Here is a 72,089-nt window from a genome sequence, read left to right on the forward strand (position 1 = left end):
TTTCCTCACAAGAAGAACAGATTCAAGAATACATTTACAATGAGGAATTAGCAGAGACAACATTAATGAAATGCGTTTATGCAATATAAATTACAGGAACAAAATGATTTTCTGCACCCACCAATATATGCAAAGTACAAAGAGATAAGGCTGTTAAAATACACTCCTGATATTGAGCTACATAAATTGAAACGTGAATTACATAACTAGGAAAGTGGTATGCAAACTTTATCAATCATTATTTGACTCACAGCTGAGATCGTGATTTCACCTTTGTCAGTTAGTCCTCTCACTGAGATTCTTTGGCCTAGTCTCTCATACAATATCGGTGTGGGCGGGTGAGGGGTGGGGGGGGTGGGTAATGGAGGCGGGGTGGTGGTTATCATTTCCTGCTGCTTTTGGCACAGTCTATTTAAAAACTCTGCTTTCTCCATGAAACCAATCTATTGGCCTAATGGGTTCTGTTTAGCTGTCAGTAACCCAGCTTTGTGATATTGTTCGAAGTAAATAATCTGGGATGACAGCCAGTATCAACACAGTGCTCACAGTGTATGGCGCCCAGGCAAATGGCTTGCCGTCCAGAGGAATTTCTAAATAAAGCTTCTAACTTCTGTCTGTCCATATTTAGCTACTGTAATGCAGTCTTCTGATCTATCTAACCTCACCTTCATCTAACACCTTTTCCTCTCACACTCAGTCAGTCTCTCCCCTTTCTATACTCTCTCAGTTGATCTCCCTTCACTTGCTCTCTCTCTCTGTCTGTTTATTTCTCTCCCACACAATCTCTCTTCACACGTTCTCTCGATCTCCAATTGTGCAGTTGGAGAGCTTGTGACTCCACGATGGGCTGACTGGCCTCCATCCATGCCATAATAATTGAGGTTCTCTGACCCACAATAAATACTTCCTGGACAGACATGCTGGCCCAGTGACAGGTACAGTGCACAATCACCTATCATATGTTCCTGCTCTTCTCTGGTGTACAGCTGCCTTGAAATGTCTGTTCAAACAAAACAGACTGAATGAAATACGAGCAGTCGAGAAGGTGTTCATGACTGTCTATTTCAATCAGGATTTAATGAAGGAGGAGATTCCAGAATAACATAAGCAATGAATGAAAAACAGGGTAACACAAGAATTAGATTATCAATCCGCCACTGCAGATGCTGGAAATTCAATTCAATAATGTAAAAATATCCCTGGAATTAAGAATCTATTGTTGAGAATGAAATCATTGCCGATTGTCAGAAAAATCCAGATGGTTCACTAATATCCTGCGATGAAGGAATCTTCCATCCTCCCCTGGTCTGGCTGACATGCAACTCTAGGCCCAAAGCAATGTCATTGACTCTCAATCGCCCCCTGAAACAGTCTAATGAGTCAGTCAGTTGTTCCAATCGCGACAATGTTTCAAAGAAATGAAACCAGATGGACCACCTGGCATCGAAATGGGCACCGGAAAAGTCAACATTACAAACATCACTGTATTACCTGCAAAGTCTTCCTTACTGACGTCTGAGGTCGAATGCCAACATTTGAAGAACTGCCTTACAGACTAGTCAAGAAACAGCCTGACATAGCCATACTCACGGAATCATACCTTACAGAAATAACAGAAATTAAACATGCACAAAGGGGTCTCTTACTGATTACCACGTAACGTTGTTCCTCATCTGAATCCGTCCTCCTCCATGTCAAACAACACTTGGAGAAAGCATTGACTGTGGCAAGGGCACAAAGTGTATTCTGGCTGGGGGATTTCAAAGTCGACTGTCAAGAGTGGTTTTGGCAGCAGTACTACTGATCATGCTGGTCGGCTCCTAAGGTCATAGCTACTAGATTGGGTCACTAGAAGGTGGTGAGGCAATGAACGAGAGGGTAAAAAAACATACTTGACCTCATCCTTACCAAATCTACCAACTGCAGATGTATCTGTCCATGACAGTATCGGTAAAAGTGACCACCACACTGTCCTTGTGGAGACAAAGTCTATTGTCTCCATGAAGTCTATAGTGCTATGTGACACTATCACCATGCTAAATGGCACAGACTTTTAGCAGATCTAGCAACTCAAGACTAAGCCTCCATAATATACTGTGGACCATCAATAGCAGCAGAAAAATAATCCAGCACAATCTGTAACGTCACTGCCCAGCATCTCCCCCACTCAACCATTACCAACAAACCAGATGATTAACCCTGCTTCAGTGGAGAATGCAGGAGAGCATTGCAGGAGCAGAACCAGGAATATATAAAGGTAAAATGTTCATCTGCTGAAGCTTCCAAACAGCAATACTTGCGTACCAGACAGCATAAACAGCAAGGGACCGACATAGCTTAGCCATCACAGAACCAATACATCAGAATTAAGTACTGCAGTCCTGCTAATCCGATCGTGAATGGTGGCAGACGATTAAACAACTCACCAGAATAGGAGTCTCCATAAATATCCTAAACCTCAATGATGCAAGAGTTGCACATCAGTGCAAAATATAAGGCTGAAGCTTTCGTTGCAATCTTCAGTCAGCAGTTTTGAGTGGATGATCCATTTCGGCCTCCTCCGGTGGTCCCCATCGTTACATATAGCAGTCTTCAGCAAATTCGATTAACTGATATCAAGAAACGGTTGAAGGCACTGGATACTGCAAAGTCTATAGGCCCTGATAACATGCCGGCAATAGTCCTGAAGACTTGTGATCCAGAACATCCCGCTCCCCGAGCCAAGCTGTTCCAGTATGTTTACACACCGGCAATGGGGAAAAACTGCTCAAGTACGCTCTGTACATAAAATGCAGGACAAATTCAAACCGTCCAAATACAGCCTTATCAGTCTACTGCTGCAAATGTGTTGCTGGTCAAAGCACAGCAGGCCAGGCAGCATCTTATCAGTCTACTCTCCATCATCAGTAAAATGATGGAAGGTGTCGTCAAAAGTGCTGTCAAGCAGCATCTGTTCAGCAATAACCTGCTCAGGGACGCCCAGTTTGTGTTTTGCCAGGGTCACTCAGCTCCTGAACCCGTCACAGACTTGGTTCAAATATAGAAAAAAAAACTGAATTCCAGCCCTTGACATCAAGGCTGCATTCTGCCAAATGCAACACCTGCCAAATGTGACAGCAAGGACCCCAAGCAAAAACAGCATCGCGGGCCAACACTGCATTATCGGAGTCATACCTGACAAATAGGAGATGGTCATTATTGTTGGAAGTCAGTCATCTCAACTCCAGAACATCTCTGCTGTAGTCCCTTCGGATAATGTCCTAGGTCCATACATCTTCAGCTGCTTCAACAATGACTTCCTTCCATCATAAGGTCACAAGTGGGGATATTCGATGAGGACTGCACAATGTTTATCTCCATTCGAAATGTTAAGATATGGAAGCAGTCCATGCCAAAAGCAACAATATCTGGGCAATATCCAGGCTTGGGCTGGCAAGTGGTAAGTAACATTTGCGCCACATAAATTCAGACAATGGTAGTCATCAATAAGAAACAATAAAACCACTTTGTATTCAGCAGCATTATCATCACTAAACTCCCCCATTATCAATATTCTGGTGGGAGTGAGGTGGGGTGGGGGGAATTTCGTTGACCAGAACATCAACTGGACTCGCCACATGAATGTAACAGCAGATGAGAGGCTAGGAATACTGCACGAGAAACTCACCTCCTGACTACCCAAAACCTGTCCCTCATCAACAAGGCACAAGTCAGGAATGAGATCGAATGTTCTCACTTGCTTGAATGGGCACAGCCCCAACAACACTAAAGAAGCTTGACACAATCCAAGACAAAACAGCACATTTGATATGCACCACATCCACAAGCATTCACTCCCTTCACCATAGTCATTCAGGAGCAGCAGTGTGCACTATCTACAAGACACAATGGAGAAATTCCCCAAAGATCCTCAGACAGCTCCTTCCAATCACACGAACACTTCCATCTGGAATGACAAGTGCAGTAGACTTTTGCGAACAGCACCACCTTCAAATTCCACTCGAGTCAACATCCTGATTTGGAAATGAATTGCTGTTCCTTCACTGTTGCTGCATGAAAACCCTGGAATTCCCTCTTTAATCACTAATGGGTCACCGCACAGCAGGTAGGTTGCAGCAGTTCGAGAAGGCAGCTCAGTACCACCTTCTCAAGGGCAACTGCGGATGGGCAAGGAATGCTGGGCACATCCAGCAATGCCCTCATCCAATGAAAATTTCTTTAATAAAAAAAGCAATTCCAAGTTAAGCATCTCGATGGGAAAGGTTATCTGATTTGAACACTAAGAGGAAAGCAGTGTTTCTAATTGTGAACATTTTAGACTGTTCTGTTCTTACAGGGTGTTCAGTATTCGATGACATATTGTTACTGAGTGCTGTGATAAACTGCATCTGTTTTGTTTAAATCAACAATACTGGTGTAACAGGATCAATCCTTCCAAACTACCAGAGAGAAAATGACAATCATCATAGAGAGAATGTACTCCCGCCAGATGAGACTCACTGATTGCAGCTCATATTCAAAATATTACTGGAATACTGGCTGACACTGAATCCTCCTACCGTCCATATCACAGGGGTTACCATTGACCAGAACATGAAGTCAAATCAACATACAAATACATGGGTTACAAGAGCAGGTTAGAGATTTACAAGTCTATACGGAATAATAGATCCTATGTCCCAACAGCATGAGGTATAGCAATAGATTTTGACAATTCAGCCCATTCCTTCACTCTGATACTCTGCCATTTTGTCATTGTCTCCATGAAAAGTGGAAATATCTTCTACATACTGACTGTATCAATCTTTTCAGTAATCTATTAGTTTCAATCAGACCCCCCCTCCAACACCCCACCCCCCACTCCCCACAATTCTTCTAAATTCCATCGAGTGCACACGACAAGCCATCATTCCCAGGATTAGATTAGACTTACAGTGTGGAAACAGGCCCTTCGGCCCAACAAGTCCACACCGACCCGCCGAAGCGAAACCCACCCATACCCCTACATTACCCCTTACCTAACACTATGGGCAAATTTAGCATGGCCAATTCACCTGACTCGCACATCTTTGGACTGTGGGAGGAAACGGAGCACCCGGAGGAAACCCACGCAGACACGGGGAGAACGTGCAAACTCCACACAGTCAGTCGCCTGAGTCGGGAATTGAACCCGGGTCTTCAGGCGCTGTGAGGCAGCAGTGCTAACCACTGTGCCACCGTGCCGCCCATAAGGATGTATCACCTCCAACACCAGCAGATCCTTCTCCAGAGATAGTGTCCAAAACAGCTCACAATTGGCCAAATGTTGTCTGTCCATAGCCCATTACATTCTCAGCAGTATGACTCCTGTCTTGCATTCTTGGTCTCTTGAAATGAATGCGAACATTGCTTTTGCTTTCCTAAATGCCAACTGAACATGCATGTTCACCATAAGAGAGGACGAGTGCTTTAAAATCCTTTTGTGCTTCAGATTTAATGGATCATATTAGAATATAGTGTCTCCCCTATTGTGCCTACCAAAGTGCATATTCTCACACGTTCGCATATTGTGCTCCATCAGCCACGTGTTTTCCCACTGTTCCAGCCTTTCTGCAGCTTTCCCACTTCCTCAATATTATCTGCAAACTTAGCAAATCTGCCCTCTAGTCCTTGGTTCAGTTTGTTCACACATAATACATTTCCTGGCTCCCTAAGAACCGTCCACCATCTACAAGGCACAACAGTCAAGGTGCTTGACTCCATTCAGTTTGAAGCAGTGGCTTGACTTGAATTACACCTGTAAAGTCTTCTCTCCCTGCACTACTGACTCTCAGTAGAAGCACACCTTTTGTTGTGAGTTTACTTCATTATGACGCACAATCCCAGTCTATTGATCTCACTCCGTCTCAACACTAACTGATTGGTGCTCGCACCAACCATGTCACTGTGTATTGATGACGATGGATGGAGGTCGGCGAGGGGATGTCTATGATGAATACTTGTGTGACTGCCAGGCTGAAACCTGCCCCGACAGCCTCGGATGTTCCTATGCCCGCTCTCACCTCTGCAGGAATGATCAGTCTTCCTGCAGGTCAAATCAAGGAAAGCGCTGGGCCTCCATAGTGTTCCCGGCTGAGCACTCAGATCCTGTGAGGACCAACCAGAGGTATTCACATATACTTTCAAATTCTCCCTCCCACAAGCTGAAGTCCCAACCTGCTTCAAGACGACCAACATCAAACTGCATCAATGTGCTTCCAATTAAATCTGTTGGACTATAACCTGGTGTTGTGTGATTTTTAACTCTGTACACCCCAGTCCAACACCGGCATCTCCAAATCATAATATCTACCTTGTAAGTGAGAAAGCTCATGCTTTAATGACTTAATGATTACCGCCCAGTGGCTCTATCCTCAATAAACATGGAGTGATTTGAAAGGCTGGTTATGGCCCACATCACCTCCAATCTCCCAGCCTGACTTGATCCCCTATAATATGCTGACTGATGTAACGGGTCCACAACAAATGCCGTATCCCGAGCCCTGCACTCATCCCGAGGACATCTACACAACATAGGCACCTACACCAGACTGCTGCTCATTGACGACAGCTCCACCTTAAACATCATTATCCCCTCCAGACTGATCTCAAAATTCTGTGACCTTAATCGCAGCTCCACCCTCTGCAACTGAATCCCCCGGTTTCTGACCAACAGAACACAATTAGTGAAGATTGGTATCTGCACATCCGCCACAATAACACTCAACAGTGGAGCTCCTGAAGGATGTGTCCTCAGCCCCCTACTGTACTCCCTGTTCACGGACGGCTGTGCCCTCAGCCTCCTACTGTACTCCCTGTACACGCACAGCTGTTTCCTCACCCCCGAATGTACTCGCTGTGCACCAAGAGGTGTGCCCTCTGCCCCCTACTGAACTCCCTGTACACACATAGCTCTGCCCTCAGCCCCCTACTGGACTCACTGTACATCCACGGCTGTGCCATCAACCCCCTACTGTACTCCCTGTACCGACACGACGGTGCCCTCAGCCCCCTACTTTACTCCCTGTACACACATAGCTCTGCCCTCAGCCCCCTACTGGACTCACTGTACATCCACGGCTGTGCCATCAACCCCCTACTGTACTCCCTGTACCGACACGACGGTGCCCTCAGCCCCCTACTTTACTCCCTGTACACACACGGCTGTGTCGCTCAGCCCCCTACTGTACTCCCTATCCATACACGGCTGTGTCCCTCAGCCCCCTACTGTACTCCCTGTAAACACACTGATGTGTCCTCAGCCCCCTACTGTACTCCCTGTACACACCCAGCTGTGTCCCTCAGCCCCCTACTGTACTCCCTGTACCCCGACGGCTGTGCCTTCAGCTCCCTACTGTATTCCTACGGCTGTGTCCTCACCCGACTTTACCCCCTGTACACCAAGAGATGTGCCCTCACCCCCTACTGTACTCCATGTATGCACACAGATGTGTCCTCTGCCCTCTACTGTACTCCCTGTACACACACAGCTGTGTCCTCAACCCCCAACTGTACTCCCCGTACACACATGACTGCTTCCCTCAGCCCCCTAATTTCTCCCTGCACATGTGTGGCTGTGTCATCAACCCCCTACTGTACTCCGGTACACACGTGGCTGTGTTGCCAAATTCCAAGCAATGTCAACTCTAAGTTTGCTGATGACATCACCAAAGCAGGAGGGATATCAAACAACGATGAGTCTGAACACAGATAGGAGATAGTGGGTTTGGTGGCATGGTGGAATGATAATAACCTCCCTCTCAAACTCGGCAATAGTAAAGAACTGATCATTGACTTTAGAACTATAGGAGGGGAACAAGCCATTATCTTCATCAACGGTTGAGACAGTGCAGAGCATAAAGTCCCTCGGAGTGATGGTAACTGGCAACCTACCCTGGACTTCTCACGTAGGTGTGACAGTCACGATGGTTCAAAAACGCCTCTCCTTCCTCACTTGGTTCAGGATATTTAGGGGAAGGGAATTTCTCAAAATGGAGAACTGTGACCAGTGATGCTCCATTTAAGATATTTGGGGAAATATATATGAATGAGCAGGGAGCATAGGGATACAGACCTTTAAAAAGTAGGAGACAGGTTGAGATGGACACAGAGAGCAGCAAGATCAGGAACAGCTTCTACCTAGCTGTTCTTAGTCTGATGAATGGACTCTCTAATCTCAGATAATGCTGATTTTGTTCAGATTGATCTCGCCTGGCGCACGCCCAGTGCAGCGTAACCTATATGCCTTTCAGACATGTTTTACAGCCATCGTTCAGTACATCCATTCTTACATGATCTTCCTGGACATCTTGGCACAGGACAAAATTAATCCTCACCTCCCTACCTCCAGTTTCCACGCCCAGGCCTCTCCGATCCTCACCCCCAGCTCTTCCCATTCCCCCCAGCTCCCCTTAACCCTATCCCCAGCTCCATGTGACCTTTGTCTCCCACTGTTACTCTCACACTGGCTATTTCCCTGTGTTTTCCTTTTCCCTGTCTTCTGTTTCTTTCCCTGAACCTATTTTCTTCCCTTCTCCCTGCACATGTGAATGTTTGTTTTCTTGTTTTGTTTCCTTTCTCTCTTTGACTGACTGTCCATCTGTTTCCCCTCGATGTGTTCTCTCGCTCCTTCCCTTTGTTTCTGTCTCTTTCTCCTTCGTTGTGATGGTGATGGCTTCTCTACTTGTTTGAAGCAGGTGATGGCTCATTGTTTCGATATTGGCAATGCAATACTCTCTGCAAGGTTTTGGTATAAAGGACATAATTTAAAATTATCAGTTAAATTTCAATTGTTGTCAAAACAGCAACATAACGTGGGTATTCATTTAACAGCCAATTTTTACATCTAACTATTTTGAAACCGCTCGTCTCCCAGTGCTCTGCATACTGGCAAATCAAAGCATTCTATTCAGGTGCATAATGACCTGACATGGCAACTGCTGTGTCCAGGACCATAAGAAACTACAGACGGTTGCGTGCACAGTCCAGACTGTCATGGTGAGTCAACCTTCCATCCATTTCTACTTGTCATTGTCGCAGAAAGACTTGTAATATCAACAATCTCACCCAAACCAGTAAACCTCTTCCAACAGGGAGGAGATACAGAGGCTTCAAAACATGGACCAGCATGCTCAGGAACACTTCCTTCCTTACCATTATTAGACTGACAAATTGACATCTCTCACTTTTCAAATAATATTAATCTTACTAATGTCGATCTTACTTTGCACACCTCTTGTGAAGCTGTAACCGTATATGCCTCACTCTGTCCAAGAACACTGATCTCTGTTTTACTTGTTTAGGGTCATGTGCTTGCACTACAATAAAAACAAACCTTTCCATTGTGCATTTGACTAAAATAAAGGAAACCAAATCAGATCAAACACGTGGACTGCAGGGGCTCAAGGTCTTCACAAGGGCAACTGGAAAAATGAACTAATGCTGCCCCAGTCAGAGATACCCATATATAATTAATGATTGTAAGAAGATGACCACACTTATGGAGGACAGACATAGGGAATCAAATCACTTTAAACATCATCTTAGATATATACAGGTTTCCCTCACTATTTGTAAGTAGAGTGTTCCTACGAATCCGTTCACAAGCTGATTGGCGTAAAGGGCAGTAGCACTAACTTATATGGGAAAAACATTGGCTTTCTTCGTAAAAGTGAAAACCCTGTTCGGATTTCTTTTGGTTAGCAAAACAATGTCCTACTGTGAGTCATTCGGAAAGGGAAGTGACGAAAATCAAACTTTTGAAAAGTAGGGGATACCTGTATTTACATGGGCATGATATTCAGGAAGATGGGAAAGGTGAAAAATAAATGAGGTGAATCTCACATTTTATTTCCCGCCCAGGTGATCATCATTCTCTTTGTTTGCTCTTTTTCTTCTTGAACTTTCTTTCTCGATTGATTCCTCCTCCCCTTCAAAGCTGACTTCCCTCTCAACGGTATTAAACACACTCCTTTCCACCTTCTTTCAGTTCAGGAAAGTTTCCCAGGATTTTCTGTTCGTTTCTTTGTATTTCTTTCAATAATGTCAGATTTTCAGCGTCCTCCTTTATTTGATTTCACCTTCAATTTTGTTATTCTGTGCGATGTTGGCATCTCTGCCAAGGGCAGCATTTGGTGACCATCACTAGTTGCCCTGACTCTGAGGCCATTCCACAAGCCAATATAAAGTTAAGCAGATTGTTTGAGTCTCAAGTCACAATTAACCCAGACCCATTAGATTTCTTTATCAAAGGTGATCAGTGAAAGAAGAATGTTTTCAGACAAAATTTTGCTTTTATGTTGTTTCTCGTGAAATTCACTTTTATTCCAATTCTTATCCTTTTTATTTTAGTTCTGTCATCAGCTGTGGTAGACATGAAACAAATCACTTGAAACAATATCTTTCCTTTAAAAAGCTTTGCTTCTGAATTACACCCACCGACTTTCCTACATTCATACATTTTCCTAATCTGAAGTAACGTCCGAGGCAATAGCAATTTTGTGATTGAAATATTTGTAATTGGAAAAGTGGTCAGAAGAGAGCTTGAAACATTAAGTCTGAATTTTACCAACGTGCAGCCAATTGTTTGCTCAGCAACAATACTGACACAGAGGGGAAGATTGTGAATATTAGGAGCTTGGAGTGGACAGGTTTGGTGACAGAGAGAACACGAGACATAAATCAGTTCAGAGCAAAAAGAGATCTCGAGGTTGTGCCCAGTTTTGTTCGTAGATGTTTGCGAGGGAGTGGTCTGCCATTCATGGGTAATGAATGGAGACTGCAATTGAAACTGAAGGCAATAGTTTCTTTCTCTGACAAAAATTGATAACAGAAATTGCAATGAAGTTCAAACTTGTTTGTGGGATTAATGAATGGACAGAGGTAGAGAACGCCAACAATAGCGAGAATAGATTAGTATCACACCCTCCACCCCGCCCGGAATAGCCATCAGCACTGCTGATATCCGATCTGGTAGAAATCCCAAGAGGGGGAAATTTTGAAAAGACTCAAGGAAAACCTCCTCTCCATTGTTTTAATGTTCCAGTCCGCTATTCTCAGATTAAGATCTATGCAGCTGTTGATCTCTGTTACTGTTGGAGCTGATGCATCTGTTACTACAGTGGGATAGCGAACTGAATGAAGCTCTTACTAATAGGAGAGAGAAACCCTCCAGTGATACTGTTACATTGCACCGAGACTGAAATCAATCACTGTCAGAGCAAACAGTCCCAGCTTTCATTACAGCACAGTCAGTTCACATTATATCTGGACTGGAGTACATGTTGACATTGCTGGCTATTGGTCACATCTCCCATCATCAATTGCTCTAGTGAATCAGTTGTGAGGGAGAATAAGAATTTTTTTTTCGTAGGCTACATGGTTCTGCGTATTTGTTTACGCATATTGGCATCTGTCCAAAACTAAAATGGATAATTACAATGAAAGTATTCATTTAGACTTATGAATTAATGAGTCAGGTTCGAGTGAACATGATGTTGAAAGGGTTAGGCTACAGACCGATATAAACAGATGATTTCTATATCCAGATTAATGGCTGATTAAGTTTAACACTGATAAATGTGAGATGAATTAACAAGACAAGTGAGTACTCAGACTGTGAAGGGCGACGGCTAAATTTTTCATTGCAGCTGGGAAGGTTGAGGAGGGAACCTGGTACAGGTGTACAAGATTATAAGGCGAATGGAGAGGATGAACAGACTGCACCTTTTTCCCTCACTCGAGGGGTCAAAAATAAAGGAACACAGAGTTAAAGTGAAAGGCAGGGGATTGAGAAAGGATTTGTGAGTCTGTTTTGAACTGAGAGGATGTCACAGACATAGAATATAAAATTCCTACAGTGTAGAAATAGGCTGTTTGGCCCAATAAATCAACACTGACCCTTCAAAGAATACCTACCCAAACACGCTCCTCCTATATTTACCCCTGACTAATGCAACTAACCTACACATCCCTGAGCACTATTGGCAATTTAGCATGGCCAATTCACCTAACCTGCACATCTTTGGATTGTGGGAGAAAACCGGAGGACCTAGAGGAAACCACGCAGACACAGGGAGAATGTGCAAAATCCATAGAGGCAGTCACCTGGGGCTGGAATCAAACCTGGGTCCCCAGCGCTCGAATGCAGGATTGCGAACCACCGAGCTGCCATTCAGCCCCTGGTGCCATGTATCTGGAGTGCGTTGCCTAGGCGGGTGATTGAGCCGGTAATCTCACAAACCTTCTAAAAAGCCTTTGGATATGCACTTGGTCGTGCAGACTCGCATTTTCATTCAATGATTCTATGTGGTGGCAGCCATGAACAAAGATCTATTCTGAAGCACTAGCTATTGGCAGTTGCTGGTTTGTTCCATTGACTATACTCAGTCGGTGAGCCTCCAGTGAAGTGCTGGTGTTATCTTCCACTTTCTATTTAAGTGTTTCTGTTTCCTTGAGTTGGTAATGTAATTTCCTGTGTCGATGATGTCATTTCCAACTCTTTTATTCAGAGGGTGGTAGATGGATTCAAAACTGATGCATTTGTTGGTATAGTTCAGGTTTGAATGTCATGTTTCTCGGAATTCTTGTGCTTTTCTCTGTTTGGCATGTCTTAGGATGGATATGCAGACCGAGTCAAAGTGACGTACTTCCTCATCAGTACGTAAGAAATTAAGGTTGGGGTCATGTGGCTGGTTGATGTTCATATATCCTGGTGACGGGTTTTCTGCTTGATTTTCCGTTGTAGTGTTTGTTCTTGCAAGGCTTGTTGCGCCTGGAGCGGAACAGACAAAGATGTGAATTTATTGCAGTGCTCAAAGGCATGAAAAACGTTGTTTAGTAAAAAAAATTACTCAATTAGTTGGCATTACAGCATCAAGGATTTCTAATTTCAAGGTTGTCAGCAAAAGAGCTAGGAGTGAAATAAGGAAAAACGTCTTTATTTAGAGAATTGTTACGAATTAGAATTGAAGGGCTGGGAAAGTTGTGGATGAAGATTCAAAAGGGAATTGGATATATATTTGGAAATTAATAATTTAACGTGAAACAGAGAGAGGGCTGGCAAATGGGAGGCGCTTGGGAGACATTTGTGGAGCTGATGCATACATAATTGCCAATACTCTCCTGTACTTTATAGTTTTGCACTCTATCATGTGCCAGCTGTGAATAAAAGTCAGAGTCCAATTATGTCACTGTGTAAATGCTCGCAAATATGTGATTATTTGGTGCAGCATAAGCATTTAAAATGCAAGTATTGCAAGGTCAGCTTCATTATGAAGTCGAATTATTACTCAGAGCATGAATATTTTACATGTTGTATTCCAATTACTGAAACAAATATATCATTGCTTTGTCACAAAACTCTTTGTAAAGGTCTGACACAATATTATGTTCGTTGCTTTTTTTCACTGTCCACATTTCATATTAACCATCCTTCATTCTAAAAATTGGAAGTTTTCAAATTATTGTTCACTAAAATTTGATAACACAAATAATTTATTTAGTTCAATATTCGAAGTCCATGTTGAATTGTTGCCATTTTTAAATTGCTGCCAAATAGCTGAAGATCATACATTTCATTGAGAAATTAAACTGATTGATTATATATAAATGTATAAGAACGCTTATTCTATTTGTATGTTCAATCATTTTCTCCCTCTGAACATCAAATCATTCAAAAGCCAACCACTTTAAAAATATTGGAGTGACAAAACATTGCTTTGAATCCTGACATTGAATATATAATTTTGATTACCACAAGAGTCATGGTCTTTTTTCGATAAAATAAAATGTACATACTTTATTTTTGTGTTAGAAAATCTTGACAGGAGTTTATATTTTAGTTCCATAAATATAGAATCAACAGAATTGATTTAAGAGTTTATAGTTCAGTTGAATGATTATCATTCACATCTTATTTTTGCCCAATTCATGAAATATAGTAAACATCCCATTATTGTCCAGGTCAGGAAACTCAACACCATGCAATGAGCTACGGTGAAAATTGCTTCCAATAGATCTGAAATCATTTACAGTGCTATTGGACCTCACAGCTGCCTGTGACAGAGAGAGACTCAGTGGCCTGTTCGGAAATCTGTGCATAGAGCTTCTAACCTGGTTCAGGGCAGTCAGTCAAACATTACTTCACATCAAATAATTTGGAATCCTCCTTGGGCAGGGGGACAACCCGCCAACAGATTACCACTTGTCTCAGTGTAGGTACAAATATTGTCCAAGTTAAATACAAATGGCTGACCAGCAACCACGTTTTAAAATTCATCTTCTGCCAGAGCCTGTCCCAGAGAGCAGATATGTTGACATGGAGAGCCAGACTCACACCATACAAGTTACCTATAGTGATGAAACCTGACCTGCCTCCCAGACTCCATACATCTGACCCCGCACCAGACAAGGGTGAAGACGTTAACCAGTTGACAATCTATTGCAGTGTCTTGTGTGTCAAAAAGAAACATCTAAATCCATATCCAATAAATGTCACCTTCACATTCTCCAGTATCAAAATAAAATTGTACATCTCTGTGAATGGTCAGAGATTACTACATGGGTCACACAGTAGAATGAATGTGAAATAGCCAGCAGCAAACGGCAATCCACAAATCACATTCATAACTGAACTTGGCGGGTTCTGTCTGGTCTAAGTAACTACACATATTATAATGGCTTTCCGGTGACTGTAACAATGTACACCATAGCTGGAGGATTTGGCCTTACACCATTCAAAGCTTCCTGATCTCACACACATCACTCCCTCACACATTCAAAAATTGATGACAATCCACAAGATGGGTGAAACTGTAAACATAGAACAGTGCAGAACAGTGCAGGCCCTTCGGCCCTTGACGTTCTGTAGAACGTTTTATCCTACACTAAGATCAGACTAACCTATATACCATTCATGATACTATCATTCATGTGCCTATCCATTTAAATAGCCCTAATATAGCTGACTTTACTATAACTGGTGGCTGTTCATTGCACACACCCACCACTCTCTGTTTAAAGAACCTACCTCTGATATCTCCCCTAAACCTTCCTCTAATTACCTTAAAACCATATCCCTTCGAGAGCCATTTCCACCCTGGGAGAATGTCTCTGGCTATTCAATCTATCTATGCCTCTCATCATCTTGTACACCACTGTCAAGTCACTTTCCAGTTTTCTTCGTTCCAATGAGGAAAACAAGCTAGCTCCCTCAAATATTCTTTGTAGACATGCCCTCCAGTCCAGGCAGCATCTTGATAAGTCTCCTCAGCACCCTCACCAAAGCTTCCACGTCTTTCCTAGAACGAGGCAAACAGAACTGATCACAATATTCTTAGTGTGGTCTCACCAGGTCTCCAGAGATTTGCAGCATACCGCGCACTCTTAAATTCAATCCCTCGGCTAATGAACACATCAAACGCCTTCTTAACATCCTTATAAACCTGGGTAGCAACTTTGTGGGAGCTATTATATGGACCATATGATCCCTCTGTTCCTTCACAATTTAAGAATCCTGCCTTTAACCCTGTATTCTGCCTACAGATTCAACCTCTCAAAATGAATCGCCACCCACTTTTCCATATTAAACATCACCTGCCAATTAGCAGCTGATTCCTGCACCCTGTCAATGTCCTGTTGCAAACTGCAACAGCTCTCCGCACAGTGGCACATTGGTTGGCACTGCTGCCTCACAGCAGTGACCCGGGTTCAATTCCCGCATCAGGTGACTCTCTGTGTGGACTTAGTACATTCTCCCCGTGTCTGTGTGGGTTTCCGCCAGGTGCTCAGGTTTCCTCCCACAGTCCAAAATGCTCAGGTTAGGTGAATTTGCCATACTAAATTGCCCGTCGTGTTAGTTGAAGGGGTCAATCTAGGGGAATGAGACTGGGAGGGTTACGCTTCGGCGGGTCGGTGTGCACTTGTTAATCTAATGTAATCTATTCACAATTCCACCAATCTTTTTTACATTATCAAACTTATGAGCCTACCCTTCCACTTCGTCATCAAAGTTATTTATCAAAATCACAAACAGTAGAGGTCCCATAACCGATCCTTACGGAACACCACTGCTCACCTAGTTCCACACTGAATACTTCCCATTTACCACCACCCTCTGTCTTTTATGGGTGAGCCCATTCTGCATCCAGACAGATAGGTCTCCCGGTATACCATGCCTCCTTACTTTCTGAATGAAACTACCACGGAGAAGCTTATCAAATACCTTGTTAAAATCCATGCACTTTGCATGCAATGCTCCATCTTCTTCGGTGTGCTTAATCCCATCTGCAAATAATCCAGTAAGAGTTGAGAGGTATGACCTGCCCCTCACAAAGCCATGCTGACTATTTCAATCAAATGGAGAGTGAAGACGCAAAGACCATCGCCAAAGGCACAGAAATGTCTTGCCTCTCTTCCTGTAGTAATCTAGGGTGTTTAACTTTTGGCCGAGGGATTTATCTATCATCATGTTCAGTCAGTCTGTATTTCACCTCAATTTGTTTACTCCACGTCCAACCAACTGATTGACTGCTTTCCATTTCAGGGCTCTATACAGTGCTGCCTTCCTGAGCAAGTATGGTTCCTAATATCCTGTGTATTATAGAATGGAAAACATGGGCTGGGCAGATGCCCAAAGCATTGACTCTGCTGCTCCTCAGATGCGGCCTGACTGGCTGTGCTTTTCCAGCGCCACAATTTTCGACTCTGATCACCAGGATCTGCAGTCCTAACTTCCTCAATTACTGAGGGCTGTCCCCTCTGCACACTGAGCGGGGAACTAATCAGCCGAACCGCATTCAATTCTGGAAAGTTGCATTTGATGAACACATTCACTAAAATCGAAATTAAAATATAACAAATATTCATTCAGTCTCAGTTTTACAGTTTTGGTTCATGAATTGGACAGGTTAATAACGAACAGTGAATGACTGAATAGTTCCGAGATACAGAGTATTCCAGCTGATAAATTCCAGTTTGGATGTGCTTTACCTTAATGCTGGTAATATTATCAGACAGACAGATATGATAAGGAAACGAGGTGACATGGAGAAGTGTGACATGCTGCCATTTCTGGGATGTGTTTGAGGGAGGCCAGGGCTGATAACTCAATATTCTGTGGTACCAGAACCATAGTCAGCACAGGAGAGAGGATACAAATGGAGGTGATGTTGCCTTATTCATTATGGAGTCAGTTACTGGCGTAAGAAGGGACGATATCTTGACAGGATCTTTAATGAGGATGGATGTTTAGAGCTCAGGATCAAAGCCATGACAGAAACATTGCAAGGGATATATTATTAGACCCCCAGATAAAGGAAAGTATGGGAGCAGGTATATAACCAAGTTATTGATGTGTGTAAAGACAATAATAGCATCATTATATTCAGGCATGTCAATTCCAAACATTCATTAGGTCAGTGATAACTTTTTAAGAGGGGGCAAATGCTTTGAAATTTATTCCAGAGAGCTTCTTATATCAACATAGAGCAGATACAACAATGGACAGTGCAGTGCTGGGCCTCACTATAGGGAACGAAGCCAGTCAGCTGTTCCAGGCAGAAGTGGGAGAGCATTATAGGACCAGTGACCGTGACATCACACATTTCGAGTTTGCTAAGGAAAAGACCCCAAAAAAGTTTGAAAAATAAAAGCTTTTTGGACTGGGGAGACAGATTTTATTGAAAAAAAGACAGAATCTGGCCAGAGTGCAGTTGTTTCTGGGTGAAACTGTAGCAGAACAAGGTGGGATGGGGGACTGTGGGATCATTTGATTAAAATTAAATTTTTGACATTGTCGGCCCAGCATGTTATACCGCAGATAAAATTCAGGTAAACAAGCCCAGAGAACCTCAGATGTTGACATCAATTTCGAACAGGATGAAAAAGGAAAGAGAAGCTGAAAGCATGTACCAAGGGAGCAGGTCAATGAAGGTCTGAAAATAATATAGAAAGTGTAGGGCTAAACTTAAAAAGTCAGTGGAAGAGCAGAAAAGGGGGCTGATAAAATATTAGCAGGTATGATTAGCAAGAATCCAAAGTCTTTCATTTGGTTAATCAAGGGGAAGAGAATAACACGGGATACAAATGGGAGTATCAGGGACTAAGGGGACAGCGGGTTCACAGAGTCAGAGAATATGTTAAACACATCCTACGAATCGGTCTTCAGTTTGGAGGAGCTGAGGAAGATTTGGAATTTTATTCAAGATAGAGTGGACAAATCACGAGATTAAAGACCACCAAGTCTCACATCAGTGAGAGGGAAACAATTGTAGAATATTTGGAGGGCTGTTGAGGCTGGATCATTAAATATCTTCAAGGCTGAGACAGACAGATTTTTATACAAGAGTTATGGGAATATCGCAAGATAGTAGAATGGGGGATTATCAAAACAAATATAAACTAATCGAAGGAAAAGCAGAGTCAGTGAGCGAATAGACATATTGTTGCCCTCATGTCTCATGGTGTTCTTTTCCAATAGCCCTGTATTCGCAAGAACATCAACTTGTCTTGCTATGGTGTTAGACACAGTTTGGAATGCTATCGAGGGATTCAAGGAATTTATAAACGCAATACCAATGGACAGAAATTACCAGAGGACTGCAACAACATGGATTACCTATCGGGGTGAGGATTTGCGTCGACACAGCCACCACTTTCAGAAGGAAGAACTCAGCAACACTCGACAACGCCAAGCAGAGACCTGCACTGGGGGGCAGGTAGTCAGGGGCCAGTTGTCAAGGAGTGTTGAAAGCACAAACACAACATCACTGTAGTGCCTTATTCCTTCCCTGACCAAAACTAAATGTGGAGGGGTAGAGAGACATGCCGTTGTAGCTGAGGAAGCAATAAGGCTTTGACACGAGAGGCTTCAGAGAGCTGGAGCTCAGCAAAAATTACTGGTAAACTCAAATAAAGTCCTTTTCACTTTATTGTTACATCAGTCGAGATGGCATTTAGGGCAGCCACACGCTCCTCTTGTGGGATGTGGTAGTTCAGGGAGATTTCCACCCTGATGGCTACACGTGTGGGCACTGCACCAAGCTTCAGTTCCTGGGAGACCGTAATAGGGAGCTACGCTGGGCGACGTGGTGGCTCAGTGGTTAGCACTGCTGCCTCAGAGCACCAGGGACCAGGGTTAAAACCCTGCCTTGGGCAACTCTTGCCTCGGTGGAGTTTTCGCATTCTCCCCCTGTCTGGATGAGTTTCCTCCCCCAGTCCAAAGATGAGCATGTTAGGCGAGTTGGACATGCTAAATTGCTTTGGGTGTAGGGGAGTGGGTCTGGGTGGGCTGCTTTTTGGTGAGTCGGTGTGGACCTGTTGGGCCGAAAGGCCTGTTTGCACACTGTAGGAAATCTAATTTAGGATGCACTCTGGGTCATCCGAGATCTTCATAGATAAGTGTTTTAGTGTGGTGGCCACATCCAAGATACACTGCTAGTTATGTTTCTTTAATGACTGTAATATTCCAGTCCAACGTTCATTGCCCTGAGTTCAATGTCTTGTCTGTCAGCCCTGTTGCATTTAAATAAACATGATTTAATCTAAGAGACGTTCCTTGCTTCCTGTCATGTTTCAGGCGAGAGTAGTTGGGCAACCACCAGGAATGGCAAAGGGAGTAGGCAGGGATTGCAGGAATCACATGTGGCCATTCCTCTCGAAAACAAGGAGACCATTTTGGATTATTGGGGGCTATGACCGTTCAGAGGAAAGCAGCATTGGCCAGGTTGGTGGTACTACTACTGGCTCTGGGGCACAGCGGGAAAGGGTAAACGTAAACAGGATGTACAATTCAGGAGGGTTTATTGTTAGCGGGGCAGATCGGAGATTCTGTGGCCACAAACGGGAATCCAGAAAGGTGGGTTACTTCCCTGCTGCTAGGGTCCAGGATATCTCCAAGTGGGTGCAGAACATTCTCAAGGGGGAGGTGTAGAAGCACGTTGGCACAAATGATACCCGTAGAAATAGGGGCGATGTCCTGCAGCGTGATTACAGAGAGTTAGGAGAATCATTTAACAAAAAACCTTGACAGTGGATATCTTCTGAGAGGGAGATTACCATCCGAGACATGCACTGGAGGGGACACCAATATCTTGGCGGCCAGTTTTGCTCGTGTTACAAGGGTGGGTTTAAGCTAGATTGGCAGGGGGTGGTGTCCTCAAGAGGAGTGAGGCAGGTGCGAGGCTGGAAGGTGATGCAGTAATCAGAAAAAGTAAGTTTAGGCTGGAAGACGACAGAGAGAAAGTACTGCCGTTTGGATTAAATTGCATCTATTTCAATGCAAGAAGGCCTACAGGCAAGGCCGATGAACTCAGGGCTTGAATAGGTAGGTGGGACTGGTATATTATAGCCATTACACAAACATGGCCAAGTGATGGAAAGGATTGACAGCTTAATGTGCTTTAGGTACAGATGCTTCAGGCGAGACAGAGATGGTGTAAGGAGGAGAGGTGAATTGCATTTCTCATTAAGAGGAGTACCACAGCATAATCAGAGATAAAATAACTGATGAATCATCCTGTAAGGCTTTGTGGGTGGACGTAAGAAATAAGAAGGGAATGGTGAGGTGATTAGGAATGTAATATAGGCTCCCAAATAGTCAACAGGAATGAGAATAACAAATATGCAGGGAGAGAGGGGAGACCTGCAGGAGCAATAAGGTTATCATAATAGGGGATATTCATTTTTCTAATACAGATTGGAATGGCCAGAGCCTTAAGGAATTTGATGAGATAGACTCTGTTAAATGCTTTCTCAAGCAGCATATAGAGTGTCCTACACAGGAAGGTGCAAAACTCGAAATTTGCTGAGGAAATAGGGCAGAGTTAATAGTGGGGGAGCACTTTGGGACCAGTAACCATAGTTCTATTAGTTTTCATATAGTTATGGAGAGGGACGAAACTGGTGTCGGCGTTCATGTTCGATCTTTGGGATTGGCTCAGGTCCAGGCAGCTGGGATCAAGGGAATCCTTGGAGGTATATAAGAGATACTGAAGTTAACTTTAGAAGAAAATCAGTCGGGTGAAAAGGGGGCAAGAAAGAGCCTTGGCTGAGAAGATTAGGATGAATCCACAAAGGTACTTTAAATATCTTAAAAGAAAAAGCAATAACTGGAGAGAAAATATGACCCATCGAAGACCAATGTGGACAAGTATGTCTGGAACTATAAGAGATGGGTGATGTCCTCAACGAATATGTCTACTCTATGTTTACCGTGGAGAAAGACATGTTGACTTGAGAACTTGAGGAAGTTAGTGGTAATATATTAGGGACGATCCATATCATAGTAGAGGAAATTTTGGACGTACTAGAATGTTTGAAAGTGGATAAATCTCATGGTCCTTACCCGATATATCCAAGAACACCTCAAGGGGCTCCAGAAGAATTTGCGGGGACCCTGGCTTTTAATGTTGATCATCATTAACCACAGGCCACGTCCTGGAAGACTGGAGGATAGCAAATGGTGTGCCCCTTTCCAAGAAGAACTGAACAAAAAAAGCTTTGGAACTACAGACTAGTAGGTTTAACATCCGCGGTAGGTAAGTTACTTGAGAAGGTTTTGAGGGATAAGATGTACATGTATTTAGAAAGACAGGCTTTGATTAGGAATAATAATTGTGGCTTTGTGCGAGGAAGTTTATGCTTGACAATTTTCTTAAAGTAATTGGATGATGTGACCAGAAAGGTTGACTTGGATGGGGCAGTAGCCGTCGAAACATGTGGTGTTGGAAAAGCACAGCAGGTCAGGCAGCATTCGAGGGGCAGGGGAATCTATGTTTCGGACATAAGCCCTTCATCAGGAACGTCCAAAACATCGATTCTCCTATTGCTGTGATGCTGCCTGACCTGCCGTGTTTTACCAGTGCCACACTTTTCTACACTGATCTCCAGCATCTGTCGTGCTCACTTTTTCCAAGGGTGGTAGACTTAGTCAATATGGATTTCAGTCACAGTAGAACAGAATGAGGCTTTTCAGCCCCTGGATCCTGATATACATTTTCAGGAGGAGGCCAATAGACCACTCGGGCCCAAAAACTATAACCAGATCATGCAGCACCAGTATCTAGTTACACACCAAAGGATCAGTCTATTTATCTACGTTAAGTCATTGACACAGAAATAGAAGAGGCCACAAATGGATTGGGGCATACAGAAATAAGACAAGGCTACATATCCCATCAGACCTGCCCTTCCATTCAGTAAGTCAGGGCTGATCTGCACTCAGCCACAATTTCACTTTTATGCCCAATTCTTTTTACCCCTCGACTCACTAATGGGTCAAAATCCACTGACACCCACTCGCAACTCCCAAACATTTCAGTGATTTGGCCTCCCCTAACTGTCTGGTCCCAACCGTCCCTACCCTCTGAGAGAAGGAAACACTTCCCACACATATATCTTGGGCTATTGACATGAATCAAAGATACGAACACAGCGTCAGAGTGATTGGCCTTGATATTTTGGCAGTAATTGATTGAGCAAGATGTCAAGGAGACTGAACAAAATTGAACTTGATGGGAATCAGTTGTAAACTCCTCACTGATTGAATCAATCAGAACACAATGGGGCCGGTGGACATCAATCCTCCCAGTCCCTGGATATCCCTGTGGGCAATCCTAAGGGCAGCTTCTTTGGCACAAACATCTTCAGCTGCTTCATCAATGTCTTTTCTCTGTGACATAATCAGGGATTGGGATGTTCTGTGAAGATTATACAATGTTCAGAACAATGAGTCACCTCCTAAGGTACTAAAGAATCAAATCTGGAAAACATTTAATGTAAAGGTAACATGAATCAAAAGCACTGCTGAACACTAAACATTCCAACGATAAAAAGAAAGAGGAACCCCTTCAGCAACTCTAGCTGGTTTCACAGTAATATAAGAAAGCCATTCAGCCCATCAGATCTATTGGATAACAAGAGGTGCAATGTGTTCACTAACTCCTGCCTGTTACACAAGCAGACAATTTAAAATAAAAGCAGGAGTTGGAATCCAAAATACACAGGCAGGAAGCTGGAAGAACAGAATAAGCAAGGCAGCATCAAGACGTTGAGAATTTTTTAGATTAGATTACTTACAGTATGGAAACAGGCCCTTCGGCCCAACAAGTCCACACCGACCCGCCGAAGCGCCACCCACCCATACCCCCACATTTACCCCCATCTAACACTACGGGCAATTTAGCACGGCCAATTCACCTGACTCGCACATCTTTGGACTGTGGGAGGAAACCGGAGCACCCGGAGGAAACCCACTCAGACACGGGGAGAACGTGCAAACTCCACACAGTCAGTCGTCTGAGTCGGGAATTGAACCCGGGTCTCAGGCGCTGTGAGGCAGCAGTGCTAACCACTGTGCCACCGTGCCGCCCACAAAAGTGAACGCCTTGGACATAACCCTTCATCAGGACTGTGGATGGGAGTAAGGGGGTCTATAGATATAGGGGTGGGTGAGGGAAGAGAAGGCAGTGTGGCGAGGTGGAGATAAGTGAACACAGGTAAATGGTATCCGCGAGTTGTTGATGGGAGGGCTAAATCCCATTGGTAGCTGGACAAAAGTTTGCTTAGAGGAATGGAAGGGAGGGGAGGGCCAGGAAAGGAGTTGGAATATTGGAAGGGAGGTTATTTGAAACTGGAGAATTCAATATTGAATCCCCGGGGTGTAGGCTGCACAGGTGACAGATGAGATCTTGTTCCTCCAAATTATGTTTTGGTTCGTTGTGGCAACGGAGGAGGCCAAGGATGGCCATGTCAGAAACGGATTGGGAAAGAGAATTGAAATAGGATGTGACTGGGAGGTCTTCCATTCCACCTAACGACCCTACCTTTCAGCTCCCAAATAGAATTCATCCCTCCCATCGCCCAACCAGGTTGAACCCACCACTTGTGTCCACATAGCCGTAACTCACCATCCTCCTGATATCCCCATCTCAACCATTCCCTTCCCTCTTTATCTGTAGCTCCCCCACCCCTCAAGCCAGTTCGGAAGAATGGTTGTATCTGTAATGTTGATTTTCCTAGCTCATGGTCCTGCCTGGCTTGTTGTGTTCTTCCAGCCTTCTGTTTGTCTCCTATAACCCAGGAAGATAGATTCTCCTCGGCACAATGTGCTGGTAGGCAGAAAGCACGGGTTGCCCACTGAAGTCCTTGAACCTCTGCCCTCGGGCCAGGAGGAAGACACTCAGTTCTTCGAGACACTGACACATGAACAGAAGAGGCCATTCAGCCCCTCTAAACTGTTAGACTGAAATAGGAGGATGCCGTTGTTGCTTCAACACGACAAACCATTGAGGCATAGACGGCACAGACAGGCTGCTCCATGTTGTTCCTCCTGGCTCCATTGCTAATGGTACATGCATGTTATGTTAACGTACTTTACTGATCATGAGGAGGGAAAGTGATTAGTTTGTGCCAAGTCCCAAGGATGTATCTTCCGTCTCCGAGATGTTATGAACTTGGCTAGACTACTCAAAACACTTTTAAGCAGGCAGCCCAGAGCATACCTTTGCAATTTGTTTCGGTAAGTGTACAATGAAAATTACCCAGAGTAATTTAGCTAGGTTTACTACTAGATTTTAAAACAGACAAAAACCTTATTCAAAATATTACACAATGAAACACAAAGAACAGAATAAAGAATCTCGACAGAATAAAACATATTCAGCTAGACTTAATTATGCTATTCTGAATATACACAACTGTCCCTATAAGCAAACTTCCAATAAAAACCAGTCTAAATGGAACTCAAACTTCCAGATTGAAGTTGAAGGTCAGAAGAGAGAGAAAGAGTTTCCACACGGCTCCCAGTTGAACTTCCCAGTTCATGACTCAACGGAAAACTGCTCAGCTCAGCTCAGCTAGTTCAGCCAAAATAGCTCACCACTCTCCGTTCATTATACTGGTCACTTATAAAGCATGACCACTTTGGCCTGAAGTCTCATCTGTTTCCATATAAACCAAATGACTCTGAAAATCCTATTCATCTCTGTACAAAGCCAGACTGATCTGAGCTTGGCCCAGTTTTATTGTCCCTCTGAAAGAAACCAAGGATAGAGTCTCCTTGAGCCAAGGAACAGCTTTTAGACAAAAAAGGGACTTGCTTTGTGACATGTCTCTTTTTCTCCCTCCCCCCACCTTAAAAAAAAGAACTATCAATGTTAAAAGGTGGCTGCATTTTCAACCCTTCAAACCCAGTTAATAGTCTCAAAACAGGCAGATACACTATACTAACTGTAAACATTCAAACATGCACAAACCCATGCAAATTCAGGCCGTGGTATACCCACCACCGAATACATAAGTATCTCATTCGAGTCTCAATAACTCATCAGATTTCACGTTTTCTCGACCTGCCACGAGCACAATTGTCATATTGAATGGTTGCAACAACAAGCTCCATCTAAACAGTCTGGCATTTTTGTCTTTAATATTTTCCACAAATGTCAATGTGTTGTGATCAGTGTATACGATTGTCTCAGATGAATTGATGATCATATAAACAAAGTTATGTGTAATGCAAACACCAACTTTAAAGTCTCTTTCTCCACGGTCGAACATTTCTGTTGATTAACGTTCGACTTCCCAGAAAAATAGCCGATAGGTCTTTCTATTCCCCCATCATCCTCCTGCAGGTACACTGGACAAATACCCACATCACTGGCATCGATAGCCACATTGAAAGGCTTCGTGTAATCTAGTGTAGCTAATACTAGGGGCAGTCTTAACACAGTCTTTAGGCTGTAAAATGCCTTTTGACAGTCCTCTGTCCACTGAGATTTCTTGCCCTTGACAATTCGGCGAGTGGAGCAGCCGCACTGCTTAATGTTTGGCACAAACTTTCAGTAAAATCCAGTCAATCCCATGAACCGTAGTACTGCGTATTTCTTTTTGTCGATGGTGTGGAACATTCCCCAACTTATTTCATTTTCATATCTCATGTGGCCATTTGTCCATGTCCAATAATGTGACCGAGGAACGTGATTTGGGCTTTCTCAAGTCCACTTTTAGCTAAGTTTACCACCAAGCCAGCCTTCTGAAGTTGATCGCACACGTTTGATAAATGCTCTAAATGTTCCTTCCATGAATGACTAAGAACGACCAGATGCTCAACGTATACCACATAGTTGGGTAATTCAGCAATGACCTTATTATCAGCCTCTAAAATGTGTTTTTCATACCAAATGCCACGACTTTTAACTGATATAATCCAATTGTCGTTATGAAAGCCCCGAAATTGCCCTTGCTTTCTCTGACAGAGGTCCTTGCCAGTAGCCTCTGAGCAAGTCCAACTTAGAAATTTAAGTAGCTTCTCCCACTTTTTCTACACAGTTCTCCAAACATGGAATTGGATATGCATCAGTCTTTGTAACGGAATTGACTTTGTGATAGCCCACACATGACTGCTGGGTGCCATCTGACTTTGGCACTATGATTATACGTGAGCTCCAGTCAATGTAACTCACTTCGATTATGCCATCATGGAGAATTCACTCTATTTCCTTCTGAACCTGTGCCAATTTTGGAGGGTCATACCTGTAAAGATGTTACTTAATCAGAACAGCATCTCCTGTATCTTTATCATGCACAATTACGTTTGTAAATCACAGTTTATTTCCGCATATCTCTCCATGAGATTGTAATAACTCTTTCAGGTCGCTTTGCTTATCTTGTGGGAGGTAATTCAAAACTTTATCCCAAATTTTTACGACGTTCAAGTTCAATTTGATTTGTGGAATGTTCAATTCAGAATCCTCTGAACTTGGTTCTTCCTTCTGTGCTGTCATCATTAACACCTTCTCCTCTTGCTTTCTCTCCCTATCAAAATACCTTTTGAGGATATTCACATGACACACTCTGTGAGATTTCTTTCTGTCTGGAGTCCGTACCAAATAGTTCACCTCATTCAATTTGTTCCCAATTTGATGAGGTAAAATAAAATTTGGTTTTAAAGACTCAACTGTTACCGGAAGTAATACCAATACCTTATTCCCAATTGCAAAATTGTGAATTTGTGATTTCTGATCCACTTCCTGTTTAATTGCATGCTGCGATACTTTAAAATGCTGTCTACCCAAATCTCCAGCTCTATTTAATCGTTCCCTAAAATTTGACACATCGTCCAAATGGGTGGTCACTGAAATCTAACTTCTTAATATCTCCTTAACCAATGTTAATGGTCCTTTTACTTCATTCCTACAAATTAATTCAAATAGACTGAATTTGTTTGATTCATTCTGTGCGTCTTTGATCACAAAAAGTTCAAAAGGAATTTCCTTTTCGCAATCACCTGGATAATCCTGACCTTAAACGTTCAACATGGTTTTCAGTGTTTGATGCCATCTCGCTCGTGCTCCCTGTGATCCCGAATAATACGCAGTAGATTTGAATTGCTTTATTCCCAAGTTATCCATCACCTCCTTGAATAGTTCAGATGTGAGATTTGATCTGTCTGGATTTCTATTGGTAGTCCGTATCTAGTAAAAACATTAAGTATTTTTTTTCAACAACTCTTTTAGCCGTGTGATGCTGCATAATGGGATTGCCTCTGGAAATCTAGTCGATGCATCCATTATTGTCAATAAATACTTATTCACACTTTGTGTTTGAGGTATGGGCCAACGCAATCTATCAAGACTCTTCTGAAAGTTTCCTTAAATGCTGGAATATGTATTGAAGTTGCAGGTCTTATTACTGCCTGTGTGACACGTTTGAGCCGTCTGGCAAAATTCAACTACATCTTTGTGTAGTACAGGCCAGTTGTATTGTCCTCTCACCTAAATGATATCCAAGTGGTAGCTCATATGCCACTCGTAGCACCTCCTTTCTATACCTAATAGGCAAAAAAAATTGATGAATGTCTGCCTAGGTCTGATCTGTTTCAATGTGTGCTGATCTCCGCTTTGAGACATCATTTGTTAAATAACAACACACAGGAATGCAATCATTTTCTTTCTTGCTCAATGCCTTTTGATGTAACTGATGTAACTCCTAATCTTTCTGCTGCAAATCAATGCGCTTAGCAGAGCTAAAAATACTTGCATGTTTCCTACTTGCTCCTTCTCTGTTACATTTAACTGATCAAAAACAACTTTTGGATAACTCTACGACAGCTTCCTTATCTGCGCCTATATCCTGCTTCAACCAGTGCATCTGATCTTGTGATAATTCAATCAGGGAAAAATTTCTGGATAAACATTCTCCAGGTCTTCAGTTGCTTGCATTTCCACTGGCTTTACAACTGGAGTAGGCAGCACTCCTACCGGTGAATCAGCTATATTATTTGCAAGGACAAATTTTATTCCTGGAACTGGGAATATGTCCAGTACTCCTACCACACGTTATCTACACTTCTCGGGGCTCTTTATCCTTACCTTACATATCTGAGAACTTTTTGTGTCATCATGAATTCCTGTTACAAGCACATTTTCTGGCAATAGTCTCTCAAGAGTGCATATATCCTCACCCCTCAGCTTTACAGACTCAAAAGATCCTTTGCAAATTAATATTGGAACCTCCTTAAAAAATTACTTCTGGCCTATGTAAATAAACTTTACCCTTTCATGTAGAGTGTATAAGCAGAGCTGGCACGTCCTCTGATCACCTTGTACACTCTGAGGCAATTGTCTATCTTTCCTTGTGCGTTTTGTTACTAGTCCATCAACGTCCAGGCTTGTGTGGTTAACCTACTTCTGGTATTCTCCCAGCCCACCAACACCATGACTGTGTGTAGCTCACTTTATTACAATGAAAACACTAGAGATTTTTTTAACTGCTTTGTTCCCCTCAAGGTTTTATTTTTTACCGTGGTAAATTATCCTTATGATCTTCACTGAGATCTACCATTCTCTTTGCACGTGAGGATATCGCTTTGTTCCAATTTTTATCTCTTATAGAGTGGAACTGTATCTGAAAGCCAAACCAAGTCTATGGACCAGTTCATAATCATCAGCCACTTCAGCTGCTAACCTTACTATTTACACTCTCTGTTCTTCCACATGAGTTTGCACCACTTCAACCAGTGATTTCTTTTTTGAATTCTTCCAAATACTAATCTCACTAAGAGTTAGTTTTGTTTGATTTTTAAAGCTCGTATCCAACTATAGAAATTAGTCTGTTTGATCCTTTCAAACTCAATGTAACTGTGACCACAATCCTTTCTTAGATTGCTGAAACATTGTCTATAGCTTTCTGGAACAAGCTCATATGCAGACAAAATGGCTTTTAATTACCTCCTCATACTCCCCAATTACCTCCTCTGATCGGGATGTGAATACCTCATCAGTCCTACCTACAAGTTTCGTTTGGATCCCCAAAGTCCACATTGCCTCTGGCCACTGCATTTGTTTAGTCACCTTTTCAAATGAGATGAAAAAGGCATCATATTCTTCTTATCTGATTTAAGCAATGCTTGAACCTGCTCAAACAGCTTCTCACTATATTTCTGACAACTGGAGCGTGTTCATCCTCACTGTCTGCCTTACTAAACCCACCCTCAGCCGTTATCTCCAGCCTTTTATACTGACTTTCCTTTTCCAATGTCAGTTTTGCTATTCAAAACTCTTTCTTTCTCTCTCTCCTCCTGCTCTCTCTTTTGCCGTTCATTTTTTTTTCTCATTCTGATTGGCTGCTCCGTCTTTTTCCCTCTCTTCTGGTATTAATCACAACTCAAATGTTTCATTTTTGTTGCCCTTTCCTTATCTCTCGCAGCTAACTCAAGGTGCTTCAATTGCAACTGAATTCTTGTCATCTCCATAGATTCTGATGGTTTCTCCAGAAAGTTTAATTGACGAGCCACTACTGTAATTATCCCTCCTTTCCTCGCAGAAACAGTCAGTTTCAATTCCAGCTTCTCTGCTAATTCTTGCAATTTGTTCTTATTCACTTCTTGTAAAATTTCAAAAGTCACTGCATGCACACCCAGGAAATGTTTGGCGACTGAAAGAGCCATTACTATTCTAACCTGTTGAACTTCCAGTTCAAAACTCAACTGAAAACTGCTCAGCTCAGCTCAACTCAGCTAAAAGAGCTGACCACTCCCCATTTATTATACACGTCACTTCTAAAGCATAACTACTTTGGCCTGAAGTTTCATCTGTTTACATATAAATAAAAGGCCTCTGAAAATCCTTTTCGTGTCTGTACAAAACCAGACTGATCTGAGCCCGTCCCGTTTATTGCCCCTCCTAAAACATCAAGGACAGAGTCTCCATGAGCCAATGAACAGCTTTTAGCAAACAAGAAGGATTGAGTTGTGACAGAGAAGACAGCATAGTGTCCTGTATGGAGGCCAGAAGCTGGTGGAATGCCGAACTCTGTCAGAGTGTGGCTGCTGACTGGTTGTGAACAACACGACGTTCAGTGCAGGGTCACACACCAACTGCACATCGAGACGGTGAGAGTTCATTCAGAATGTGCAGCTCTCTCTCAACCAAATCTTCTAAATCTTTCTGATCTATGTTTTTGTCCAAATGTGAAGACGCGTATCACGGAAAGCATGCTATACTTAATGCTATCAATGTTTTGTTTTCGAAATAATGAGTGATTATTCATAATACTTAAGTGTTAATGCAATCACTTTTTATTCTTTTTATAGTGTTGCAGATTAAACATTCATTTCCTTCACACTCTCCTCATGTTACCATCACCAAGGGGATTAGTCTGGTGAATCTCCATTACACTGTCTCTCTGTAGCAAGGAGATCATTCATTATAATTGAGTGAAAATACTGTCTCAAGAATACTCTACAATTGCAGGACGGTGTCTTCACATTATACTTTAATCATTTTGCAATGAAGGACACTACTCATTTACTGTGCCAATTACTTGCAGAGTCATAGAGTCATAGAGGTGTACAGGATGGAAACAGACACTTCAGTCCAACCTGTCCATGCCGACCTGATATCCCAACCTAATCTACTCCCACCTGCCAGCACCTGGCTGATCCATATGAACTCTGTTAGTGACTAATGCCCATGGACATCCAGCTCCTTTTCACCAAGAGCACTTCCCATCATCTCGCCTTCTCGTAAATACAAAATGAGAAGGATGGTATGTTTTGCCAAATCATTTATTTGCCTTATGAAACAAAGTCACACCAACAACTACACCACTATTGCCATTCGAGTTGATTGGTGATGCCGAGGAGGCGATGGCCGAGTTGTTTTATCTCCGGAATATTAATCCAGGGAATCAGAGCCCAGATCTTAATCCCATCATATCAAATGTTGGAGTATGAATTCGTTAAAATATAAGGAGTTAAGAACCAAATGAAACAATGAAACCATTGTCGATTGTCCTACGGCACCCTTATGCCCTTCAGGGATGGAAATCTACGAGCTTCACCTCGTCGGGCTTACATGTGACTCCAGACCCACAGCAACGTGGTTAACTTTCAGTTGCCGTTTGAAATAGCCAACCAGCCATTCAATTATATCACTCACTTCAAATCCTCAAAGAGATGAAACGCATGGACCCCAGCACTAATTACTTACAGCCCACAGGCTGCAGTGGGTCAGGTAGGCAGCTCACCAACACCTTGTCAAGGTCAATGGGGAAAGGGAATGACAACCTGGCCCAGCATCCTACTAATGAATAAAGGAAGATGATCACACTCAGGGTAGAGAGATAAATCTACATAAATCACTTTAAACAGGGACTTTGATGTACACCTTACATGGTCATGATTTTCAGAAATATGGGAACAGGAGAAAAATGAATAAGATGTATCTCATTTTTAATTTCCATCCCAGCTAATCATCAACAATTCGTTTGTTTGCTTCTTTCTCTCTATCTATCTCTTTTTCCATCTATTCAACTCAGTCCTTCTCCCCTTCATAACAGAAGTCGCAGTCAACAACATCAATCACACTATTTCCCAACTGTGTTCAGTTCTGAACTATGATCATTAGAATCGAATTGCCAATTCTGTTTTACTCTCGACCCGAGGCTGCTAAATCTGCACAGTTTCTCTTGCACTTTTCGTTCTTTATTGTTTATGAACTATTGCATCATTCTTTGTTGTATTTAATCTTTAATTTTGTTATTACTTGGAATGTCTGATTCGCTGACAGGAGCATTGTTCACCTTACCAAATGTCCTTTACTGTGAGGTCATTCTTTCAGGCAGTACAAAACCAAGCACAACGTTTTGGGTCTGATATCAGTCTTAAGCCAGACCACATAATAACGCTAGTTTTATTTACCAAATGCCATCAGGGAAATAGATAAACACATCGACAAAATGCTGGAGATGTTATGGTTGTTATTCGTAAAACTTGCTTTTATTTCCAATTCCTGTCTTTTGTATTTACTTTCTGACATCATCTGTGGTAGGATGTGGAATATCATCTTTCTGTGTAGTAGCCTGTGCATCTGAATTACATTTCTTCTGACATTACTGCTCTGACACAGTGTCCCAGTCATTAAGTTACTTTAGAGGCAAGAACACGGTTGTGATCAAAATATTTGCAACTGAAAGAGTGCTTAGAGGAGAGGTGAAACCACAATATCTGAACTTTACCAAGGCATAAATAATGGTTTATTAAGCGTCAGCATTAATGTCAAGATGGTGCCTGGGGATATAATCGAGCTGGTAGTTGGTAGGTTTGGTGATGGACAGAATACCGAGACATAAATGAATTCAGGGAAAAAAGGTACTTTGGTATTGTGAACAGTCTCATTCTCAGATGCTTGTGAGGGCGGGCGTGTGGGTGGTTCTGAAATTTGTGGGGAACGAATGGAATTTGCTTTTGAAACTGAAGACAATAGCTTCCATCTTTGTCAAATATAGATAAAAGAAATAGCAAAGAAGTTCACCATGGTTAAAGAGATTAATAAATGGGTAGAAATGAAGAAACTTACCAGGAACACCAACAATAGCGAGGATAGGATAGTACCCCGCCTGGATAATCATCAGTGCACCATATATCCGATCTGGTAATGTTGACCAAGACCAGGAAAACAAGAAAAGACCCGAGGATAAACTCCTGTCCATTGTTGCAACTTTCCAGTCTAATGTTCTCAGATTCAGATCAATTAATGGATCATTCCAGTCTATTCTCAGATGTTTATCTCTCCTTTTCCTGTCTCTGCAGTTGATGATCCCTGTCAACGTTGAGGGTGATGCATCTGCTGTTATAATGGCATAAAGCATTGCAAGAAGCCCCTTCCTAACTGGACAGGGATACCATCCAGTGGCATCATAAGAATCCATGTAGTCTGGCATCAATTACAGTCACTGAGCAAACAGATCCAGTTAACACCTTTCAGTATGGTTCCTTCAGTTCACAAAGACATTTGGACTGGATTGATTGTTGGCATCTCTGACTATTGGCCAAATCACTAATTGCTCTCATGAAGTTAGTTGTGAGAGAGAATAGTTGATTTATTTCTTATCCCAGGCTAGACGATTCTGCTCCGTTGTCCGTTTGCAATACTGTAACCGCCTGAACTTCCCACTACCACCACCCTCAAAAACCACAATCTACATGTTGTTACCGTGCTGATTTCTTCTCGACTAGAACAGGCACCAGCCAGTATAATTACAGTGGATATATTTGCACTCCAATAGACAGGAAATGTGGATTTGCCTGGGCATTCCTTTAATTGGTCTAACAAGGCACTTTTGTATCTCCAATACTCATTGTGCTTCAGCACTTTTTTTTATATAAACTCACAAGCACTTTAACACACTTTATAGACTTCATTGTTTGAATTCAGTCCAAAACCAAATGCAGCATTTTGTCACAAAGCCGATCCCTTTACAAGGTTATGTTATCCTTGATTTTTATTCTTCAGAGAAGTTCTAAATGACCTAAGACTATAATATGTCTGAATTTTGAAAGGTTCATTTGGGGTCCTTTTGTTTATATCCAATCAGGCAGAACGCGTTCAAGTCTTTAAATAAAAACTTGTATAATCAAGAGGACGTGGCCAAATCCCGAGCTGGGCAGATTGGTTCAGTTTGGAGGTTAGTTGAGTCAGGGTGACTGTTGCAATTGGACGCTCTCCCCTTCCTTCTGTCTTTCCGACCTCATAACCTGTAAGCTTTTTGTATCAGATTTACTGTTTGTGATAAAGCGTCTGTTTATTGGGATTGTTGCATGTATTTTGGAACAACCTCCTAAACTGGGGATAGCCTCTCGGTTGGATATGATAAATTAGTTTGGCATTCTAGTTTCAGTTCATGTGCTTCATTCCATAATTTGGTAAATAAAGTCTGTTTGTTTAAAACTCAGCAGTCTGACCAGCTAATTCACTCTATGAATACCCACTTTCCACTAACCTTCAACAAAGTTACGTCTGGTCTACCTGCTTAGAAATGTTTTGAGGTGTCCGGCCTGGTCCATAACAGTTTGGGGGGACTTGCAGAATTAAGGAGCGAGTGGCAGGTGTTAGTGTCTCTTTGATCGTGTGTGGATTTGGTGTGTAAACCGAGCTTCAGATAGCAATAACTCCTACAGTCATAAAGGATGTTTTGGAGGTGGGAGAATCGACCTTGGGAGTTTCACAAAATGCACATAAGTCCAAGCTGCGGGAATTAGTAGAAAAGGTAGAGGTGAAGCTACCTCCTAATGGGAGGAAAGATGAGATGATTGCAGCAGTAGCCCAGCATTCCAATTTGCTGGAAACTCCATTGGGGTCTTTAGAAATGACTAAACTTTCTATTGCAAATAAAGCAGCTTGAGTCAGAAGCTGAAATGAAGCAGTTTGCGTTACGACTAAAATTAAAAAGAGAAACGAAGAAAACGAATTGGTTTTATCCAGGAAAGAGAAAAGAAAACTAATGGCTTTAGCTGGAAAGAAACAAAAAGGGAGAGCGTTTGCGCGTCAGAGATGGACACTGAGAGTAGAAAGTCAGCTGCTAACGATGGAGGTGAAGGCTGAAGGTAAGCTTCGTGATGGACAGCGTGAGGATTAACAAACCCTTGGTAGTCAAAAGACTGGTGAGATACTTTTTAAGTATATTCACACCTCGCCTAAATTTGATGAATAGGATATGGAAATCGTTCTCATTTCATTTGGAAGAGTGGCTAAGCAATTGCAGAGTCCAGGGGCCTTGTGGGTTTTGTTGATCCTAACGAAACTTGTAGGTAGTGCTAGTGAGGTGTCTGCAACAATATCAGATGAGGGATCTGGGGAGTATGAGGAGATGAAGGAAGTGCATATGAGCTTGTGCCAGAAGCCTATAGACATAATTTTAGGAATCTTACGAGTGACCCTGGTTAAACTGATATCGAGTTTGAAATGGTCAAAGAAAGTAATTTGCATAAATGGATAAGAACTTTAAAAATCGAGCAAATCTATGATGCACTTAGAGAGGTAGTTATTTGGTGGAATTGAAAGATTCATTGCCTGACGTAGTGCAAACTCCTGTGTAAGAGCAGAGAGTGAAAACAACAAGGTTAGCAGCTGCAGAGGCAGATGATTATGAACTGTTACATAAAACACATTTTGGCTTCCAGAATCAATTTCAGTTCATAAGGGATAGAGAAATCCTCATGTGGAAATGGATATGTAGATCTCAGTTAAGATGGGAAGGATAACGTACCACATCATAAAAAAGAAATGCTTGAAGGGGACAAATAAGTTAAAAAGCTTCGGTGTTTTCGTTGCAATCAATTAGGTTACAGGAAATCACTCTGTTGGTGGGCTAGGGGAAAAAACAGATATAAGAAAACAGGATAAGCCTGGGAGTTTTATTGGAGCAGTAACACAAAGCACACTGGAGGCTAGAAAGCTGCATCAGAGTGTACACGTTGATCTGAGGTTGGGCAAGGAGGAAGTGCCAGATCTGCATATAAAATATACCACCAAAGGGAAAGTGTATTCATATAGGTCAGGAGTGGCAGATAAGGAGGATACACTATTAAGGGACACAGGATCCTCTCAGTCTGTGATGCTGAAAGATGCGAAGGTATGCATTCCTGTAGGACTATTTCTAGAAAAGGTACTGCTAAAGTAAATTCATATGAGACAAAAATCGCACAATTATCTAAAGCGGGGATGGTGGGTCCAGTAAGGTGTGGCGAAATTGTGGTAGGGGTATTGGACAAAGTTTCAGCTCCAGGAATACAATTTGTCCTTGTAAAGTATGAAGCTGATTCACCGGTAGGAGTGCTGCCTGCTCTGGTTGAAAAGCCAGTGGAATCACAATGCAGGAGCCTTATCCTGGAATCTTTCCTAATTGTGGGGTAACAAGGTCCCAATGTCACCACCTGAAACAGGAGAGATCATAAATGTAAAGTCGAGGGAGCTAAAGTGGCATTGTCAGAGGCCTTGTTTCATCAGATAGTTGAAACAAAACAAGAGTAAATATGTGATTATGGAAATACGTTTAGATCAGCTAAACAAGTTGAGTTACAGCATTAAAATGAAAATTGAAAGCAGTTAGGTCCCATTGAATCGAGGGAAATTTAACCAATTGGATGAAAAATTGTCTTGAAAGTAACAGATTATTTTCCAGACTGGAAGCCTGTGGCCAGTGGTGTGCTGAAAGAATCAGTGTTGAGCTGGCTGCTTTTCATCATGTATACACACAACGTGGATGTGAATATCAGAGGCATGATTAGTAAATTTACTGATAACAGCAAAATGTGATGCAGTGGACAGTGAGGAAGATTATCTCAGAGTACAAGAGCACCCATGGAAGCGGGTATAATTAGACATTGAAAATATATCTGTACAGATACATAAATAAGAATGGTTCAGAGGTAGATTGGCAAAATGCTGGCAAATGGAACTAGATCAGATTAGCATGTCTGGTCAGCATGGACGATTTGGATAAAAGTGTCTGTTTCCATGGTGTTTGACTCTCTGATTCGATAAAATGAATTAGGAAAAGTTCTAAAGTCGTTTCGAGTGGAAATTCTCTTCCCCAAAAGATTATGATGCTGCTTTGTTTACATTTATTCAAAGATGTATTCGTTCAGTTTTTGTCCATGAAGTGAGTCATGGATAATTGGATACAGACAGGAAAGTGGGGCTGAGACCACAACCTGATCAGCCACAATCTTAGTGACTGGTGGAGAAGGCTCACAGTGTGAAATGATCCAGTACTGTTCCTTAATCCCATGTTTCTGTGTTCCATTCAGCCCCTGACACCTGCTAGAAAAGAGCAATGGGAGACCACGTACTGCTATCACCTCGTGCACAGTAACAGAGGAGATATTCAGTCCCTCAATACTTTCTCACACGGTTTAGGTGATTTGAAAAATGTAATTTGAAACCCCAGATTGGTATCAAAGAGACCCCTGATCTCTCTTTATAGAGATTCCCCATTCGGCAAAATGTGCTCCATTTGTTGGTCACGTTATCGAACCAGGTTTACTTTGAATACAGCTCAGACACATCACCCAGAGATGGCTCAGAAAATCCTCTGGACTTCCTGACTATAAAATTCAATAACCAAACTTCCAGGAAAATAACACTCTGTAACTTTCCAATAATAGATTGTGAGAACATAGAAACATACGCAAGTTGTTCGCTCCCTACCCCCACCCCTCAAGATTGCCTTGTCGTTCAGTAAGATCATGGCTGATCTTCTCTCGGTCTCAATACCTCTTTCATGCGTAATTATTCATAGCACTCAACTCTCTGACAGGTCAAAATCCATCTAAAGCCTCTTTAAATACTTTCGTAGAACAGAGAATATAGGATATTCCAGTACAGTACAGGCACTTCGGTCCTCGATGTTGTGCAGATCTTTTATCCTTCTCTAAGACATACTTTAGTGCATTATCTTTCATGTGCCTATCCACGCATCTCTTAAATGGCTCTCAGATATCTGACTCGACTGATATTGCTGGCAGTGTATTCCACGCACCCAACAGTCTCTGTGTAATGAACTGAACTTTGACATCTCCACGAAACCGCCCTCCAATCAACTTAAAATTATGTACCCTTTTTCCCTCGTTAGAGAGATTTCTGCTGGGGGCAAAGGTATCTGGCTATTCACTCTGTCAATGCCTCTCATCATCTTGTACACCTGTATCCAATCACCTCTCATCGTGCTTCACTCCAATGAGAAAGGCTCTAACTCCCTCAATCTTTCTTCATAACACCTGATCTCCAGTCCAGTCAGCATCCTGGCAAGTTCCCTCAGCACCCTCTCTAAAGCTTCCTCATGTTTCCTAGAATAAGGTGACCAGGACTGAGCACAATATTCCAAGTGAGGTCTAGCCAAGACGCTGTAGAGCTGCAGCAAAACCTCGTGGCTCTTAAACTCAATCTCCTGCTAATCAAAACTAAAGTACTACATCCTTCTTAACAACCCTATCAAAATTTGGTAGCAAACTTAAGGGATCTATGGACATGGACCCGAAGATCCATCTGTTCCTCCATACTACCAACAAACCTGCATTTAACACTGTATTCTGCATTCACATTCGAACGGGCAAAGAGAATCACTACACACTTTTCCAGGTTGAACTCTATCTGCCATTTCTCAGCCCAGTTCTTCATCCTGTGAATGCCCCATTGCAACCAACAACAGCCCTCCACACTATGTACTGCTCAACAACCTTCGCGCCATCATCAAACTTACTAACCCACCCTTCCGCTTCTTCATCCAAGTCATTTATCAAAATCAAAACAAGCATCGGTCCCACAACCGATCCCTGCAGGACACCTCTGGTCCCTTTCAGTGATCTTGCTCCCTTAACACTCTGTGTAAGAAAATTCTAGACAATCACGTCCTTCTGTTTGAAGAAACCATTCTCTACTTCTACACCATGACCTATTGATATGAACAAAAGAGGGAACAAAAGGTGTCAGGTAAAAGAGACTGGCCCTACTGAAGGCAGTATTAGTCTGTGGATGGCATCAAGGAGCCTGAGCAAAATAACAAAAATGAGAATCGATTGTGACCTCTCCACTGCTCGGAGTTATTCACAGCACAAGGGAAGGTGATTATTATTGGTGGGCATCAATCATCTCAGCCGTGGGTATCGCTGCAGGAGATTCTCAAGGTATCTCCCTCAGCCCATGCATCTGCAGTTGGACAGCGGGGAATCCCTGCAGTGTGGAAGCAGCCATTCAGTCCATTGAGTTCACAACGATCTGAAGTGGGGATATTCACTGAAGACTACACAATGTTCAGAAAAAAAAACAAACAGCATTCAGATTCTGAAGCCATCTGTGTCCATGTGTCACAAGACGCAGACAACATTCAGACTTGTGCTGTTAAAGTCTGGATAACATTCACGGAACAGACAAAACACACTTCCCTAGAAAAAGAAGAAAGCTCATTCAGTATCTCAATCTGGGTTCACAAGAATATGGGGAAGTCATTCAGCCCATCAGACCTACTGGGCAAGTGGAGGGGTAGCCCAATCAGTCCCTACTGCCTTTTCCAGAGGAAGACACGGAGACCGCTCACTCCCACGTATCATTTACATGGGATCAGAAAGAGATCATTTCACATCTGGAGCCATTTACAAAGCTACAGGAAGTGGTCATTCAGTTTCTTCAGTCACTGACACAGGAAGGGGAAGGTGTCAGAGATGCTCCAATATCACAAACAAATGGTGAATTGGCTGCACAGATATATTGCTCTAACTTGTTCTACGTTGCTTCATTACTCATAGCACGTATGTGTCATTTTAACATGGTTTCTGGCAGTGGGAATGAAGACAACATTTTCACCCATTCACCAAAGTGTTGTCCATTCCAGGAAGTTAGACCCATGGTCTTTATGGTGGTCAGAAGCTGGTGGGGAATGGCCATCTGTTTCAGAATGAAGGTATTACAGCTGCTGTCAGTGTAACATTCAGTGCAGGGTCACACAGCATCTGTACAGTAAAGTCCATTCAGAGTCTGTACTTCTCTGTCAATAGACATGGGGCTCTGCATAGGCACGGAAACAACCGGGAAACAAGCATCCAATGAGAATGATGGACTCTTCACCCGATTCGGTTGCTTGGGACATAAAGAATGTACAACTATAACCATCAAGTTTCAACTTCTTATTCCCTCACACTGCTACATATCAATCACAAGTTTCTTCACTTTCTCCACGTGGTAACACCATACCAGGGTTTAGTCTTGTGAAATCCCTTCGGACTGTATCGCTCACAAGATCATTATTTATAAAGCATTTCCAACCTGTACACAATAGCCTGAATAGTCTGTAAACATAACAATACCATTGGGAAAGATGCATTTACCTTGTAGTTTAATGTAAGAAGAGCCAGATATCATTTACTTCCTGCTGAATAAACGTTTTGTCAGTCATTTATGACCAAGCACATCTAGGTCTGTTTCAACAACAGCATTTCCCAACCTCTCACTATTTAATGAACATAAATGTGAATGATGACATTTGTTGTTCCCATCTGAAACATTTTATTTCTTCTTCTCCTTCTGATACCCCAAAGCAATTCACTCCAGATAAAAACATAACTCTCTTCATTCTCTCGATTATCCAACTTTTAAGACATTCGGTGTATTCCACCCCTACCTACCCATGGACTCTAACGTTCTGTACTCACCTGTATTCAACCATGTCAACGTCTGATGAAAATGCAAATACTCCACTCCCATGGTTCTCAATTGTCGATGTCACAACGCACAACCTCCACAAAATCCAGCAGGTTTATAAAAGATCATTTCCCTTTCCTGAATCTAGATTGACTATACCAAATTATGTCATTATTTTCCAATTATCCAGTTGTCACATTCCTCACAAAAGGTTCCAATGTTTTTCTCACAGCTGATACCAAGTTATCTACAATTTAGTCTTCTCCGCCGTGTTTTAAATACTTAGATTTACAATAGCTGCTTTCCAGTCTGCAGGAAACTTACCACAATCAAACCAGTTTTGAAGAATAACCTGTAATTCTTTCATTAGCTCTACTGCCAACTCCTCACTACAGTGGGATGTAGCTCATCTGATGCAACAACATACCAACCTTCAATCAATGAGATTTTCAAAGACACACCTTTTATTATTTCTAATTTCCTGCTGTTCCTTATTTTAACCAGTCATTCTTTCCCTGGTGTTTCTGGAAGTTTGTTTCTGTACCTTCCTCAGGGAGATAGACTCAATATATTGCTCTCAGCAGACAGGTGATTTCTGTCAGTCAGTGAATACATCAGAGGATTGCGCTTCGGTGATGATGGATATGTTACTCACTCCTGCCTGGAAAGTTCCAGAATTAATCCAGTTTTGCTCATATAAAAACATGGACTCTGCAGGTACCTCAGGAAGTCTATCTTTACTTATAATTATTGTTAAATTAAATACTAATTCTGAAGTATAATATAAGCTAGTAAATTCTTATTAAAATAAGTTTTCAGCAAAAACCTGAGATAGCTAAAATGCCTGAACTGTACAAAAATTGGTACAAAATTGATGAAGTGTACAGAGAATGGAATGTAAAAAATGAGATCTGCAGATGCTGGAGATCACAGCTGAAAATGTGTTCCTGGTTAAAGCACAGCAGGTAAGGCAGCAACGGTTCTGTCCCCCTTAGTCCAAGACGGTTCTGTCCCCCTTAGTCCAAGAACTCCCCAACTACGTTCGGGACACCACCCACGCCCTCCACGTCCTCCAGGATTTTCGCTTCCCCAGTCCCCAAAGCCTTATTTTCACTATGGACATCCAGTCCCTGTACACCTCCATCCCCCATCACGAATGACTCAAAGCCCTCCGCTTCTTCCTTTCCCACCGCACCAACCAGTACCCTTTCACTGACACCCTCCTTCGACTGACTGAACTGGTCCTCACCCTGAATAACTTCTCTTTTCAATCCTCCCACTTCCTCCAAACCAAAGGAGTTGCCATGGGCACCTGCATGGGCCCCAGCTACGCCTGCCTCTTCGTAGGATGTATGGAACAGTCCATCTTCCGCAACTACACTGGCACCACCCCGCACCTTTTCCTCCGCTACATCGATGACTGTATCGGCGCTGCCTCGTTCTCCTAGGAGGAGGTTGAACAGTTCATCCACTTTACCAACACCTTCCACCTTCCAAATTCACCTGAACCGTCTCAGACTCTTCCCTCCCCTTCCATTTCTATCTCGGGCGACTGAATCAACACGGGCATATACTATAAACCGACTGACTCCCACAGCTACCTAGACTACACCTCCTCCCACCCTGCCTCCCTGTAAAATCGCCATCCCATATTCCCAATTCCTTCGTCTCCACCGCATCTGCTCCCAGGTGGACCAGTTCCAGTACTATCCATCCCAGATGGCCTCCTACTTCAAGGACCGCAGTTTCCGCCCAGACGTGATCGAAGATGCCCTCCACCGCATCTCCTCCACTTCCCGCTCCTCCGCCCTTGAGCCCCGCCCCTCCAACCACCACTAGGACAGAACCCCACTGGTTCTCACCTACCACCCCACCAACCTCCATATACAGCGTATTATCCGCTGTCATTTCCGCCACGTCCAAACGGACCCCACCACCAGAGATATATTTCCCTCCCCTCCCCTATCAGCGTTCCGAAAACACCACTCCCTCCGTGACTCCCTCGTCAGGTCCACAAGCCCCACTAACACAACCTCCACTCCCAGCACCTTCCCCTGCAAACACAAGACATGCAAAACGTGCGCCCACACCTCCTCCCTTATTTCTCTTCAAGACCCCAAAGGATCCTTCCATATCCGCCACAAATTCACCTGCACCTCCACACACATTATCTATTGCATTCGCTGCACCCGATGTGGCCTCCTCTATATTGGGGAGACAGGCCGCCTACTTGCGGAACGTTTCAGAGATACCTCTGGGACACCCGGACCAAGCAACCCAACCACTCCGTGGCTCAACACTTCAACTCCCCCTCCCACTCCACCAAGGACATGCAGGTACTTGGACTCCTCCATCGCCAGACCATAACAACACGACAGTTGGAGTAAGAGTGACTCATGTTCCGCCGAGGAATCCTCCAACCACAAGGAATGAACTCAGATGTCTCCAGTTTCCCCATTTCCCATCCCCCATCTTGTCTCAGTCAATTCCTTCGAACTCAGCACCGCCTTCCTAACCTGCAATCTTCTTCCTGACCTCTACGCCCCCAACCCATTCTGGCCTATCACACTCACCTTCACCTCCTCCCACCTATCACATCACCATCGCCCCTCCCCCAAGTCCCTCCTCCCTACCTTTTATCTTAGCCTGCTGAACACACTTTCCTCATTCCTGAAGAAGGGCTTATGCCCGAAACATCGAATCTCATGTTGCTTGGATGCTGCCTGACCTGCTGCGCTTTTTCAGCAACACATTTTCAGTAAATGGATTTTAATGCCAATCAGTGTAAGTTCTTGCATTTTCGAAACTCACATCAATATAGGAGTTTTATGGTGAATGGCTGGATCTTTAGGAATGTAGTGGAATAGAGAGACCTTGAAATTCAGGTGCATGGTTCTCAGAACGTTGATTCAGAGGTAGACAGAGCAATGAAGAAAACTTTTGGCACATTGGCATTCATCAGTCAGGGCACTAAGTAGTGAATTTGGAGAGCTATGCTTCAGAACACGGGGCACTGATGAGGCCATACTTATAGCATTATGCTCAGTTTTGTTAACTTTGCTATAAGAATAATGTTATTAAACTGGAATGAGCGCAGAAGAAATTTTCAAGGAAGTTGCCAAGGACTCAAGGCTCTGAGTTTTAGGGAGAGGTTGGAAAAGTTAGGACTTTTTACTTTTGTGTGTATGAGACTGGGGATAGGATCTTATTGAAGGGTATAAGATCATAACAGGCATGGATAGAGTGAATGCACTCAGCCTTTACTTCCCGGGATTGGACAATCACGGACTAGAGGCCATTTAAGGTCAGAGGGGTAAGAATAAAAGGGAACCTGGGGAGCAACTTTTTTACACACAGGGTGATGCGCATATGGAATGAGCTACCAGCAGAAGTAGTTCAGGTGGGTACATTCACAACATTTAAAATGCATTTTGACAAATACAGGATCGGAAAGGATTGGAAGGATGCGGGGCAATGGCTGGGAAATGGGGTTAGTGTGAATTGACATTTTAGTCAGAATGGATCAGTTTGAGCCGAAGGACCTGTAGGACTCTATGACTCTAATAACCATTGCTTATCTCCATATGAATGTTATTTTGTTTTTTCCAAATTCACTGGAACAAACATTCTATATTGTATGCAGCCGTCGTCTGAGATACAACATATTAATGTCACTGCTCCTGCAAAGCTGCTTCAGAGCAAGGAGATTGATTAGTCCTCCTGACCACACAACACCAAATCCGAAAAAAAAATCTCTAGCTTGGTTCAATACATACTCTTCAATCCAACTGTTATACATTTCGGAAATTTATTTTTCACAGCATGAGGAGTCACTCAGTTAATGCAGTTGAGATGCAACTTGAGACCATCCAATAAGACTGCAGTATCTATGATATTTGCATGTCTAATTTTCAGAGCATATGACGCTCAGAATTTCTGCAACAGTTTAAGTTTCGATATATAATACACCAATGTTTGCTTCTCCGTGTTATTTGCAAGCTTCCCTTAAACTGAATCTGAGGGACATGGTCTGTGGCGTTATTGGTGATAGAGTTGGACAAGACATTCCGGAAGGGTGACCTTGACGCTGTGATACAGGACAAGCATCAATAGCCTTCTCCGCTCTGTCAGGATAAGGGTCACCATATTCTACCTGCTCCTTCACACTCCCTGTATACTTGCTATAGCACTGACCACCGAACAAGGCTCACACTCTATTTCCAAATAAGGCTCAGGCATTTCCAAACTCACTGTTGAATTCAACAACTTTCTTCCTCACTTTCTCTGTCACCTATGCAATACCCCCCACACTAATAATACTAAATTGATTTACAACTGTCGACTGACTCATTGCGCACACCTCACCATTCCACCCGGCCCCACATCCACCAGCACTACCAGCAGGGTCACCCATTTCCACTCTCCCTCACTCTCTCCTTTTCTCCTGTTCCAGGAGAAACTGTCTGGAATGGGACAGAAAGGGCCAAGCCGGGTGGTGCTGTGCCTGATATCTGTTGCCTCACACCCCCTTCTCCCGCCATGTGGGGAGGAACCTGGCATGAGCCGGACAGAAACAAGGTGGCTCATGTGGAGCTTCTGAAACATCCACTTCCCATCAACTGAGTAAAGAGCACCATTCAGTTCTCAATTTAAACCCACTGTCAGTTCCAACGTCAGTCCATTCACTCCCAACCAAAAACAGATCCCTCATTGCACAGAGATGCAGACACTGAAATGCACAGATGTATTGGTAACACCCCAACATACTAACATGCACAACACATATAAGGAGATAGGCATACACACACATTGCAACACACAGAGACATATACAGTTGCACACAAATAGACACAAGCACAGATACAAACACAGAAGCTGATACACAGATACACAGATGTAGACACATAAATACACAGAAAACAATCACATGGACACACACACACACGCACATACACACACACACACACGCATACACACATACACGCAGAGACACAAGCACTAGTGTCATTAAGACACAAATCGGCACGTTTGTGGTTTATAAAGAGATCAAAGACTCCAGGGAGAAGGCCTGAGAATGGGTTTGGGGTACATACAAGAAATTATTGAATGGAATATCAGACTTGATGGGCCGAATGGCCTCATTCTGCTCCTTTTTTCATGCTCATATGGTGTTATGCTGTCAAGTATTCACTTTCTGCGATCGCAGCAGAGGCTGGATTTGATCCATATTTGACTGGAAAGAGTCAGTGGGAATGTGGGACAGGTTTGGACGGCAGAATGGTTTATGGTTATTCATAATTATTATATCCATAAGTATGAAAAGAGGAGGTGATTTGATGTGAGGTTAGCACAGTTTTAATGTATTGGGTCCGACAATGAAATAAAGATGACCCTTTCCATTTAGTGCTGTGCAGTCTGTGGTATCCTCATCCTCAGGGAATAGGGAAGACTCTGTTATTGAGGATATTCTAGGCTGAGCTCTACTGATCTTTGCTGGACAGGAGATTCAATGTTTATCGGGACCAGACAGGAGAGGGATAATCAGAGATAATTGGACCAGCCATGAGCATTCTGAATGTGTTATCTCAATCCACTCTCGATGCTGTTATAGAGATATACTGCTGCCCCTACCCCATGTGTTGTTCCCTCAATCCACCACTCAAAGCTGATACAGAGATATACTGCTGTCCCTACCCCATGTGTTGTTCCCTCAGTCCCTCTCACAGTGCCGTTACAGAGATATACTGCTGCCCCTACCCCATGTGTTGTTAACTCAATCCACCCTCGAGGCTGTTGCAGGGTAGGGGACCATCCCAATCCATCAGACAGGATCATTACAATGAGACAGGAGCAGACCATTCTGCCCCTCTAAGAAATTACACAGGAATATAGAATTAAGTAATTCAGATTGTTCAGTACATTACACAGCCCAGGACGAGACTATTTAACCCGCCTGAACGGCTACACAGGAACAGGGAATATGTTGCTAGCATAAAATAGAGAGTAGAGAGAAATGTTTACTTTCAGGCTGCAAAGCTCTAACTGATGGAGTACCTCAGTGATCACTGTGGGGTCACCAATGACCAATAATCTGTATCAATCATCTGGAGGAAGGGGTGGAATGGGAGGGAATGGCTTGGAGCTCAATTAGCTCGTACAACAAGATGGTCATTCATTGTGTCGTCAAATTGAAATACTGAGTCTGCAATATGATTATAGACAGGGAAGGTTAGTGCGCAAAACTTCAGTCGAAATAACATAAGGTAAATTGTATATTTTGGCATGAAGGATAAAATAATGGTAATCAATTTAAATGGAGAGAGATTGCAGAACTCTGTGATAAAGGCGGTTTCCATGGTGCTGGGACATGAATCATGTGAAGTCAGTCTGCAGATGCAGCAAGTGATTTGGAAGGTAAGTGGAATGATGCTGTTTTTGACAAAAGGTTAAGGTTTCATTGCAGGAATGTTTTACAGCATCTGTACAGGGCATTGCTGAGACCACATCTGATGCACTGTCTGCAGTTTTGATTCTCTAACACTAGAATAAAAGGATATAATTATTTTTGAAATTTTCAAAGAGGTTTCCCTTTTCTCATTCCTGGGATGCTGGCCTTTGGTTTCGTCCAAATGTTAAATTATATCTATTTTTCAGAAGACGTGGTGCTGTCAGGTAGTTTGGAGGTGCAGTACACCCACACGTTCATCACTGAAGTCACACGGAAACCTGACTTGGGGAGGTTGACACATTGACTTATCTAAAGGACTTCAGGCAGGCAGATGGGCTTTTATAACAAATGATAATGGTTGCTTTTAAATTCCACCACTTTCCTTCATGAGATATCAACAGACTATTATTCTGTGGCTCTAGAATATGAGTCAATGACTTGACCACTATAAACTGTCTTCCTGTACGTGCAGGGAACACGTTAAACATCCTCAAGAGCAATTATTTAGTGACGGACGTGTGATTAGAAGGCACTTGAAACTGTTGCATCCAGATTGAACAAAGGCAAAAATCATGGTTTATTCAGATATTGCACTGAGACTGCAGACGAGACTGGGATATCATGATGGTGGTATTGGACAGGATTGGTGAGTGGGGAGGGCATGGAGATGTAAATCTGTGAAGGACAAAATGGATTATGAAGTATGAGAACATTCTGTGTTCTTATCACATATCAGTGAGTAATTCATAAATAGTAGTTTGATAGTTATATTTTATAAGGAAAGGATTTTTTGTTTGGAATTGAAGACATTGACTTGCACTTTGTAAAATTTATATATCATGAGCAGAAATTCAATTCAACCCAGTTTAGTAGACAAATATAATGACTTACCAGGAACACCAACTATTGCAAGGATGGCATAGTAACCACCTTGAATAATCCAAAGGATATCCAGGATCCGATATGCTAATGCCATCCAAGGCTGAGAAAGCCAGTAAAGACCCGAGGATAAACTCCTGTCCATTGTTGAGACATTCCTGTCTAATGTTCTCAGATTCTGATCTCTCCTTCCGCTCTCTCTCTCTCGAGCTGCTGATCCTTGTTAGTGCTGTCAGTGATTCTCCTACTCACATTATGTGATAGCTCATTGAACGTAGCCCATTTATATTTCAAACATGGAAATTTCCCACTACCATAATTAGGATCCACTGAGATTGATATTAATCACACTCACTGAACAAATAGCTCCAGTTAATCCCTTTGAATTCAATAATGATTTTATTCAAATTCGAAAGAACTTTTAAACTTTACACATTTGGCATGGGATATGTGTGTGGGGTGAACAGGAAGAAATATTTGAGATGGTAGATTGATTGAATGTAATCATTCAATCTGCCTTAGGTATAGCAGTAACGTCAAAGGATTGTCAGAACTTAACACGTTTCTCGGCTTATAAATCAAAACATACAATCTGTAACTACTGATCAGTGATTATAATGTCAGTAAAATATGTAGAGAATTTTCTAGTCCATAATCTGACAGAAAATTGCTTATGACAACTTGAGTGATAATAGACAAATGGCATGGATAAGTTAACAGAGAATATGATGTGACACACAATTCAGATGGTTATTCAAGGATGAGGGAGGCCAGGTAAGGGTCATGCTGTTAATGTTATTGATGTCAATCAACTGCATTGAAGTAAATTTCACTGGATTTCAATTGCAATGTGATTATGATATCGGGGCATTGCTGCTGAGAGTGGAGGGAGGGAACATGATATTTCCCAGAAACCAGTATTGGAATTTTATTCTTCATAAATCATATGAAGATCAAATTCAAGGATACTTCTCCAATGAGGAATGAGGAGAGCCAATATTAACCATACAGCCAGAAGACATTGGAGCAGAAATTTGGCCATTAAGCACATTGAGCCTGCTCCGCCATTCCATGATTGCTGTTAAGCTTCTCAACCCCATTCCCTCACTTTCTACCTGTAACCCTTGATCGCCTTTACAGTCAAGAACCTATCTGTCTCACTTCTAAGTATATTCAATGACCTGGACTCGACAGCCCTCTGTAGCAGTGAATTCCATAGATTCACCGCTGTCTAGCTGAAGAGGTTTCTCCTTATCTTTGTTCGAAAAGGTCTTCTCTTTCCACTGTCCATTCGGGTAGCATTCTCTCCTACATTGGATACATCTTCCCAAAATCCCCTCTCTCCCAGGTCATTTAGTATTCTGTAAGTTTCAATTAGACCTCCTAACATCTCTCTGAATTCTACCAAATACAGACCCAGAGCCCTCAAATATATTTTATATGTTAAGCTTTTATTTCCTGGCACCATTCTCGTGAATCTCTTTGGAAAACGCTCCAGGACCAGTGCATCCTTCCTGATATATGGGACGCAAAACTGCGCACAATAATCCGAATGTGGCATGACCAAACCCTTGTAGAGTCTTCAAAGTACATCCCTGCTTTTATATTTAAGCCTTCTTGAAATAAATACCATCATTGTATTTGACTGCCTAACTACTGACAAACTGCAAGTTTACCTTTCAAGACTCCTGGACTAAACTCCCTAGACTTTTTGTCCTTCAGACTTCTGAAGTTGCTCGCTTTTTTGAAAATAGTCCATGCCTCTAGTCATCCTGGCAGAATGCTTTCCCACACTCTCCCACATTGAACTCCATCTCCCACTTCTTTGCTCACTCTCCAAACCTGTGAAAGTCCTTCAATAGATGAAAATGAGGATCCCAGATGCTGGAGATCAGAGTCAAAAAGTGTGGTCATTGAAAAGCACAATCTGTCTGGCAGCATCCGAGGAGCAGGAGATTCGACGTTTCAGGCATAAAATCTTCATCAGGAATGTGGGGTGGGTGGAAGGGGGCAGAGAAATAAATGGTGGGTGTTGGAGGGGTGGGGGGCTCTGGCTCTTGAAGGAAGGTTGCTTGGAAGGCGATGGCTAGATGAAGGTGGGCGATGATAGTGATAGTTCAGAGTGTAAGGTGGATATGATACTTGGGAAGGTAGATGGACAGGTAGGACAGTTCAAGAGGGCGGTAATGATTTGGAAGGTTCGATCTGGGATAAGGTGGAGGGAGGGGAGATAAGGAAACTGGTGAAATTGTCCTTGATACCGTGTGTTTGGAGGGTCCCAAGGCAGAAGATGATGAGTTCTTCCTCCAGACGTCAGGTGGCTAGAATTTGGCAGTGGAGGAGGCCAAAAGCTTGCAGGGCATTGGCGAGGTGGGAGGGGGAGTTGAAGTATTCGGCCACAGGGAAGTGGGGTTGTTGGGTTTATGTGTCCAAGAGTGTTCCCTGAACCCTTCTGTAAGTTGACGTCCTGTCTTGCCAATGTATAGGAGACAGGACAATGGACTGACTAGAAGAGGTGTTTGGATGCACAGGATGTTCTCTGTCTGATGTGGTAGGATCATTTGGGGCCTTGGGTGGAGGTGAGGAGGAAGGTGTTGGCACAGGTTTCATCTCTTGCAGTGTCAAGGGGTGGTGTTGGGAGTGGAAGGTGGCTTGGTGGGGGCGTGTGGACCTAACGAGGAAGTTGTGAGGGAATGGTCTCAGCAGTTTGATGATAGGGGAGCGAAGTATATCTCTGGTGTTGGGGTCTGACTGTTGGTGGCTTAAATGGCGGAGGATGATGCGTTGTATCCTAAGGTTGGTGGGATGGAAGGCGAGCACCAGAGAGGTTCTAACTTGTTGTTGTTGGAAGGGTGAAGTGCAAGGGCAGAGGTGTGGAAAGTTGAGGAGATGCACGAGAGCACCCTCGTGCAGCCGAACCACCTCTTCAATGCTGCCTGTCCCTCTATCTGTCTTTGCACTGTTTGAAAGCTTAGCCAGAATGCCCTCAGTTCCTTCATATAGATAATGAATGCACAAAGTGTAAAGTTGTGGTCCCAAAACTGAGTTTTTTGGAACACCATTTGTCACTGGTTGCCATCCTGAGAAGAACACTTTTATCCGCACTCGATGCTTTCTCTCAGGCAGCCAAACTTCTATCCATGCCAGCACCTTGCCTCGAATAGCATGGGCCCATACCTTTCTCAATAGCCTCAAGCATGGCACTTTGTCAAATGATTCTTGAATGCAGATGGATACCATCTATTCGTTCTCCTTAATTTAATCTGCTCATTACTCCCTCACTGCTTTCTAGCCCGTTTGGCAGGACTGATCTCCCCTTGATGAAATCATGCTGACTCTGTCCTATTTTACCAAACACCTCCAAATATCAGAAATCCCTTCCTTCATGATGGATTCCAGAATGTTACGCACAACCAAGGTGAGGCTAATCAGTCTGCAATTTTCCATCTTCTGCCTAACTCCCTTATTAAACGGGGTGTCATGTTAGCAATTATACAGCCAATTGGCCCTTTCCTGATTTTAGTCATTCTTGAAAGATTAGCACTTAAGCTTGCACTAACTCTTTAGCTATCTCCCTTACAAGGCTGGGGTGTAGTCTAACCTATCCAGGTGAGCTATCCACTTTCAGGCTGTTCTGTTTTCTAACAAGCACTTCTTGGCGATAATGACCATATTCAGGACTGCCCTCTCACTCTCTTCAATTCTTGAGAAATTACTTGTGCCTTCCACCATGAAAACTGATGCAAAGTTCCTGAGCCATTTCTTTGTTTCCCACTACTGTCTCTCCAGCATTATTTTCCAGTGGTCCATATTCACTTCTACGTCTCTCTTGCACTTTGTATATCTAAAGAATCTCTTAAAGTTTCCCTTATATTAAGGGTAAGCTTACCCCCATATTTAATCTTCTCCCTCCTTATTTATTTTTCCTTGGCTTCTGTTGGCCCCATTCTCCAGTTTCCCTTTGCCGTTCACATTGCTTGCGCTTTTACTTAAATGAAATCCCTGACATTCCTCGTCAGCCCTGGTTGCCTCATCCTCCCTGTACCATGCCTGAATTACTCAGCATGCATCTCTGCAGTGTCTCCTAAATTAATCTTTGACTTTCCTGCCATTACTGTTGCCCTGTCTTTCCTGCTAGACCCCTGTCCCGGTCAATTCTACCCAGCTTCTCCCTTGTGCCTCCCCAGTTGCCTTTATTCAGATGAAATATTGTTAACTCTGATTCTACTTTCTCTCTCTCAAATTGCAGAATAAATTCGACCATGTTCTAATCACAGCTTCTGAAGTTTCTGTTCACCTTAAGCTCCCTTATCTACCCTGCATTATTAAATCCAGTGCCATCTGTTCCTGAGTGGGCTCCACCACATGATGCTCCAAAAAGCCATCCCATAGACATTCCTCAATTTCCTTTTCTTGCGATCCACTCCCAACCTAGTTTCCCATTCCACTTACATCTTGAAATTCCCCTATGATCACTGTAACTTTGCCTTTCCTACAGATTTTTTCTATCTCCTGATGTATCTTATGCCCCTGCTCCTGACTCCTCTTTGGAGGCCTGTGCAAGTCTCCAACTTCCTTTCTTACTATTGGTTTAACTTCATTTCTTATTAATAATGTAAACCCACACCCTCTGCTACCTATCTTTTCGATAGGATATATGTCTTTCAATATCCGGATTCCCTTGCAGCCACTTCTCTGTGATGCCCATCACGTCATACCAACCAATTTCAATCTGTGCCACAAGCTCATTTATTCTATTCCTTATATTGCATACATTCAGATATAACCCCTTCAATCTTACGTATTAACGGTTCCTCTTCTCATTGTCATTTGTTTTCCAGTGTGCTTGAAGTTTGATTGCTTACACTTTCCATACACTCTGTCCTATTTGCGTCTGTGCTGGAGATTTTAATAACCTCTCCTGAGCTCTGTACATTTTCCTCCTCTTTTCTAATTAAACCTTATAATGTATCCCCCTCCCCTATTGTGCCAACACACACACACACACACACACACACACTCCTAATCAGTTTAAAGCTCTATCTACAGCCTTAGTTCGGATTCACTCGGACTCTGGACCCAACACAAAATTAAAGGACAAAAAACAAGCTTTCCTGTACATACCAAAACTTGAACACTACAAAGATGCAAGTTTGTTAAAATACACTTACAATGTGGAGTGATATGAATTGAAATGTGAATTTAGAAACCAAGGACGAGGTTTTCAACCTTTATCAGTCATTATTTGACCCACAGCTGAGATGCTGATCTCCACCCGGTCAGTGATCCCCCTCACTGAGAATCTCTCGCCCTGTCTCTCACACCCTGTCTAGAGGGACGACATGTTCCTGTTGGCCAAGAATATTTAAATTAATTCTCCTTCTCCCTGGAACTAATCTATTTTCTTTTGGATCCTGTTCAGCGTCAGCAACCCGGTTCTGTGAGATTATTGGCGGTAAATGATCTGGGATGACAGCATAGTGCTCACAGGGTACGGCACCAGAAAAAGGGCTTGCAGTCTGTGGGAGTTTTTCAATGAAATTTCTGTGTATTTCTCCTCATGCTGTCTTCTGATATAACTTCAGATCGTCTGACACCCCGTGCTCTCACTCACTCTGTGGCTCCGTTTTCTCTCCATTCCTTTTATCTCTCTTCACTTCCTTTTTTCTCTGTTAATTTTTCTCTCTCACGCACACACGCACAGACACACACATTCTGTTCTCTCTGTTGACAAATTGTGCTGTTGGAGAGCTCGTCGGTTTAAAATGGACTAAATGGCCTCCTTCAGTGGTCTATCAATTCTGAAGTTCTCTGACCCACAACAAAGGCTTCAGGTGCCTGTGGAGAAAAGCTCATCCTGCGAAGGACACAGTGCAGAATCATCTTTTATCTCGTCGTGTGCAGCGGCCTTGATATGTCAGTTCAAAAAAAAGATAGAAATTCGAGCAGTTGGGAGAACGTTCAGAGATGTTTTTGCTGTCAGGATTTAACAAGCAGTTCCCACATACAAAATTGGATTTGCCTGATTGCAGCTTCTCCCAATTGGCACGTCCTAGGTCTGTCTGATACTGACGTAATTTGCCTTCCGTCAATTCAGGAGATTCCCACAAGGTCCTGACATATCCATGTTCATAGCTATCTTAAATCTGAAGGAACTGTGACCACTGTTTCTAAAATTATATCCCACTGAACGGTCAGTCACCTGGCCAGGCTCATGAGCCAATACGAGGTCCAGTATGGTTCTTCCTCTCGTTGAACTATCCACATACTGCTGCAGTTAACAAATTCTGCCCCGTCTAAGCCCCTTGCTCTAATGGACTTCCAGTTATTATTGGGGATATTAAATTCACTCACCATGACCACTCTGTTTTTAATACACCTTTCCTTAATCGACATACATATCTGTTCCTCAATCCCGCCGTGGCTGTTGGAGAGATTATAGTAACACAGTGCTTGCATCCATCTTATTTTTGAGCTTTCCCCATATTGCTGCAGTGGATGGTCCCTCCAGTATGTCCTATTCATGTGCAGATGAAGCATTCTCCCTGATCAGTAAAACAGCTCGTCCATCTCTTTTAGCTTCTTCTCTATCTCGCCTAAAACGATGAAACCCTGGATACTTTGAACGGCCAGTCCTTTTTCTCTCTCAACCAAGTTTCTGTAAAGCTGCAACATCAGAGTCCCATGTATGGATTCAGGCTCCCAGTTCATCGCCCTTACCCATAACAATTCTTGCATTGAAATAAATAGACATCAGCCAAACTCCATCAGATCCTGAACTGATATTTGGTTTGAGTTTCCCTGATGTAAATTCTTCTCGTCTATTCTCTGGTAACAGGAGATTACAAAGGACTATCAGTAAAGCAGAAAATATTGTAAACAGACAATTTCAGGTTGCTCCCTTGTCCCTTCAGTCTGTACATTGCATCCCACACTGTCCAATGGTAATAAACTGCTGGGTAATTATTTTGCTTCAAACAACCGTCTCCAGCCTCTCACTGCACATTCTTCAAATCGCTCTGGACCCACTGAATTGATAGTTTTCTGATCCCTGTCTCAAGCAAATCTCTGTAATATTTGTATCATAGTTATATATACACATCTGTCTTGCCTGTCACACTGCTCACATTAAAATCAGCATACTTCAGACTTCCAGTTCCATTGTGTTCACTCCTCTCTGCCAGTTTGTTGCTGGTCTTAGTTGGACTGGGATTAGTCTCCAACTGCTCTTCATCACTGTACTTGTGGACGTAATGCTCTGGCTCCACCCTCCCTCCCCCACCGCCACACTAGTTTAAACCCTCCTGAGTGACATTAGTAAACCTGCTTGTCAGGACATTGCTGCCAGTTCACGTCCATCCCGTCGGTCTTGTGTATTGCAAACTGACCCAGGAATCCCAATTACCCACATATCTGAGATTGCTGCCAGTTCAGCTGCATCCCGCCCTTCTTGTGTCTATCCTACCGACCGGGGAATCCCAATGATCCACATATTGGAACTGCTGCCTACCCTACCAGCTCTTTGGCCATGTTTTTTACTTTACTACCTTCCTATTCCTAACCTCACTGGCACGTGGCATATTCTACTCTCCCCAACATTCAAATATGCTTTCAGCACAACTCTAGCAAGACCTTTACTTTAAAATGGGTAGACTTGACAATAACAACTTAAGTGTGATCCCAATATCCAGGAAAGTGGAGCCCAACGAATCAGACGTAATGGACATAGGATCTGATGTCTGTCTCCTCCATCAAACCTGTGTGACAAGATATACTTATGGAGCATCTTTTTGTACATGGACGAGGATAAACGGAAATTAGTCGAAAAGACAAGAAAATGTCTTTTGGGTGCCAGTCAGCCTGTTTACTCTGCTTTGTTTTTCAATTGTATTTTAGCTATTCTGTTCCTTTTAATGGCTGGATCTTTACCCCGGATCCCTAGCGCGTCAGAAAGTGCCCAGTGTCTTTGTGCGCTCCCTGCGTAGGCAGCATCCAGTGCCAGGCGATGGGGTGTGGGGAATCCCGGGGTGGCTCGATGAAAGGCTGCATGCATTGACGGATGGACTCAGGGATTGAGAGAGACAGAGTAGGTAATCAGGGACATGCACTCACGTAAGTAGTTGGGCAAGATTCCCAAGCACTCGGGGAGCCCGAGCACCAGAGTCACTTTTACAATAATCCCCTCATATTTGCAGCAATTCTCCATCAAACACAAGCAAATATACTGTAGATGGAAGAAACCTGAAACAAACACAGAAACATACTGTGGAGAGAGAAAAGAGGTAATTCTCCCAATGCAGAGATTGTAAAATCTCCCGAAAGACAGGGTCCAGAGATTGGAATTGAACCCGAGTCCCTGGCACTGTGAGGCAGCAGTGTCGTGTCACCACGCTATCCAATGATGGACAATAGAATTAATATAGTTACATTAGTATATTTTCGACAGTCAGTTAACAGGAAAGCTCTCACGCTGCCTGTCTAAGATTGATAAGCCTTTATACAGCAGCAGAGGACAATTTAAGAAGCAATAAAGTGGTGAACATGTAAGGTAGCTCGCTTGAGAAAAGGAGATTGCAGGAGGTTTGTTAAGATATATAAATGGGGAGAGTGAACATTGGAGAACCAGAAATTGAGGCTGGCTGCAGAGAAATAGAGAACAAAGAATTGGAGGATGACCTGAATAGGTACTTTCCGTCAATTCTCACAATGGTAGATACTAGGAAAATTCCAGAACTTCAAGCGAGTCAAGGGTGAGGAATGGATGTAGTGCTCCGCGCTGAAGAGAAGGTACTGGGGAAGCTGCAATGTTTGAAAATGGATAAATCACACAGACTGGAAGGATAAGAACCAATGTTCTGAAGGAATTAGCGGAGGAGATTGTGAAACCATTGCTAGCGACTGTTAAGGAATAACTATCATCAGACAGAGTCCCAGAGAATTGGAAAATGGGCAATTCAAAACCTTTGTGTAAGAAGGAAGAAAGGCAAAATATAGGAAATCATAAGGCAGTTTAGCCTGGCATCGATCGTTATTAGGGATTTAGAGCACATTGCTAGCAATGACATTGCAGACTACTTGGAGCGGCGTGGTAAAATACGGCTGAGTCAGCATGGCTTCATCAAGGAGTGGTGCCACTGAAAGTCTGTCAGAATTCTATTAGAAGATAATGAGCAGGTTTGACAAAGGGAGGATGTGATCTCATTTGCTAATGGGGAGTAAGTTAAATTTGAATCTGTGTTAAATTGAATCATGTTAATTTGTTGGTTACAACTTGCATAACCAGGTGAACATAAACAAATAAAATTGCAGAGGAACAATTCAATAGTAGATAAATAAAATAAGGATGGAGGATCGGGTGATGTGTTGTTTCTACATAATGTGGGAGTGGTCGAACCCACTGTGGTTCCAGGGGACCATGTCTGGAGTAAGTGTTGCATCCAAGAACAACTCTAGTTCTGAGTCGATGAGCTGGAGTTTGAGCTTCAAACATTGTGAGGCATCAGGGAGGGGAAGAGTTCCCTGGATGCTGTGATTCAAAAGACAATTACACTCCTTCGATCAACTGACTCAAATTCAGCCACTGGTTAGAAAGTAGAGAGATTATTTATGAGTGAGGCAGATAAAGGGATCCAGGACGTAGAGTTTCTGGAGTCTCAACCCCTGTACATATCTAACAGGTTCAAGAGTTTTGTTCCATGCGTGGATGGGATGGGGACTGCAGGGAGGTTGAGCTGATTGGCCACAGCACCGAGTTGAGGAAAGCTTTCAAGTGTGGCAAAAGAAGAGAAATGTTAATGTAATTGGGGATAGTACAGTTAGCGGCATAGACACTTCTTTCTGTGACCCGGATTGAGAGTCCTGAAAGCGGCATTACCTACTGGTGTTTGGGTAAGGGATATCTCATCTGGGCTGCAGGGGAACTTGGAGTATGAGGGTCAAGATCCATTGGTCATGCTCTGTGTCTGTACCAACGACAGAGATAATACTAATGGCAGAGGTTCTGCTAAGGTTTACGAAGATCTCGGAGCTAAATTTAAAAAAACAGAATCAAAAAGGAAATAATCTCTGGATTACAGCATGAGCCATGAGCTAATTAGCTCAGGGTTAGCAGGAAAATGCGTGGTTCAAAGTTTGGTATGGGAGAAATGGGTTTGTATCATGGGACATTGACACCAGACACTGGGAAGGAGCGCACTGTTCTGATCGGACGGTCTTCATCAGAACCGTGTTGGGACTAGAGACCAAGCAAATAGCATAACTCGGGCTGTAGACTGGATATTAACCTAAATGGGGGTGAAGTGATGTCAGTTATATGGAAAATTATAAAACCCGAATTAAAGGAGCGGGTAAGACTGCAGCTCAAGAAGAAGGCATTTAGTATGCTTTCCTTTGTTGGTCAGAGTATTGAATACAGGACATTGGTTCGGCCACTGTTGGAATATTGCATGCAATTCTGATGTTTTTCGTATCAGAAAGATGTTGTAAAACTTTGAAAGGGTTCAGAAAAAAATACAAGGATGTTGCCATGTTTGGAGGATTTGAGCCATAGGGAGAGGCTGAGCAGGCTGAGGCTGCTTTCCCTGGAGCGTCGGAGGCTGCGGAGTGACCTTATAGAGATTTACAAAATTATGAGGGGCATGGATCTGATAAATAAACAAAGTCTTTTCCCTGAGGTCAGGGAGTCCAGAACTAGAGGGCATAGGTTTAGGGTGAGAGGGGAAAGATATAAAATAGACCTAATGGTCAACGTTTTCACGCAGAGGGTGGTACGTGTATGGCATGAGCTGTCAGAGTATGTGGTGGAGGCTGGTACAATTGCAACTTTTAAGCGGCATTTAGATGGGTATATGAAGAGGAAGAGTTCGAAGGGATATGGACCGGGTACTGTAAGGTGGGACTGGATTGGCGATATCTGATCGGCATGGGCAGGTTGGACCCAATGGTTTGTTTCCATGCTGTACACCTCGATGACTCTAAAACTCTAAGTTATTCAAATCCTCGGCACAGACGCAGAGTATGGAAAGTGTTAGCAATCAAACTTCAAACACTCGGGACAAACAAATGGCGATGAGAAAAGGGATGGTTACTACAGGGCTGAACTGTTATATCGGAATGCACGCAGTATAAGGAATAAGGTAAATAAGCTTGTGGCTCATCCACAAATTGACAGATCGCCATCACAGAGACGTTGCTGCAAGTGGATCAGGATTGGGTGCTGAATATTCAAGGATATGCATCCTATCAAAAAGATAGGCAGTTGGGCAGAGGGGATGGGGTTGTCTTATTAGTGAGAAATGCAATTAAATCAATAATAAGAATCTAAGTAAGGTAAAATGGTGTAGATTCTGTGTCGGTAGAATTGAGGAATCAAAAAAATTAAAAATAAATAATTGGAGTTCTGTTCAGGCCTCCAAACAGTACTCAGGAGCTGGGGTGAAAGATACACCAGGAGCTAGAAAGATGTGTAGGAAAGACAAAGATACAGTGATCACGTGGGATTTAATTACGGAGGTAGGCTGTGAATTCAGATTGATGGTGGTTTGCAAGAAAAAGAATTTGTGGAATGTATATGAGATGGCTTTTTTGGAGCAGCTTGTGCAGACAGATTAGATGAGGAAGATTAACGTGAAGAAAATCATAGGAGGCAGTATCGTAATATGATTGAATTTACTCTGCTGTTTCAGATGGAGAAGTTATATTCAGAAGTAACGGTATTAAAGCTGAATAAAGGCAACTACAGAGACATGAGAGAGGAGCTTGGTAGAATTGACTGGTAGAAGGGCCCAGCAGGAGAGACAGTGGAGTAGCAATGGCTGGAGACTTTTTGAGTAATTCGGGATGCAGCAGAGATTTACCCCGAGTAAAATGAGGCAGAGTACATGGAGAATGAGGTAACTATGATTGATGAGGGAAGTCAGGTATAGCATAAAAACAAAAGAGAAATGATATAATGTGGCAAAGTGCAGTGTGAAACCAGAGGGTTGGGAAACTTACAAAGACAAAACAGAGGGCAAACAAAATAAAATAAGGAGGGAGATTATTGAATATGGGAGTAAGCTGGCCAGTAATATAAAGGAAGCCAGGAAGTGTTTCTTTCGATAAATAAAGTACAAAAGAGAGGCAGAAGTGGGCATTGGATTGCAGCAAAATGGCACTGGAGAGATAGTAGTGGGGAACAACAAAATTGCCGAGGAACTGAATAATTACTTTGGATCAGTTTCATGGTGAAAGACACAAATAATATCTCAAACATTCCGGAGAGTGAGGGGCAAGAGCTGAGTATGGTGGCCACCTCCATGGAGAACATGCTAGGAAAAAGCTGAATGGCCTAAAGTTGTTTAAATTACCTTAACCAGCGGGATTAAATCCTTGTGTTATAAGGGAGATAGCTGAAGAGTTAGTGGAGGCGATGGTGGTGACTTTTCAGGAATCGCTCGAGAAAAGAACGATCCCAGAGCATTGGAAACTCACTAATGTGACATCTGGTTTTGGACAGGAAGTAAGGAAAAAATACTTTTAAAACCGCAATGAATAGCTTAACCTCTGTCGTGGGTAAGATCCTGGAATCCATTGTGAAGGATGAGATTTCTAAATACTTGGAAGTGTTTGGTAAAATAGGGCAAAGTCAGCATTGTTCCTCAAGGGAAGGTCATGCCTGACAAATTTGTTGGAAATCTTTGAAGAAGAAATGAACAGGCTCAATCAAGTACAGCTAATGGATGTTATCCACCTGGACGCCAAGAAGGCCTTTGACAAGTTGTCACACAGGAGATGATTGAGTATGATAAGATTCCGTGGTGTTAGAAGCAAGGTAGAGGCATGAATAGGAACTTTCTTGTCTGACAGAAAGCAAAGAGTGAGAATAAAATGGCAGCCGGTGACAAGGTGCTCCACAAGGCTCAGTGTTGGAATCGTAACTTTTTACTTGTTACGTTAACAATATAGATGATCGAACTGAGGGCACTCTGGCTAAGTTTGCAGACGATACAAAGATGGGCAGATGGACTGGTCGTAAAGAGAGGCTGAAGAAGGAATTGGCCAGGTAAAAGTGTTGGCAGATGGATTCCAACGTCACAAAGTGTGAGGTCATGCTCTTTGTCACTAAGAATTGAGGCATGCTCTAATTTCTAAATGGGGAGGAAGTTCAGAAATCTGAAGTGCAAAGGGACTTGGGAGTTCTAGTGTAGGGTTCTCTTAAGGTAAGCTTGTAGGTTGACGCAGTAGTTAAGAGGGCAATTGCATTCATTATAGATGGCATTTATTACGGGAGGATTGAATATAAGAACAGCCTATACAGTTTGGTCAAACTACATTTAGAGTGTTGAGTGCACTGTTGGGCCCCATATCTCAGGAAAGGTATACTGCCCCTGGAGCGTGTTCAGAAGATTTTCACGGAAATAGTCATAGGAGTGAAAAGTTTGTTGCATGGTGAATGTTTGAGTCTTTGGGTCTATACTTGATAAAGTTTAGAAGGAAGAGAGGAAATGTAATTGAAACATACAGAATACTGAATGACCTGAACAGAGTGGATGTGTATAAGATGTTTCCATTGGTAGGAGAGACGAGGACCCACGGACAAAGCCGAAGCTTAAAGGGAACATCTTTTAGAACGTTACTAAGGAGAAACTTCTTTAACCAGGAAATGGTGAATCTTTGAAATTTATTTGCAGAGAAGGCTGTGGGGCCAGGTTATTGAGTAAATTTGAGACGGGGATAGCTTTTCAGATTATCCAGGGGATCTAGATTTACGGGGAGAAGGTTGGAGAATGGGTGTGAGAAACTTATCAGCGATGACCAAATGGTGGAGCAGACTCGATGGGTTAACTGGCAAAGTTTCGTCACCTATGTCTTATAGTATTATGGTTTAAACTTTATGGAGTCTTTTCGCATCTCTGAGAATATGGATTCATGTTGTTCATGAAGGTCAGAAGGTGGTGGAAGTAGACAATAGGCAATAGACAAGGGACAATAGATTCAGGAGTAGGCCATTCTGCTCTTCCGGCCTGCACAACCATTCAATATGATCATGGCTGATCATCCTTAATCAGTATCCTGTTCCTGCCTTATCTCCAAAACCCTTGATTCCACAATCGTTGAGAGCTCTATCCAACTCTTTCTTAAATGAATCATGGGACTGGATCTCCACTGCTCTCTGGGGCAGAGTATTCCACACAGCCACTACTCTCTGGGTGAAGAAGTTTCTCCTCATCTCTGTCCTAAATGGCCTACCCCATATTTTTAAGCTGTGTCCTCTGGTTCGGCACTCACCCATCAGTGGAAACATGTTTCCTGCTGCCAGAGTGTCCAATCATTTAATAATCTTATATGTCTCAATCAGATCCCCTCTCAGTCTTCTAAACTCAAGGGTACACAAGTCCAGTCGCTCCAGTCTTTTAGTGTAAGGTAATCCCGTCATTCCAGAATTGACCTCGTGAACCTGCACTGCACTCCCTCAATATCTAGAATATCTTTCCTCAAATTTGGAGACCAAAACTGCACACAGTACTCCAGGTGTGGTCTCACCAGGACCAAAAATAGTCGACTATTTTAGAATGAAGTTATTTTGGCTGCTGTCAGGCTGGTGGATAATATGACATTCAGTGCAGGATCACACACCAACTGCACTGTAATAATGTGGGAAGAGTATATTCAAAACCTGGACCTCTGTGTCTCTGTCAATTGCCGTGGGTAGTGGCGGGTTGGGTGGGTAGGCGTAACGTCCTCAGAGGCACTTAAACTACCCAGAATCATGCATCCTCAATGAATCAACAGTCACGGAATTTATCACCTTCTCATTGTCTGTTTAGAATATAAGGAGTGATTGTCCATCCCACTCAATGTTCAATGCAATCACCTCTTATGATCTCACAGCACTACAGATCAACCTTTACTCACTCCTCATGGTACCTTCATCCCAGGGATTAATCCGGTGGAATTCCTGCTCATTCTCTCTGTGATAAGGCGATCACACCTTATAAAGGAGATAAAATCTGTCCACAATACCTCAAACACTGCCTCAACAATGCTCTCACAGTTGATCACAATAATTCCTTTCCCTCACTTAGCTGGCTCCATTTCCTTCATGTGACACAGGATACCATTTATTTACAATACACTGCCACTGACGTGGAATTTAAAACATCCTTACACCTGTAGGTCAGCATCAATAAATCTAGCACCAGAGGTGCCTATCGAGATGGAAAACACACTCGGATAGAGACTCAATCACAAAGAATACGTCTAAAAGAGCGAATGGCCACCTACCTGAATGTAATACAGCTGCAGGAATATAGGATACAGGCAGAGGAAGTGGGTGATCTTTCCTTTTCATCTGCCCTCACGGGATGTATGCAGCCCTGCTCAGTCCAGAATGTTATGCTGACCTTGAACTGAGTGGCTGGTTAGCTGTTCCACAGGACAGTAAAGATTAAAACGCAGTGCTGTGGGTTTGTAGTCACTCAGAGACGTGACCAGAGAAGAATGACCCATTGCGTTATCTAATGGGCATGAGGCAAGCCGATATCTACAGATTATTATTTTGTGGCTCTAGATTATGAGCCAATGACGTAACCACCATACACTGTCTTCCCATCATTCTAATTCTGTGCAGAGAACAATGTAAACATCTCAAGTACAATTATTTTGCAATGGACACGTGGTAAGAAGGGACTTGAAACAGCTGTATGCAGAGATTAACAAAGACAGAAACGATAGTTTATTCAGGAATTGTACTGAGGCTGAGGAGGAGACTGGAATGTCATGTTGGTGAGAAACACTGGAAAGAAATGGTGAGTGGGGAGGATATGGAAATGTAAACTTTTGCAGGAGAAAACGAATCAAGGAGAACATTTTGTTTCATCCTCACATATTGGTGCATAATTTTTAAATAATCATCTGCTAGTTATAATGTGTAAGGAATGGAATCTTTGATTGGAACTGAAAACATTGACTTGCACCTTTCCAAAATTTGCATTTCATGACCATCAATTCATTTCAGACCGTTTCACTAGACAGATAGAGTGACTTACCAGGAACACCAACTATAGCAAGGATAGGATAGTAACCAGCTTGTATAACCATGAGTACATCTTCAACCCGCAATGCTAATGACATCCAAGGCTGGGAAAGCCAGAAAAGGCCAGAGGATAAACTCCTGTCCATTGCTGGAAATTTTCATTTGAATATTCTCAGATCCTAATCCATTGTTGGAACACTCCAGTGTACTGTTCCCAGATTCTGATCTCTCCTCCCTCTCTCCTTGAAGCTGCTGATCCCTGTTCCTCGTGTGAATGATGCTCCCGCTCATACTATGGGATTACACATTGAACACATTCCTTTATTGATAGAAGACAGAAACTCTCTGGGGACCCATCGGATCCATGGAGAATCGCATAATCACAATCGCAGAACAAACAGCTCCAGCTAACCCCTCTCAATGTGATACTGTTTTACTAAAATTCAAAATAACTTTGAACACTTATGCATTCTGGATGTGAGATGTGAGTGTGACTAAAGGAAGGAATGTTGGAGATGGCATATTATTTGTGTGTAATCATTCAGTCTGCCTTGGATATAGAGGTCATGCCAGAGGTTTAACTGAACATAAACATCCTTCTCTGCTCATACATGGAGAAATAAATCCGATAATTACTGATCAGTCATTGCAAAATCAGTAAAACATGGAGAGAACATCTTCCGTCCGTGAGCTGATGGCAACATGTGCCTAAGACAATGTGGGTTTATAACAATCAAACGGCATGCATATGTTAACAGAGAATTGTACGTGACAAGTACAATTCAGATTGTTATTCCACAATCAGAGAGGGCAAGTGTGGATGGTTGATGCTATCAATGTTACGGAACTGTGATGTAGTGTCATTTATTGACTTCAATTACATTGTGATTATGACATTGGGGAAAAGACAGAAGATGGAGAGCACTGGGGGACATGACTGTTCAAACTGGGAAGAGGTACATTGTTGTTCCCTAGTTATCAGTATTGGAACGTTACACTTTATAACTCATATGAAGAACAGATTCAAGGATAAATCTATAGTGAGAAATTAGCAGAGACCATATTAATGAAATGTATTCATGCAATACAAAATACAGGAACAAAATGATTTACTATACGGACCAAAATATGCAAAGTATAAAGAGATAAGTTTGTTAAAATGCAATCCTGATATTGAGTTATATAAATTGAAATGTGGATGTTAAAACGAGGAAAGTGGTGTGCCAACTTTATCAATCATTATTTGATCCACGGCGGAGATGCTGATTTCCTTTCTGTCAGTGATCCCCCTCACTGAGATTCTCTGGCCCAGTCTTTCACACAGTATCTGGAGGTGGAGTGGGAGTGTTGGATGGGGTTATCATTTCCTTCTGCTCATGGCATAGTTTATTTTTTAAAAAAAATCTACCTTCGCCATATAACCAATCACGGTCTTTTGGGTTCTGTTTAGCTGTCAGTAACATAGCTCTGTGATATTATTGGAAAGAAATTATCTGGGATGACAGACAGTGTCGGCAGAGTGGTCATAGGGTATGGCACCCAGACAAATGACTTGCAGTTTAGAGGAATTTCTAAATAAAACTTCCAACTTCTGTCTGTCCGTATTTATCTACCCTCATGCTGCCTTCTGATCTATCTGACTTCACTCTCATCTAACACCTCTTCCTCTCCCACTCAGTCAGTCGCTCCCCTTACTATCCTCTCTCAGTTTATCTCCATTCACTTTCTTTTTCCCTGTTTATTTCTCTCTCACGCCATCTATCTCCACACGCTCTCTGTATCTCCAGTTATGCAGTTGAAGAGCTTGTGATCCCACAATGGGTTGACTGACCTCCATCAATGTTATAATAATTCGGCGGTTCTCTATCCACAATAAATGCTTTAGGTGCTTGGTTAGATAAGCTGGTGCGGTGACAGGTACAGTACACAATCACCCATTATCTCTTTCTGTTTTTCTCTGATGTACATCTGCCTTGAAATGTCTGTGCAAACAAAATCGACTGAATGAAATTCGAGCTGTCCAGAAGACGCTCATGACGGTGCATTTCAATTAATATTTAATGAACGATGAGATTCCAGAAAAACCTAGGCAATGAAAGTTAAACAGGGCAACACAAGAAATAGCACATGAGTACAACATGTGGTTCCAAGTAGGCCTCATTTTATTATCGCTAGATTATCAATCCAGAAAATTAGCACTTGTTCTGTGGACCCAGGTTCGAATCCCGCCAATGCAAATGGTGGACATTCAACTCAATAATTTTTAAAAAGCTGGTATTAAGAATCTACTGATGAGAATGAAATCTTCGCCGATTGTCAGAAAAGAAACACCGTTTGGCTCACTAATATTCTCCAATGAAGTAATCTTGCATCCTCACCTCACACCCAAAGCAATGTGATGACTCTCAGACGCCCACTGAAATGGACTAGCGTGTCATTCAGTTATACCAATCGCTACAAAATCTCAAAGAAATGAAACCAGGTGGACCAACAGTTATCGATCTGACCACCGAAAAAGCCAGTTGGAAACATCACTGTCGAACCTGCAAAATCTTCCTTACTAACATCTGAGGGCTAGTGCCAATATTTGGACAACTGCCTTACAGAGTAGTCAAGCAACAGCCTGGCATAGTCATGCTCATGAAGTTATAACTGACAGAAATATCCCAGAAACCACCATCACCGTCACTGGATATGTCCTGGTTCAAGGTCAGCACCAATCCAGCAGAGGGGGCAGCTCAGTGCGATACATTCTGGAGGTCGTTGCTAAGTGAGTCCCCAAAATTAACTCCAGACCCAATGAAGTCCCATGGCTTTAGATTAAACGTGGGCAAAGCAGTCTTACCGATTACTATGTAACGTCAAACCTTAGCTGAATCAGTACTCCTCCATGTTGAACAACACTGTGAGAAAGCACTGACTGTGAAAAGGGCACAAAGTTTACTCTGGCTGAGGAATTGCAAAGTCAACCACCAAGATTGGTTTGGCAACAGTACTACCGACCACGCTGATCGGGTCTTAAAGGACATGGCTACTAGATTGGGTCTGCAGAAGGTAGTGAGGGAATGAACGGGGGAGTGGGGGGGGGGGGAAACACACCTAACCTCATCCATTGCTGTGGTCCATCAATAGCAGAAGAACAATACTCCAGCACAATCTGTAATCTAATGGCGCAGCATGTAAACCACTCAATAATCAAACCAGAGGATTAACCCTAGTGCAATAGAGAGTGAAACAATGGGGAAAAAAATCTGCTCAAGTATGTTCTGTATATAAATCCCAGGACAAATTCAATCCAGCCTAATACCGCCTCATCAGTCTACTCTCCATCATCAATAAAGTGATGGAAGGTCTCATCAACAGTGCTATCAAGCAGCACCTGCTCAGCAATAACCTGCTCAGTGACGCCTAGTTTCGGTTCCACCAGGGCCACTCAGGTCCTGACATCACCACAGTCTTTGTTCAAACATAGAAATAAAACTGAATTCCAGCACTTGAAAGTCAAGGCAGCATTCATTCAAATGTGGCATCAAAAAATCCAAGCAAAAAGGATATTTCGAGCAAGTACTTCATTCTTGGAGTTATATCTGACAGATAGGAAAACGGTCATTGGTGTTGGCGGTCAGTCATCACACTTCTAGAATATCTCGGCAGTAGTCCCTCATGATAGTGTGGACGTAGGTTTGATCCATAAGCTGGAATGATCATTTTCAGATGTTTCTTCACCATACTAGGTAACATCTTCAGTTGCCCTCCGGATGAATCCTAAGTCCAAACATCTTCTGTTGCTTCATCAATGGCCTTCTCTCCATCATAAGGTCAGAATGGGAATATTCGACGATGACTGCACAATGTTCAGCACCATTTGCAAATCCTCAGGTATGGAAGGCAGTTCATGCCAAAATGCAACAAGATCTGGACAATCTCCAGACTTGTTGTGATAAGTGGCAAGTAACATTCGCATCACACAAATGCCAGACAATGACCATCACCAGCAAGAAACAATATAAACACTTGGTATTCAGCAGCATATTTGTCGCTAAATTCCCCTCCCCACCACCCTATCAATACACTTGGGGTTGCCATTGACCAGAGACTCAACTGGACTCGCCACGTAAATATAAGAGCAGATCAGACTAGGAATACTGCGCATTTAACTCACCTCTTGCCTTCCCAATGCATGCTCACCATCTACAAGGCACAAGTCAGGAGTGCGATGGAATACTCCCCAATTGCCTGAATGAGTGCAGCCACAACGACACTGAAGAAGCTTGAGACCATCCTGGAAAAAACGGCCCAATTGATTGGCACTACACCCACAAGCATTCATTCCATTCACCACCAATGCTCAATAGCAGCACTACGAGAACTTCCATCTTGAATGACAAGGGCAGCAGGCTTTTGCGAATATCACCACCTTCAAACTCCCCTCCAAACCAGTCAACATCTGAGTTGGAAATATATCACCATTCTTTCAATGTTGCTGGGTCAAAACCCTGGATTTCCCTCCCTCGTAGCATTGTGGATCAACACACACTGCAACTTTGAACTGCAGCGCTACAAGAAGGTAGCTCAGCACCACCTTCTCCAGAGGGAAACTAGTTATGGACAAGAAACGGTGGGCCCATCCAGCTATTCCTATAACCAAAAAATAATTTTAAGAAGTTCCACTTTGAACACCTCGATGTGACAGGCTTTCTGATTGGAACATGAACAGGAAAGCAGTATTTCTGATACTGAACATTTTAGACCTTTCTGTTATGAGAAAGGTGTTCAGTGTTCCATGACATATTGTTGCTGAGTGCTGTGATAAGTTGCACCTGTTTTGTTAAATGCAACAATATTAGTGTAACAGGGTCGATCCTTCAAAAATATCAGACTGAAAATGACAATCATCGTCGAGACAATGTACTCCTGCCAGATGAGACTCACGAATAGCAGCTCATATTCAACATATTACTGCACTACTGACTGGCACTGAATTCTCCCACCGTCCATATTACAGGAGTTACCATTGAACAGAAGGTAAAGTCAAATCAACGTACAGATACAAAGGTTACAAGAGCATGTCTGAGATTTACAATTCTGCACTGAATAAAAGACTGTATGACAATACAAGCATGTGATAGAGCAATAGATTTAGGCCATTCACCCTATCTCTTCACTCTGAAACTATGCCATTTTGTCATAGTCTCTAAAACGAGTGGAAATATCTTCTATACTCTAACTGCATCAATCTTTGCAGTAATCGGTCAGTTTCAATCAGATGCGCCCCGTCCCCCATTCTTCTAAATTCCATTGAGTACAAACATAGAGCCCTCAACTCCGCTCATATGACAAGCCATCATTCCCAGGATAGATCATGTCCAACACCCGTAGATCCTTCCCCAGAACAGTTCACAATAATCCAAATGCCGTCTGACCATAGCCCAATACATTCTAGCATTATGTCTCCGCCCTTGTATTCTCACTCTCTTGAAATGAATGTTAGCATTGCATTTTCTTTCCTAACTGCCAACTGCACCTGCGCATTAACCGTAAGAGAGGACGGGGACTCCAAACTCATTTTGTGCTTCAGATTTCATGAAGCCTTTCAGAACATACTGTCTGCCTGTATTACGCCTGATGAAGTGCATCATCTCACATGTTCACATATTGTGTTCTATCAACCATGTGTTTTCCCAGTGTCCTAAACTGCCCAAGTCTTTCTGCAGCCTCCCAACTTCCTCGATATCACCTGCCCATCCAATAATCATTGTATCATCTGCAAACCTAGTTAAACTGCCGTCAGGTCAGATGATTCACGTAAATGGCACTTCCTGACTACCGAAGGACTGTCCACCATTGAAAAGGCACAACGCTCAAGATGCTTGACACCATTCAGGTTAAAGCAGTGACTTGACTGGAATTACACCTGCAAAGTCTTCACTCCTTGCACCACTTGCATTAGCATCCTGCCCACCATTTTATTATGAACTTACCCCATGACGGTGACACAGAACTTGATGCCGCACGATCCCAGTCTATTAATGTCAATCTGTCTCAATGCTGACTGTGTGGTGCTCACACTGACCAATGTCATTTCATGTTGAAGACAACAGAGAGAGGTGGGAGAGGGGATGTCGATCATAAATGACTGTGTGACTGTCACTGTGGGCTGACACCGGCCGCGAAAGCCCCAGATGTACCTGAGTCTGTTTTCACCGCTGCAGGCAATGTAAGTTTTTCAGTGGCTCAAATCAAAGAAAGTGATGGGCCTGGACAGCGTTCAGATCCTGTTCATACCAACTAGCAGAGGTATTCACATACAACTTCAGCCTCTCCCTCCTGAAGCCAAAGTCCCAATCTGATTCAAGAAGGCCAACATCATCCTCTTAAGTGAGAAAGCACATGGAACGTGCCCTAATAGACGACCATCCAGTAACTCCGGCATCAATAATCATGAAGTACTTTGAGAGGCTGGTTACGGCCTACTCCAACTCCAGTCTCCCAGCCTGCCCTGCTGCACTATAATTTGCCGACTGATGTAACAGGATCACACCAGATGCCATATCTGAGCCTGCACGCATCCAGGAACATCTGGACAACAAGGACACCTACACCAGACTCCTTATCATTGACTAAAGCTCCACCTTCAAAGTCTTTCTCCCTTACAGGCTAATCGCAAAACTCCACGACCTTGGTCTCGATTCGATCCTCTGCAACTGGCTCCTCATGTTTCTGACCCACAATCGTGAAGATAGGTAAAATCACCGCCTCCACAATAACAATCAACATTAAAGCTGCTGAAGGATGTGTTCTCAACACCCGACAATACTCCCTGTACACCCACGGCTGTACCCTCAGCCCACTACTGTCCTCCCTGTACACCTACGACTGTGCCCTCAGCAACTTACTGTGCGCCCTTTACACCCACGGATGCGCACTCAACCCCCTCCTACTGTATTCCCTAAACACCCAAGCCTGTGTCCTCAGCCCCCACTGTCCTCCATGCACTCCCACGCCTGTGCCCTCAGCCCCGTACTCTATTCCATGCACATACAAGTCTGTGCCCTCATCCCCTTACGGTACTCCAGCTACACCCACGGCTGTGTCCTCAGGCTCCCACTGTCCACCCTGTACACCCACGGCTGTGACCTTATCCCCTTAGTGTGTTCCCTGTACACCCACAGCTGTGCCCTCAGCCAACTACTGTGCTCCCTGTACACCCACGGTTGTTTCTGCAGCCCCTTAATGTTCTCCCTCTATTTTCACGGCTGTGTCCGCAGCCCCCTAATGTCCTCCGTGTACACCCACGGCTGTGTCCTCAGCCCCCTACGTACTCTGTTTACACCCATGGCTGTGTCCTCAGCCCCCTACGTACTCCCTGTACAGCCACGGCTGAGATTCCAAATTCCAAACAACTCCAGCTACAAGTTCGCTGATGACATCACTATAGCAGTATGGATATTAAACAACAATGCGTCAGAATGTAGAAAGGAGATAGAGAGCTAGGTGTCATGGTATATTGATAATGACCTCTCTCCCTCTAATCCGGCAAACGTAAAGGACTCATCACTGACTTTAAGAAGAAAGGAGATGGAACATAACCCATCTACATCAACAGTTTGAGGGAGTGTAGTACATCAAGTGCGTCGGAGTTATGATAACTCACAACCTGTCCTGAACTTCTCACATAGGTCCGACGGTCGGGAAGGTTCAACAATGCCTCTCCTTCCTGAGGTGATACAGGAAATTAAGCATGTGCTACTTCTACAGATGCACCATTGAGAGAGTATTGTCCTGGTGCATAGCAGCTTGGTACTGCAACTGCTCAATTCAGGACGGTGAGAAACTACAGAAGGTTGGGTGCACAGCTCTGACCAACACGGACTCTAACATCCCAACCATTGATTCCATTTACATGGCTCGTTGCCGCAGAAAGGCTGTCAACATCTACCCCAGATTACTGAGGGAAGGGAGACAGGAATTAGCTGGGGCATTAACAGATATCTTTGCAGCATCTTTAAACACAGCTGAGGTCCGGGAAGACTGGAAAATTGTTAATCCTCTTGTTCAAGAAAGATAGTACGGATAATCCAGTCAATTATAGAGCGGTGAGACTGATGTCAGGGGTAGGGAATCTGCTAGAGAAGATACCGAGGGATAGGATCTACTCTCATTTGGATGGAAATAGTCTTATCAATGATGGACAACATGGTTTTGTGCAGGGAAGGTCATGTTAAGTGACAAAGTTAATTGATGAGGGAGATACAGT

The sequence above is a fragment of the Hemiscyllium ocellatum genome, chromosome Y (genome assembly GCF_020745735.1).
Source record: "Hemiscyllium ocellatum isolate sHemOce1 chromosome Y, sHemOce1.pat.X.cur, whole genome shotgun sequence".
Taxonomy (NCBI): Eukaryota; Metazoa; Chordata; class Chondrichthyes; order Orectolobiformes; family Hemiscylliidae; genus Hemiscyllium; species Hemiscyllium ocellatum.